Source organism: Ylistrum balloti, unplaced genomic scaffold (genome assembly GCF_031769215.1).
Source record: "Ylistrum balloti isolate Yb309-2 unplaced genomic scaffold, AGI_CSIRO_Ybal_v1 Utg370020, whole genome shotgun sequence".
NCBI lineage: Eukaryota > Metazoa > Mollusca > Bivalvia > Pectinida > Pectinidae > Ylistrum > Ylistrum balloti.
The window spans coordinates 676,289-746,981 of record NW_026782088.1 but is presented as its reverse complement, the minus strand read 5'-3'; the positions used below and the strand labels follow the sequence as shown (position 1 = coordinate 746,981).

Here is a 70,693-nt window from a genome sequence, read left to right as displayed (position 1 = left end):
GTGATGTCAATACCCCACATCATACTTCCGATAGTGTGATGTTAATTCCCCACATCATACTACAGTGTGATGTCAACACCTTACATCATATTACCGATAGTGTGATGTCAACACTCCACATCATACTACAGTGTGATGTCAACACATCATACAACCGATAGTGTGATGTCAATACCCCACATCATACTTCCGATAGTGTGATGTCAATACCCCACATCATACTACAGTGTGATGTCAATACCTCACATCATACTACATAGTGTGATGTCAACCCCACATCATACTACAGTGTGATGTCAACACCCCAAATCATACTACCGATAGTGATGTCAATTCCCCACATCATACTACCGATAGTGTGATGTCAACACATCACATCATACTACATAGTGTGATGTCAACACCCCACATCATACTACCGATAGTGTGATGTCAACACATCACATCATACTACCCACATCATACTACAGTGTGATGTCAATTCCCCACATCATACTACATGTGATGTCAATACATCATACTACATTGTGATGTCAATACCTCACATCATACAACCGATAGTGTGATGTTAACACTCCACATCATACTACCTCACATCATACTACCGATAGTGTGATGTCAACACATCACATCATACTACAGTGTGATGTCAATACCTCACATCATACTACAGTGTGATGTTAATACCTCACATCATACAACCGATAGTGTGATGCCAATACCTCACATCATACTACCGATATTGTGATGTCAATACCTCACATCATACTACCGATAGTGTGATGTCAATACCTCACATCATACTATCGATAGTTTGATGTCAACACATCACATCATACAACCGATAGTGTGATGTAAACACCCCACATCATACTACCGATAGTGTGATGTCCATGCCTTACATCATACAACAGATAGTGTGATGTCAATACCCCAAATCATACTACAGTGTGATGTCAACACCCCACATCATACTACCGATAGTGTGATGTCAATACATGCCTTACATCATACAACAGATAGTGTGATGTCAATACCCCAAATCATACTACAGTGTGATGTCAACACCCCACATCATACTACCGATAGTGTGATGTCAATACCACACATCATACTGCAGTGTGATGTCAACACACCACATCATACTACCAATAGTGTGATGTCAATTCCCCACATCATACTACAGTGTGATATCAACACCCCACATCATACTACCGATGGTGTGATGTCAATTCCCCACATCATACCACAGTGTGATGTCAATACCTCACATCATACTACATTGTGATGTCAATACCTCACATCATACTACCGATAGTGTGATGTCAACACATCACATCATACTACCGATAGTGTGATGTCAATACCTCACACCATACTACAGTGTGATGTCATTACCTCACATCATACTACCGATAGTGTGATGTCAACACATCACATCATACTACCGATAGTGTGATGTCAACACATCACATCATACTACAGTGTGATGTCAATACCTCACATCATACTACAGTGTGATGTCATTATCCCACATCATACTGCAGTGTGATGTCAACACATCACATCATACTATCGATAGTGTGATATCAATACCCCGCATCATACAACCGATAGGGTGATGTTAACACTCTACATCATACTACCTCACATCATACTATCGATAGTGTGATGTCAACACATCACATCATACTACAGTGTGATGTCAATACCTCACATCATACTACAGTGTGATGTCAATACCTCACATCATACTACAGTGTGATGTCAATACCTCACATCACAATACAGTGTGATGTCAACACACCACATCATACAACCGATAGTGTGACGTCAATACCTCACATCATACTACCGATAGTGTGATGTCAATACCTCACATCATACTACCGATAGTTTGATGTCAACACACCACATCATATTACAGTGTGATGTCAATACCTCACATCATACTACCGATAGTGTGATGTCAATACCTCACATCATACTACAGTGTGATGTCAATACCTCACATCATACTACCGATAGTTTGATGTCAACACACCACATCATACTACAGTGTGATGTCAATACCTCACATCATACTACCGATAGTGTGATGTCAATACCTCACATCATACTACAGTGTGATGTCAATACCTCACATCATACTACCGATAGTTTGATGTCAACACACCACATCATACTACAGTGTGATGTCAACACATCACATCATACTACAGTGTGATGTCAATACCTCACATCATACTACCGATAGTGTGATGTCAATACCTCACATCATACTACCGATAGTTTGATGTCAACACATCACATCATACTACCGATAGTTTGATGTCAACACACCACATCATACTACAGTGTGATGTCAATACCTCACATCATACTACAGTGTGTTGTCAATACCTCACATCATACTACCGATAGTTTGATGTCAACACATCACATCATACTACCGATAGTTTGATGTCAAGGTACATCACTTACAAGGTATTTCTGTAATAGTTCTGTAATATATTAATGTGTACTTACTGATGTATTGATAATTTTACGTATATCTCAGTGTTTTATGTAATCACATATGTATCGATCTGACATCCGAGTGAATTGAGACCCTTTATTACTGTTATGCTAATTCCTAAATATACATTTCACTGTAAACTACAAGGGTCCCTTTCAGGAACAATGAATTTGCCCATGCACCAAATCAAATAAAAGTGGGTGGTATTTGTAGCATTTTGAGTGACTATCGATGAAATAGGATTGGTAAATTCAAAATGTCCATAGGGCCTGTTCTACGAACCATTCAGTTTCGTAACCGTAGGATATGACAGGGTTCAGATTTTCATCTTAAAAAGTATTAAAACCACATCGTACATTACCGAATGATATACCGTTAGATCAACAAGGATCAGTGTGACAATATGGTGGTAAATATATATCAAAATATTGCGAAAATGAAAGGTAAAATCATATACATCGTCAAACTGATCCTTGTCAAACAGTATACCATTTGGTAATGTACACTGTGGTATACCTGTAATGAATGGACACTACACGGAGATACATGTCGTAACATGAAGAAATATTAGACACCTTTATACCTAGTCATTTTTACCTATACCCGATCACACACGGTGTGCTTTATACAGCTACGAGATAAACGAAAATAAAAAAAATGGAGTCGAATTATATATTATAGAGTGGTGGGTGTCAGTTAAAACAAACAATGTGCCGTGCAGGTATCACAAATGTTTGTGTTAAACAAAATAATGAAGGCTTTGTACTTTTGCATAGGTTTTTTCTAGAGCATAATTCTGGATATTTGGGATAGTTTTTGACAAAATTTTGGATGAATTATCATCACCATCAACACAAATTTACCACGTTGATTAAAAGATATGCTAATTGCAGTTCGTGCTGACACGCCGTTCATGTCTTACCTGGAAGCACACCTGGTCACGTTATTATTATCATGTATATAGAATAAGAGATAATAACTCAAAGCAGCCAGTTCATAGCTAACTGTACCATACAACTATCTAGTACCTCTCAATATTGTGTATTGTCTCTGTAACTTAAAGGATAATTTCCAGTCACCGATCCACTTAATGGTATGGTTTATAGATTAATAATCCGATAAATACACTACTATTACTCACTGTTACTGTTTAGCGTGTTCTCAACATTAAAATCATTATGATTTTGTCATTATCGCATAAATCAAGCTAGGATGTTGTACATATATGTTTCATTACAAAAACACATCTTTTGATGTCACTAACCTGATGTACTTTGAGGAGAATACTCTTGAAAGCGATTGCACTGTTACTGTAAGTTGTAACGCCACCAATTTTACAAAATTTTACAAATATCAACAAGAAAAACAAATTTGTCACTTATTCAATTCAGTATTGTTAGTGATACACAAGATTTTAGTGGTATTTGTATAAACGTACAAAGTGTGTCATGCTAACAATTTGGCTGTAATAAAATCGTAGAAACTGTCTTTTTTATCCACGTGGACAGAAAATTCTTATATTTATTCGATATCAAATGAAATCAATAACATTTCATTTAATGAGTATTTCAAGAATTTCAGTTTGAAGTCGTTGCTGTTTATACACTGCTAAACCTCCGTAAAGAGTACACAATGAAACAAAGGGCAGTAACTCTGAAACACTTATACCATCGGTGATCGAGGAAATTTCATTGTAGATGAACACGAAACTTAGTGTATTATGGAAACATAGACATCACATCTTTTGATGCTCCAAAGTTTTCTGAGTATTTAAAAGCCATTTTCTACAGGCGTTTTAGGCCGATTACTATCATTTGTTGACGCTTTACATAGACCTTTGGAGTTTTTTTATTGAGTCATGATAAGGTTCTGGTTGTATTGGGTCCAAGCCGAGGCCGGGAATGGCGTACAGAATTGTACAAAAAGTGTGCTTCTGACAAATCATAACATAAAAGAATAAGAAAGTTTTACTTTTAATCAAGATTTTCTCCAAGTAAAGTACGAAGTGTTGAATAAAATACCGGATGATTCGAATAGAATTCACTGAAGTTTTCATAACCTGAATTATTTCAGTTAGGGATTGCAACAGGAACACATAACGTGCTGATTGGACGAAGTTATAATATTTCCATGTGTGAATTTTCGGGATGAAAGTTGTGGTAGAGGTCACCACTAAATTAATTGCTCAGATTATATAACATTGATTATTGGAATGTTTGACTTTAGAACATGAAAGAAGTTGCTTTTCATAGAAATTAATTATTAGACATAGTGTGTTATCGTAATATCCTGTTATCTAAAAAGCATATATTCTTTAAAAAAAAGGGGGGGGGGGGAGTTATGTACCTTCATTAAAAAGGTAATAATACACGTTCCTTTGAGTTATTACCAGTTTATCAAAGTACATGGCATTACGATACATTCTTCCCTCAATATACTCACGCACGTGTGTTGTATATCTCTGTATACTATTTCTACAGATGTTGAAATATTCATAAAACTGTAAATTCTACAGATGCAATACAGATAACGACAAAGACACAAACGACATTCGTTTGTGTCAAATACCGACAAGAGATATACAAAGCGTACTGAATACAGTGAGTACAGTTCTAGTCCAACTACACGTAACAGGAATTGTGATCACCATCAATGATTACACCGACGTTTAAAATGAAATTTTAATGTCAGTATCCGTGTCTTTATTATGCTGGTATCAATCAACATTTTTACTGATTATGCTCATTTTATAGTCCTCTGTAAATATAGCATGGCTAATTTCGTCCCTTTGTAATAAAATGATCCTAATGTAGTAATAGTCTGATATCACAAACTAGGAATGATTGAGCGGACAAGTAGAAAGAATCAATCAATCAATCAATCAATCAATCAATCAATGCTAGGTGTCATCAGTGGAGAGAGCGAAAGTGAGCATAGCCTTTGGAGTGGAGCACCAGAGCGCAGAGAGCGAAAGTGATCGTAACCCCTGGAGTGGAGCACCAGAGTGCAGAGAGCGAAAGTGATCGTAACCCCTGGAGTGGAGCACCAGAGTGCAGAGAGCGAAAGTGATCATAGCCTCTGGAGTGGAGCACCAGAGTGCAGAGAGCGAAAGTGATCGTAACCCCTGGAGTGGAGCACCAGAGTGCAGAGAGCGAAAGTGATCATAGCCTCTGGAGTGGAGCACCAGAGTGCAGAGAGCGAAAGTGATCGTAACCCCTGGAGTGGAGCACCAGAGTGCAGAGAGCGAAAGTGATCGTAACCCCTGGAGTGGAGCACCAGAGTGCAGAGAGCGAAAGTGATCATAGCCTCTGGAGTGGAGCACCAGAGTGCAGAGAGCGAAAGTGATCATAGCCTCTGGAGTGGAGCACCGGAGTGCAGAGAGCGAAAGTGATCGTAACCCCTGGAGTGGAGCACCAGAGTGCAGAGAGCGAAAGTGATCGTAACCCCTGGAGTGGAGCACCAGAGTGCAGAGAGCGAAAGTGATCATAGCCTCTGGAGTGGAGCACCAGAGTGCAGAGAGCGAAAGTGATCGTAACCCCTGGAGTGGAGCACCAGAGTGCAGAGAGCGAAAGTGATCATAGCCTCTGGAGTGGAGCACCAGAGTGCAGAGAGCGAAAGTGATCGTAACCCCTGGAGTGGAGCACCAGAGTGCAGAGAGCGATAGTGATCGTAACCCCTGGAGTGGAGCACCAGAGTGCAGAGAGCGAAAGTGATCGTAACCCCTGGAGTGGAGCACCAGAGTGCAGAGAGCGAAAGTGATCATAGCCTCTGGAGTGGAGCACCAGAGTGCAGAGAGCGAAAGTGATCATAGCCTCTGGAGTGGAGCACCAGAGTGCAGAGAGCGAAAGTGATCGTAACCCCTGGAGTGGAGCACCAGAGTGCAGAGAGCGAAAGTGATCGTAAACCCTGGAGTGGAGCACCAGAGTGCAGAGAGCGAAAGTGATCGTAACCCCTGGAGTGGAGCACCAGAGTGCAGAGAGCGAAAGTGATCGTAAACCCTGGAGTGGAGCACCAGAGTGCAGAGAGCGAAAGTGATCATAGCCTCTGGAGTGGAGCACCAGAGTGCAGAGAGCGATAGTGATCGTAACCCCTGGAGTGGAGCACCAGAGTGCAGAGAGCGAAAGTGATCGTAACCCCTGGAGTGGAGCACCAGAGTGCAGAGAGCGAAAGTGATCGTAACCCCTGGAGTGGAGCACCAGAGTGCAGAGAGCGAAAGTGATCGTAACCCCTGGAGTGGAGCACCAGAGTGCAGAGAGCGAAAGTGATCATAGCCTCTGGAGTGGAGCACCAGAGTGCAGAGAGCGAAAGTGATCGTAACCCCTGGAGTGGAGCACCAGAGTGCAGAGAGCGAAAGTGATCATAGCCTCTGGAGTGGAGCACCAGAGTGCAGAGAGCGAAAGTGATCGTAACCCCTGGAGTGGAGCACCAGAGTGCAGAGAGCGATAGTGATCGTAACCCCTGGAGTGGAGCACCAGAGTGCAGAGAGCGAAAGTGATCGTAACCCCTGGAGTGGAGCACCAGAGTGCAGAGAGCGATAGTGATCGTAACCCCTGGAGTGGAGCACCAGAGTGCAGAGAGCGAAAGTGATCGTAAACCCTGGAGTGGAGCACCAGAGTGCAGAGAGCGAAAGTGATCGTAACCCCTGGAGTGGAGCACCAGAGTGCAGAGAGCGAAAGTGATCGTAAACCCTGGAGTGGAGCACCAGAGTGCAGAGAGCGAAAGTGATCATAGCCTCTGGAGTGGAGCACCAGAGTGCAGAGAGCGATAGTGATCGTAACCCCTGGAGTGGAGCACCAGAGTGCAGAGAGCGAAAGTGATCGTAACCCCTGGAGTGGAGCACCAGAGTGCAGAGAGCGAAAGTGATCGTAACCCCTGGAGTGGAGCACCAGAGTGCAGAGAGCGAAAGTGATCGTAACCCCTGGAGTGGAGCACCAGAGTGCAGAGAGCGAAAGTGATCGTAACCCCTGGAGTGGAGCACCAGAGTGCAGAGAGCGAAAGTGATCGTAACCCCTGGAGTGGAGCACCAGAGTGCAGAGAGCGAAAGTGATCGTAACCCCTGGAGTGGAGCACCAGAGTGCAGAGAGCGAAAGTGATCATAGCCTCTGGAGTGGAGCACCAGAGTGCAGAGAGCGAAAGTGATCGTAACCCCTGGAGTGGAGCACCAGAGTGCAGAGAGCGAAAGTGATCGTAACCCCTGGAGTGGAGCACCAGAGTGCAGAGAGCGAAAGTGATCGTAACCCCTTGAGTGGAGCATCAGAGTGCAGAGAGCGAAAGTGATCGTAACCCCTGGAGTGGAGCACCGGAGTGAAGAGAACGAAAGTGATCGTAACCTCTGGAATATCGAGGATACGGAGAGAATCATGTTAACGGAAAAATAATATAGAAACATTATATCTAAATTCATGTTATATCGAAACGAAATTTGAAACAAGATGTGTGCGAATGTGGTTGTGCGTGTCTATTTATAAGGATTTATTAGGAAAATTAATGGTCGCAGGCTGAAAGCCTTTATATCCATACCAACAATATATATACAGTGTTACAGATATATATCGTAAACGAATGCTTTTTGACAAAAAATAGAACTGGGGAAATTATAGAAAATAAAGGAATGTATATACCAAAATTAAAAAACAATCAGTGAGATGAGAAAGGTGTGATGGTGGTTAACACATGTGTGATGGTGGTCAACACATGTGTGATGGTGGTCAACATCATGTGTGATGGTGGTCAACACATGTGTGATGGTGGTCAACATCATGTGTGATGGTGGGTCAACATCATGTGTGATGGTGGTCAACATCATGTGTGATGGTGTGATGGTGGTCAACATCATGTGTGAAGGTGGTCAACATGTGTGATGGTGGTCAACATCATGTAATTTCTGGCTCACTATCAAACATTTCCTTTCAGAAAAATGTAATACATTGTACTTCAGACTCAAACATCAAACTGAAGGAATATAAAACCATTATTTGAGACCTATTAGAGGTATGCCATGTTTTTAATAATTTTTTATGTAAATGTGACTGGCGATATAGGGAATGATGAAGATACAGTAAATGACGACATCATCTCTAAAATCAAAAGCCAATTGCGTATACAAAAAATGTTTTAAGCCTGTTTTCCGTAATGATGTATGTAAAAACATTAATTAAATTAGTTATAAGAAGGCAACAGGTTTTGATAGCATATCGTTCAAACATTTGAAGGCCTGTAGGGGTAGTATCAGTTATCCTCTAAGTAATGTGATACATTTGAGTCTTAATGCAAATACCTTCCCTAGTCAAATTGTCCCATTTGTACTTGCTCTCTCTGTGCAAAGATGGATTGATTAACCTCTTTTGGCTGTTATAAGTTATAATTGTCTTTTTCATGCCAATTAGTCTGGTCATGGAATGTGGTAGGTATCGACTGACCCAACCACCTGTTTTTTGAGCTTCAGTGATATTGTTGTTTTACCAGGATGTGTTTTTGCTATTGAACCTCTCTTGCTTTATACATCTTAACACTAGTTTTTTAAAAAGATTTTTTTTACTCAACATTAATTTGACTACCAAAATAAGTTCTTGACCATTTCTAAATTATTTAGTTTTGTGATTATAATTTAATTTTGTAATTTCATTAAGTTATAGTATTTTCTTTCGTTGTGCTGTGTACCACTAACTCACTGTGACAACGTTTATGTTGATATCATGACTATTACATTATGCATGCAGTGTTGAATTTTACTTCAATATTCCTTGTGTTATTTTGTTCTTAGTGTTTATTTTTATATGTTTGTCGTAATAATAGCTCTTCTGAACGAATGTTAAATGTTTTATTGCATACGACAGAAATTAAAATTTCTTGTAACACTTGTCATTTGTCTGATGATGACCGAGAAGTAATCTAAACGTCACACTCTAATCTTCTACTGATTGTGTTATAAGAACTTCTATTCTATTGACATTACCAACCCGAAGAAACTGTTCCAAAACAGGTAAACGTTTAATGCATCAATATGTTGCGGTAAATTGTTCCATGTACTGTGCTGTGATTAAAGAAATTCTTATATCCAGGTTACGGTTTTTAAAAATATTTTCTGAATGACCCCTCGCGATTGTTCGACTTGAGGTGTCCATTTGGTAGAAAGTTTGAACTTGCCTTTCTGTCCAATGTAAACGTGTTAGTGACTTAGTGATGAATATTGTAATATCATACGCTTTTGTAATGTAAAGCCTACCAATATCGGAAAAAAGTGAAGGAAAAAAATGAGATGTTTAGTGAAAGTTTCCACGGAAATAACCACCATTCATAGCTTCACCGTGCTAACATAAAATCACGCAATACGAAAACGGAACAGGAAGTTCGCATTTTAGCGCGAAATTCGTCTAGCTCTCACGAAAACCACGTGCAAAGATCAGTGTGATAGGAGAGCTTGCCACGCACCCGTCACTCCTCCATTTCCACCGAGCTCCAGCGGACGATTGCTGAGATCCTCAGTCGGCTGCACCGCGTCAACATCTTTCTGCTTTATTCTTCAACATGAACGACGTTTCAAGAGAATATTTCTGGGGTTTGTAAGATTGAAGAAGTGTTTAAGATGATGGCGTCAGCTGCACAGAATATATTTCTGGCATACAGTTTCAGTTGGTCGGAAGGATTGTGACTAGTCTTATTAGTGATTGTCAAGACCGGACTAGACTGTATATTGTTGTTCTCGTCAAGTTTAAAAACACCTCAAATATTGTAACGCTACCCAAGATGCAGAATTTTCACTTGAATTAGATATTTCATCAAGGCTTGAGATATAGCATAGATAATTTAAGAAAAGTATTGACTAATAGGAACATAGACCATAAACCTTTACTAGAGTTTGAACTTTAAACAACAATATTAGCAAATATGATATGCAAATTTTTTTAGTACATGAACTGGAAATGTGTGTGTAACCCTGGTAAAATACTAGCTGCAATATGCTGCTTTGCTAGGGAGGACTTATCTTTAGCTCAATCGGTCTCTGGTTCGAATTCAAGTGCAGGCATCGAAATAATGACCACTGTTACATTGGTGCCTATGTAAGGATGCAAGAATAACACTTGCCCATGCCCCATCAGCATCATCATAACCCCACAGAAATACAAGGAAAAGTTATTTCTTGGAGGGGAGTATGTAACCTGGTAAAATACTGGACGCAATGTGTATAGATCGGTTGAGAGTCGGAATAGTAAGCCACAGGTCCTGGGTTTGAACCATTGCGGAGGCATTGAAATAAAAATGACATCTGTTGCATGTGCATCACTTCTGTGAAAATTTGTCACATCTAAAAAGGTGACAGAAATTGTATGAAAAACTTCAATTTTCCAAAAATTTTAAGCATGTTTTAGATAATAATGTTCAGCAATTCCTACTTGTTCAAAAGTATCATTTGTTGGGTTGACCATAATTTTGATACGCTTTTTGATGAATTAGTAAACCGGTAGAGAAAAACTACAAATGTACATATACTACGTAGACCAATCAAGTCACAAGATATCGTACAATTGCAAACATTGATAATTTGTTTGTGGGAAATTACAGTGCTTCTGGACCTTATGGTCTTGGTTGCATAAAGTTTCTGAGCCAGAACTTTCAGTAGACATCTGTTGGTAAACAATATTTGCCTTGTCATAATTAATGCGACTTTTAATTATATACTGATTTTGTCTATCTTTAGTAACAAATCCATACCTAATTGGCATGTGGTATACCCATTTGCCTAATATATGCAAATTTGTGATGGGGGCAGGTTGGGCAATGTCCATTAGGGAAAGGGGACATTTAGATTCTTTTAAATGCTTCTTCTGTATCAATTGCAGGACTTTTCCCGTATTTTGTTTAAAGCATCCTTAAACGAAGTAGACTTTTAGAAAGAGCATGGGAAAAGAGGGCAGGCCCAATGGGAAAATCAATGTTTATCATCAGAATCTGTTTCAGTTTTCAAAAAGCGAAGCCTAGTGAGTGATACAATTGGATTGTATATGCCATTAAAAAGAAATAAAATGTATGATTTAGGAATGTTGAAATATTCTATTAAAAATATGGTGATCTTCGCATCTTTTTGTATGCAAGAACATGAAACTAGAAATTTGGTTGCACGAATAAACTTGAAAGTTCACTTTTTGATGTTGAATTGGAAGAAAATTAAGATTTAAATAAAATGTACAATTGTATATATTTCATCACTATACATTCTGTAATATGACTTCCCATTAACGTTGATAATCTGGATTGTATTCATAGGCGCATAGGACCTCGTGTTGGCAGCATGTTAGCAAGTTGTACCTTTGCATGCTGTTTTGGATAACATTGCATTACATAGTCTCATTTTCATTTCCCACCGATGTTTAATAACATGCACGTTGTCAACATATATCCCTTATTCCAGGTTGTGTGCTCAACAAAGAAAATCCTAAAGTAACGTGGACGTTTGAAGAGGAAGAGGAGGATACAGATTTTCTTATTCACACACTATTTTTGAAACAGGTAATGTTTGTGTGGGTTTAAAGAGTACCTTTATATCTAGAAGAAAATCAAAGGTTGGAAAATGTCTGAAACCACTAAGTGTTGAGGCACATTTGAAGGTTAATCATCAAATTAGAACAAGCTGTGGTGGAAAGCATTCAGCTTTATATGGTAAAATCTGTGGACTGGGACAATTAAACCCCAGGTAAACCCCAAATACCATATATCATTACTACAATGTAATTCTCAAATGATGTCGAGACTTTCTTGGCTGTTTTAGGAATTGCCACTTGGACCTGAAGCGGCAAAATTTTTACATCCTTTTCCATAAAATTTGGTTTCTTTTTCATTTAAGTTTGATATAATTCTTTAATTCATGTAATGCATATACTAGAAAGATCAAACCAAATAAAATGAGTACTTGCAGCAAACTGTTAAAAAAAAACACATGATTGTAACTAAGACTTTGTTAATACTTGTTACAACACCCTATGCAGACTGTCCAGCATCCCTAAAATTCCTAAAAAATCCTAATTTTTTTCAATTTTGCTAAAATTCCTTAAAAAAATGAAAAATTCAAAGGGAATTCCTAAAAAAAAAAACCTAATTTTTCACTTCAGTACCTACTTTTTTTTATATTTATTACAATTTACTGAAAAAGTTTTCATTAAATTCATACTTAAAATGTATTTTAATGTAGTCTGTAGTTCTAATTCAGGGTAGACAATGAAAGGCAATTGACCAGTGGATCTATGTACCCAGATTGTTATTGGTTGTGACTGAGTGACAGAGGTGTGATTATTAAGGTCACAGCCAACAGCAGCTGGGACACAAACCCTGGAAGACACCTTTCCTGCAATTAAGGCAATGTATGTTAGTTTCTCTTTTGTCAAATTTGCAAAGGCAAGTCAATTTAATGCTTTTATACTTCCTATTCTACTTACAAAATTCCTAATTTTAGCCCTAAATTTGCCCTAAAATTTTGTAATTTTAGCCCTAAATTTAGACCTAATTTTTTGTCAGGAAGTGCTGGACAGCCTGCCTATGTGAACCTTCATCACATTATTTCATATTGTCATATGAGAACTTGACTAATGATAATTAGGCAAATCAATGTTGGTCATTGAAAGTCAGAATACTTAATGTTTTGTGGGACGCCATTTTGGACAAACCTCACTTTTTGACAGTCTTGAGGACGCTTTAATTACAGCAGTTTTATGCATGAAAATGAAGCTTATAGGTGATAGTGAAGTGATCAGTAATAAAGGAATTGGAAGCAGATAAAGCACAGGAAAATAATTGTGCTGGTCACTTTGGGAGGAAAACCTCTTTCATTTGGGAAAAAAATGAGCCTTTTTTTATTGGGAATGCCACCGATATTTATATTCACAGGAATGTCCATGGATATACTGATGTCTTTCAATGCTTGGAACAGAATCTTTTCATCATTCATTCAACACAAACATCAAAATTCCAAAATTTTTTCTCTTAAAAGAAATCTTTTGATTTAACCTCTGGGAAGGATAATTAACCACCACAGCAAACTTGATACCAAATATCAGTACTCTAGTACAATAAAAAAATGTACTGATATTCTCACATTTCATCGAAATCTGAACTTTTGAATACTTATGCCAATGCCGAATTGTCCCCCTTTGAAGAGGTGAACTAGAACTTTTTTTCCAGTTTCATAAAAATGAAGTTGCATTTAAAATCAAATTTTTTAAATTGAATTGAATTGTTGGATATTTGATATATCATTTTAGAAAGTGTATGGTTATACAAGAGAAACTTGAACTGGTTAAATAGCGCCGATTTGATAGTGCCATTGCTACAATTTACTGTGGCTTTGAAATAGTATAAGGGAGATAACTACAATGAAAAAATTGTCAATGAAGTAGATCATTGGTAGTACCATCTCTACAATTTACTGTAGATGTTGCTTTGAGAAAGTGAAGGAGCGATAACTATAATAAAAAGGTTGTTGATGAAGTAGATCATTGGTAGTACCATCACTACAATTTACTGTAGATGTTGCTTTGAGAAAGTAAAGGAGCGATAACTATAATAAAAAGGTTGTTAATGAAGTAGATCATTGGTAGTACCATCACTACAATTTACTGTAGATGTTGCTTAATGATAGTGTAGGGGAGATAACTATACAATAACAATGTTTTGTACTACAAATGACCAGTACGTGATGAAGGCAGAGACTTATACACTTGAATCAATGCAATGCTATTGGGGAATTTGTAGTACAGTATTAAATTTTTAAATATTGTTTATACTTGGAAAAGACAAAACAAAAAATACCGATTAATGTTACTACTTTCAGCGATTGGTCAAGTCTATACCATTGCATCATAGACCCCTTGATTGGTCAAATGGTTCAAGTTTAAAGCTAAGCTGACAAGGTGCAATAAGGTTGTCGATTTTAATGTGGTTATACCAACTGCTAACTGCTTCAATTTATAGGATGTCTGAATGTGGCAGTCACATCAGTGGATTAATCCAGCAAAAAAGTGTTTTTTCCTACTAAATGTAGATAACCAGCATTCCCATTAATGTATTGCTCTACAGGTTTTGAGAAGAGAAATTGTCAAACCCATAGAAAAACATTTTGAGAGACTTAAAATCTTTTCCAATACAAATGTTTGTTTACAGTTCTTTTCTCATTTTCTACTGCAATATGAAACAGAAATGGACTTTGCTGAAAAGCATAGAGGCATATTTCTCAGTCACTGGGTAAGACTTCACCGAGGGAGTCGGTGATAAGGCTGAGTCTATTCAAATAAAAGAGAGAAATTGAAGGAAACAAAACAAGACTACAGCAAGATCCAAAACCAGGAAGTGCTGCTGAAATTATTCAAGGACAAGGACAATAGAAATGTATTGTATGTGAAAAAGGGTGTGGCTATCTAAAGGTGTTTACTAATGAAGTGTTGGTAAAAGGATGTGTGAATTATTATTAAAGTACCGTATAAGTTAGGTGAAAATGCTAATGTTGGATTCCCACAATCCTTGATCTAACTACCGGTATTAGTACTGATTGAGTCTTCCTAAAAGATGACGCTAAGTTGATCAACATCAATTGACAAGCAACTGTTTAAAGTCGAGGTCAGATTTTTAAATTCTTTTTCATGAGTGTAAAGAAAGAAAGAAAAAATCGTCACAATAAAATTAATGCTAGGTCCAAGGTCATAGGTCAAAGGTCCAGAACAACTTTTCTATTTCCTACTTGGTCAATATTTCTGACTACAGATACACAATTTGTCTCGATGTACTGAACAGACATTGAAGATCTGAATAAAATTGGCTGTAAAATAGCTACGTTGCTTTTGTAAATTTGTCAAGCTTTGGAATGCCTTAATACAGTTTGTAGTTTGATTAAATTTTTTCAAATTTTTCAGGCAGTACTTGGACAAGCAGCGGTGCAGGATGAAAGAAATATAGTATCTGTACAGACAAAAAACTTTGACAACGAACAAATCAAACATCCTGTAGTTTCTTTAACACTGGGCAGAAATGATATGGTAAGTTCAGGCTTTGAATCAGATAAAGATGAAGAATTCTTTAGAAAAAATTTAATTTAGCTAGGAAGAACTAGAACTTTTGGAATAAGCAAGAAACCTGTTTAGTTACAAAATCTTTCACATTCAGTTTCTTGAATTTCTTCATGTGCTAATTTATGCTCAGCATTGTAATTGCCTAATTTGATAAGCAGTACAATTCAGCATTCCAGATTGTATTTCATTATAATAAATTCTTACTGCAGCACATCATGCTGTTGAAATACATATATATCACAAAGCATTTTATCTGCATTCTGCGATACTGAAAAACATGTATTTTGTGTAAAAATTGTCATACTAACAAAGCAGGACAGGAAAGACAATTACAGTTCATGTTTTTGTTGAAAATGTTGACATGTCGCTGCCAGGTACTGATGAAATCTATTTCTGAAATCAATTTTGTATTTTCTGCAAGTCTATATTTTTCTTAATAAAAAAATGTAGCGAAAAATGTTCACACTCTTTTCATCCTGGGTGAATTTTTCAAAAGTTGGCAAGAATGTATGCAACTGGAGCTATAATTGCTGTAATTGGCCCCTAGGACACCTACACTATTGGTGACATGGGGATACTGCACTAATTAGTTTAGACAAAACATTCAATTGTGGATGAAAAAAGGATTGTATGGCCAAGGGTCTCCACTATCCCTCACTAGATAGCTAGTAATATGGCTGAATTATACAATATTTCGAAATTCACAACATATTTTCTTTTTCCAAATTTTGACTCAACAGCTTGATCTTGGTTAATTGTTTCATTTGAGATTAGTCTTAGACACGTTTTAAAGTTTCAATTGTACACATAGTAAAAGGAGTAAAAACATTACATGTTAACGACATCTGCTTAAATGAATCTTTTAAAAGATTTGTGAAATTTGACTAAAAGCCTATTTTTTCCAACTGGGTGCCATCTTTTTTTATACTTGAAATGAGGCAGGTAAATGTGGGTTGTGATGTGTTTGTATTATATATCGGTGTGGTGGAAATCCCCGATAGTGATGTTCCGATCAGTCAAAACTCATTATTAACTCAAAAGTAGTCAATAGTCGTGGTTTTGTTTTTATTATGATATACATAGCCATTGGAAACAAAATTAGGCTATTTAGGTCACGGATTTACTGACACGCATTCCAATTTCTAGTTTCCTCAAGACAAGAATAACGGTACACAATTTTACCAATTTATTCAAGTTATACGAAGCTTTATGATGATAATGTATGACAACACAAAATAACATCACAACACTTCCGTTCAAGTAACTGTAAACAGATGGAAGTTTCAAAACTCGAAATATAAGTGCACAAATAACACATCAGTAAAGAAAATCATTGCATTTGAAATAATCAAAGGTTAGTCATTCACTTCATGTAACCAAGCAGTTTTTCCTTAATCAGATATAAGCGATTTAAAAAATCAGTTCCCATTGAATTTGTTAAAAGACAAAATTAGCTAATTATGCACCTAAGAAGAAACTCGTTCAAAGTGTAGTGTTATGTGTAATATGACATAACCTATGAGTGGTTGGTCCTCTGTTTTCATACAAACTTTGGGTGGTTCATTTTGTGAATTTGACAAAGAAAAAAAAAAAAAAAACAGATTTAACAAATTATGATGTCTGCAATACCCATGATTTACGAAATGCACAAATGATTTCCAGTAGTACCTAGCCGTGGTGTCTAGCTGAACTGAACAGCTGTGGTGTCTAGCTGAACTGAACAGCTGTGGTGTCTTGCTGAACTGAACAGCTGTGGTGTCTAGCTGAACTGAACAGCTGTGGTGTCTAGCTGAACTGAACAGCTGTGGTGTCTTGCTGAACTGAACAGCTGTGGTGTCTAGCTGAACTGAACAGCTGTGGTGTCTAGCTGAACTGAATAGCCATGGTTTCCACTAGGTTAAAAAAGTACAAGATCTGTTATTCCCACTAATCCTGCTTAAGATGATTATAAAACTTCCACAGGAAGGAGATGAGTGCTTATTAAAACAAATATTGTAAATCTCGGCCCTATAACATAATTGGTATTGCTGAAATTTGACTCGTATTTTGGACTACAAACATGCAATTTTTACTATAACTATAACATCCAGTTTTGCTAAGAAGCAGGAACATGTGGGACAGAGATACATGGAAATTTTCAGAATACACGATTTCCCAACCATGAACAAAACATGACTCTGCTGCTGTCCCCATTAGCTCTGAGAAATATAAAAGATGGACACAATCTTGCAACCCGTTTTCCAGGTCCAGGAATGCAAGGTGATAAACCTTGTTTAAAATGTTTTCCTATTTTATTTCAGTGGAATTTAGATTTAAGTTTTGGACATGAAAATCCAGTTGTATTTGAACTAGTTGAAGGCACTGGTCCAGTTCATCTGACAGCTCAACAATTAGTAGGTGGGTAATCTGATATAGGAACAATATAAACATGAATGTACAATGTGACTGCTGTAAGCTAGAAAAGACAAGTAAAAAAAGTGAAAGCTGAAGATTTAGGCAATTACAAGGTTACGGCTGGATATACTACAAGTAGTTACTGGCGATGCCAGTCCTTGAGAGATATTGGATACATCTTTCTCAAATTTTAAAGATAGATTTCTCTTGGCCCCTAGTTGTCTCTTTTGAGTTTAGACCAATAAGAAAGGTGACTTAGATTTTGAAGTTAAAGATTATTATTATTATTTTTGAAGAATTTTCACATTTCATAGTTTTAAGAAAAACAGATCAGAAGAGAAGGGAAAAGATCAGCATTAAAAAAAAATTAAAAAAACAATGGTGGGCACCAAGATCTCTCTCGAATCACTCGTTAGTTGATGCATGTGTATGTTAGCTAGTTCCATTTTACATTTATTGAAATCAGAAGTATTTTGTTTTGGGGCTTGAAATTATTAAAGTTCTTGATGATCTTGTCACATGTCAAAATTTGATAGGACATACATCACTGTTAAAATATAGCTGAAAAAATATTCAAAATGAAGTGTTAGGACCTTTGTACATAACTATGGATGATTTGCAATAGAAATGCCAGATGAAGGGAACTTGAGTCAGGATGAATCATGTACGGAGACTGAGGAAGACGAAGAACTGGTGGAGGAGGAGGAGGAACCAATGAAGACAAAAAAGAGAAAAGCTTCGTCGACCAAAGCACCAGTAAAATCCAAGGTAAGAATTTCTATAGTTTCACTACTATTCCTAGTGTTGAAATCGGGCTTAATTCTAATTCACTAACAATAAGACTGAAACCTGCCATTTACTTTCACCTTTGTGATAAAAGTTTACTGGGAACTGTGGTGAGGGAGAACCTTCAAGATAATTATATTCAATGTTGAAATGGCAGGTTTGCATCAAATTATTTCCTGTTTTTGGCAGTTGGCAGGTTTTGTACGCTATTTTGCAAGAGGCTTCCTATGTGGAAATTGGGAAATGCTACCAGTTATTTGACAACACGGTAACAATTTCAAATATTTAAACAATTGCAGCTCATGAAAACTAATGATATATAGGTCTATCAAAAATTTTGTCAGATTTTTTTAATGACTAGAATATAAAATAACTTTCCATAAATTTTTAAAATGAGGGAGGGAAGGGGAAGACATGAAAAGGACAAAATATTGAAAACTTCAGGTTTAACTTCCATTTTGAAACAAAATGATTGGTCTTCTTATAGCTAGACTATAGGAATACTTTGCATGAGTTGAACCAGCAGCCATTGGAAAGAGAAAATCATTGGATCTCTTCAAATATATTTAGTTTTAGGTGTAAAGTCCTTTGTTTGTCATCCAGGATGTTAATCTATGATCTCAATTTTATAAGGTGAATTTCTAATAGTTCAGTCATACAATGCATTGTCAACAAGGACAAATAACTGGCTAAAGCCTGACCAACATTTCACCATGTATAGAACCTTTATACTGAATATTACAGTTAGAAATCGCCCTATTAACCATGCACTAGTGAACAAGTTTTGCACCTGCACTAAACCAAAGAAGAGAGGTTTGCACATCATTGGCACATGACTAACATGACATCCTTTTTTTACAGAGAGGAAAGGTTTGTACACATTTTGTTTTGGGATATACCACACTCATTCCTGCAATAAATTTGCCCTGTGGATAAATGTCTTGTGCAAAAATTGGGTCTGTAATTTTTCATATGCCCTTTAAAAATTTACAGGGTGCATTATGGTATGTCGTCTGTCATTTTGTCTTTATTTTCTTTCATCTGTGATCTGTCCCTTGATCCTTGAAGAATCCTTGTTATTGCCATTTCTTGAAACACCATATGAATCTAAAATTCCATGGGCTCCAGTTGGTCTTGCATGGTCTTTTTCAATTTTGATATTAATCACAAAAGCAATGGTTGACAGGTGGCCATCTTTAACTTAATTAAAATGAAATCTGTTTATTTTCAATGGGGTTACATCTAGCGATAGGTATTCTATCTAGGCCAATTCAACAAGTCACATTGGTTAAAGTTATATGGCAGAAGTCAGACATATTTTTATGGTTGTAGATATTAGAAAATTAAAATCGGGCCCCTTCATTAGTTGATAAATTGGGCTGCACCCATGGTGCAATTAAAACTTGTTCAACTTATCTGCAAATAAAAATGTAAAATAATTGAAATCACAATCCTAAATTTTATTATATGTATACATATTGTTTTACTAATAATTAGCAGTTGGTTTCACCTCTGTACCGGTAGACATGGTTCCTAGATCCTGAAATGAAAATGATTGATTCCTGCCCAATAACTACATACCTAACTAGTACTTACTAGCCTATAGGGCACAAAGAATTCTGGCATACAGAGCACAAAGGATACTGGCCTACAGGGCAGAAAGAATGCTGGCCTACGGGGCACAAAGAATACTAACCTACAGGGCACAAAGAATACTGGCCCACAGGGCACAGAATACTAGCCTACAGGGCACAAAGAATACTAGTCTACAGGGCACAAAGAATACTGGCCTACAGGGCACAAAGAATGCTGGCCTACGGGGCACAAAGAATACTAGCCTACAGGGTACAAAGAATACTGGCCTACGGGGCACAAAGAATACTAACCTACAGGGCACAAAGAATACTGGCCCACAGGGCACAGAATACTAGCCTACAGGGCACAAAGAATACTAGTCTACAGGGCACAAAGAATACTGGCCTACAGGGCACAAAGAATGCTGGCCTATGGGGCACAAAGAATACTAGCCTACAGGGTACAAAGAATACTGGCCTACAGGGCAGAAAGAATGCTAGCCTACAGGGCACAAAGAATACTAGTCTACGGGGCACAAAGAATACTAGCCTACAGGGCACAAAGAATACTAGCCTACAGGGCACAAAGAATACTAGTCTACAGGGCACAGAATACTAGCCTACAGGGCACAAAGAATACTAGTCTACAGGACACAAAGGATACTAGCCTACAGGGTACAAAGAATACTAGCCTACAGGGCACAAAGAATACTAGCCTACAGGGCACAAAGGATACTGGCCTATAGGGCACATAGAACAATAGCCTACAGGGCACAAAGAATACTAGCCTACAGGGCACAAAGAATACTAGCCTACAGGGCACAAAGGATACTGGCCTATAGGGCACATAGAACAATAGCCTGCAGGGCACATAGATCACTAGCCTACAGGGCACAAAGAATACTAGCCTACAAGGCACAAAGAATACTAGTCTACAGGGCACAAAGAATACTAGCCTACAGGGCACAAAGAATACTAGCCTACAGGGCACAAAGAATACTAGCCTACAGGGCACAAAGGATACTGGCCTATAGGGCACAAAGGATACTAGTCTACAGGGCACAAAGAATACTGGCCTATAGGGCACAAAGAAACAACCACTGTTCTGCTACCAAGATTACTTCCAGGGTCCAACTTAACTCCTGGAGACCTTAGCAGTTGGTGAAAAAAAATTCAAAAGGTTGAAACTCCTACCCCAGGGATTATCCCTAGATTCCTGCCCAACCCTGGAGATATGGTCCATGCACTAATAATGCACTTAATTACTTTGTACTTTGATGGTAGGGTGAGTGTATTGTGTGAATTTAAAGGGATGGACAATTAAGTACAAGGATTAGTCTTCAAGTGAAATTGATATTAAACAAAAAAGAGACTAGAATTTTTTTTGACAGAAAATATAAAGTATCCGAAATAAGTTGGGTCTTTGCTTCACGGTTTTAAATTTTCATAATTCGAAAACTATTTTTGAACGTATCTTCAAGTGAAGATATTTTATTTAGTTCAAACTTTTTGATTGATTTGTTTTTTTTTTTGTCTCTTCAGAAAGGAAAAATGGAGGTGAGTAAGGAGTTTGAATGCATCGTATTAATCAAGAAACTAAAGGTGAGCTAACATTTATAAAGGGATTGAGGTATTGATCAAAATGGTAAGAAATGAGATCACAACGGTTTTATGAAATTCATTCTGCTAGATTGTGATTTTACTTCGTATAGCCAATTCTTTCACATATTGTAAGCAGAAAGAAAATATCTTGCATTTGATGTATCAGAAGGTAGACTAAACCAGTGAAGCAAAGATTCAACTTTTCTAGATATTTGGTTGATACTGTTTGTTGTAGCTGTGGATGTTCAGTATATAGTGTTAATACTTACCTCCCTTTGACCACTACTAAAACTGGTTTAAGATGTATTCCCATTGACATAACTGTAACTGTTAAAGATTTTACACTTGTTATTGCTAATTATCTTGTACACAGTGGAACCCACTTTTTATTGCTGGCTTAAACAATTTACAAGTACAAAATATTTTGTAGATAATTTTTGGTTCATCTGACCCAAAGCGTCAAGATGACCTATAGCCATTGTGCTTCTTTGCCATCGTGCATTGTGCATAACCTTTTTCTTTAAAACTCTACTCTTTCATACCATGGTGGATTTTATCCAAATTTAGTCTGATGCATCAATGGGTGGTATTCATTTCTTCAATTCAGAATTTTGATTCAATCCCTAAACATCGCGGGGCAGGGCCCCAAATGTGTTGATATTAGCTTTAAAACCCTACTTTTCCTTTCTACCTGGATGTATTTCAACAAGCTTTGGTCTGATTCATAAGTTAGGGTAGGCAATTATTTTTTTAAATTCTGAAATTTGATTCAACCCCCATGGACAATATTTTGCTTAAAAATGTAACTCTCTCTGAATGATTGAATAGATTTCAACCAAATTTGGTATGAAACATTAAAAGTGGTGAATCATTTCTTAGATTCCGAAAGTTGATAAGACTCCTTTAAATGATTGACCTTGATCCAATGGAAAGGTCACAGGCGTCAAATATATCAAAATCTTTGGCCCAAGATGATATTAGGCCTGTAGCATGCTAGAATGTAGGACTGCCAAGCTAGTATATGACATTGACCCACTTTCAAGGTCAGAGGTATCGCAGGTGTTAAAATGTCAAAATGACTTCTTCTGAATGACCAACAGGCCGAGGTTCTTGATATTAGGACTTTAGCTTGCTTTTTCAACAAGTAATACATGCAGATTATTGACATTTATGTAGTGCATGTATAAAGAATATGATTTCAAGTTTGCAGAAAATATCTTGATAAACCAACAATGTCTTTATGAGCTGCAGAGGTGAGAAATTTGTTTTGGGCCAGTTTGGCCTCTTTCATATGTAGGTCTTTATAGTCAGGTGATCGGTAAGGTCTATTGGCATCTTTGAGTTTTAAGAAAGTTTCATTTAGATATAGCCACAACTGTGATGGTCGTAATGAAGTCTACAAACACACACAAAATAATTTTAAATTCTCTGTATTAGAATGCAGAGCATCTTTTTTTATATATATTCTAAGACTTCAATGGAAGCCCTGGTTGAAAGATCAGAACACTCACCAAACTCACCCAAATTAATATAACTAAATGGTTAATATTGTACATAAATCTAATTTATCATTGCACAACAATAAACTGTTCTGCCTGCAGTTTAAATTGGTTCTTACATATAACTAACAGGGAAAATCACGTTTGTGTTCAGATTCTACTGATTACTAAAAGTAAATGTGAATTTGATAAGACATGGCTATTCAGTAACGTTTGATTATGATGGTGGTCTGAAGTTCTTGGGATCAAAATATCTTGTTCAGTTTTTACATTATACAAGTTTTTATATTTTTGTGTGAAAAATAAAATGTAATAAGTGGGTTCCACAGTAATAAAATCTACATATTTCAAAATATGGTTTCAAAGTTATGTCTATAGAAAATTACAGCAAACACACATTGTAAAATCTAATATGTTAGTTGTAACATTGAAAGATTCTGTTGGGAGAAAGTTTTGACCATTTGTGTACCAGGAAGAAGACATGGAAGATGACGATGATGAAGATGAAGAGGATGATGACGATGATGAAGAGGAAGAGGAAGAAAGTGAGGAAGAAAGTAGTCCAGAAAAAGTCAGGTGAGGTGGTCCATCTCTGAATATCACTTTATTTACCATAAGATACAGTAGGTATTTTCTGGTAATCAAGTCTGATATATCATTGCCAGTGTGGTGCAACTGTTTTGATGTTCAATTCTTTTTAATGCATAACTGAATCTCGCTCTTTATCACAATTATTTTTACAAGATATATAGCATGACCATCCTTTAATGACCATAGCTGTAGATGGGATGTTTAAAACCATGAAAACCATATATGAAGCAGTTGAATCTTCATCAACTGTAGCAAATTCACAGCAACATGATAGACAGGAATAAAATAGAATACTTTATATTTCAACATAAGCTAGGGTCTTTTTTTTTTAATAAATGTATGCTTTATTTTTTTTCAGCAAGAAGAAAAAGAAGGCTAAGGTAGGTCGTGATATTTGTTTGACATTTCAAGATTACGACAGTTTTGTATGGAGGTTGCCTCCCTTTATATGTGATACTGATCTGTTTGCTGTGAGCTGCATTGGTTTTAATGTAACTTGCTGAAGCTTGATTTAGAACCCAATAAATAATTATAACCCCCATCTCCCCAACCCCCCAACAAAGTTTGTGGGGAGTTATATTTGAATCACCCTGTCTGACTGTCCGTCTATCTGGAATAATTTGTCATGTGTATCTAAAATAGTGCTGAAGCATTATTTCTTAAACTTTGCATACTACATCCCTATGATATATGGTTGTGCCCATTCACTTTTCATTTAAACTTTATCTTGATCAAATGCTACAGCTTATTATAACCTATAACTTGACATGTCAGGTGTTCCACCACCTTTACCATGGAAACAATTTTGAATCTTCTGATAGATTGAAATTAAGATATTTTCCGATTATTATTATTACTATTAAAATCTTAACGGCCCATCAACACATGAAAAAGGTCATTAGGGCCATCAACTGGTGAATTTTCTGAACAAGTTGAAAATTGGTATATAAAGGTTAAGGGGGATGACCAAAACTGGTAACATATGTAAACCACCTTGTTTGAGGGAAAAGGATTATTGAGGTTTCAAGAATGTTTGAATTGTACAATAACTGTACACTACCAAGTTACTTTGATTGATGGTGACCTTGATCTTGTCATGATACAACTTATAAGAAAGTTCATATGACAGTAAGATGAGTTGAATTTGAAACAATGTCTAATGGACTTCAATTTCTGAAGTTTCTTTTCAGTAGATATATTAAATATGAGCACATCTGTTGTAGGAATATGGCCTATTACAACAGCTTCTGATGTTTTGACAACTTTAAATGACAATGATACCAAATTTGTGGAACTCTTTCATAGATTTTTCTTTTTTGGCTTGACTTTGTGGAATTGGATGGATACAATGCTGAAATGTATAATCTGGTTTTGGTGATCCTTATGGAACAGAACGGTTATTAAAAATGACAAAACTGAATGAATTCTTGGGACATGTAATAAAGGGAATTGCTATTGTATTGCTCTTATTATAAGTAAGTGTATTATCTTCGTCATGTTAAATGAATCTAAAAAATTGAAAAAGTGCCAATATTGAAAATATTCCTGAACCTTTAGAGGGGTGCAGGTCAAAAAATGGAAATTCTAAATTCCATGTTAATAAGTTGCTCCTTCTTAATGCATGAATGGATTTCAACTGAAAAGGAAAATTAGCTAAAAATTTACATTAAAAACTGGGCAAGGTGATTATTTTTGGGAAGGCAATCATTTTAAAAAAAATGTTTTATTTAACCCCCTTGGGATGTGGGGGTGGTGTGAAATTAGCAGGAGTTGAATGTAATTATATCTGAAACATCACAAGGGGAGGGCAGTCTTAAATATAAAAGGTTAACACATAGATAACATCCAAGTGGAATTCAACTAATAGAATTCAACCAAACATGTGATTGGTCTTAAACATCACTGTGTTTGGGCAATTTTTTTCCCCAATCGAATGTTAATTTGACCCTTTAAATCAAGAAGGGGGCCCCAAATAGGAATTTTGGATGGTTCTTTAAATTCTACTTCTCCTCATTCATGCTTTTAACAATGCATGAATTAAGATATTGAGAATGTATTCTGGGTTACGGATAAAAGATAAAGATATTAGCATTATAACCAGATAGCCTTTCATTGGAAGAACAATCCTAAGTGATACAGGCTTATTAGGCCTCTTTTGAGTTTTCATGAACAGCTAACAAACTTCAACAAATTGCCAACAAATTCTTGAACAAAATGATGAAAATACAGTCAAATCTCGTTAACTCCAAGTCAGCATCACCGTGAGAAACTTATGTTTATCAGAGTAATGGGAGAGTTCAAATTAAGCAATTTCAAATGTTTGGCCATAACTGCCGAAATATAGTGAAACCTCACCTAACGATCACCTCAAAATTACGACCACTCCGCTATTACGGGCACTTTTTTCCGTCCCGTTTTTTTTCCACTATATATCTTTGTATTGGTCGCTTCAGTATTACGACCACCCCGCTATTCCATATAACGAACACTTCTTACAGTCCCAAGGACCACTAATTAACGATAATTGACCTTACAATTACGACCAAGTTCTGACCAGTGATTAAAGATTACCTGGTGGGCAGTTAACCACGAACATGTGTGTCGTTCACGACCATTGTTTTCGTCACAGATTACCGACCCTGTCACCAGGTGGCATTACACGAAGTAAACATCATTATCGGATTAACTTGTGTGAAACTGCATGCCAGACACGATTTAATAGCGATCTATTGTTTGCTAATTATATATTGATAGATCGGTAGGTATGCTGTTCAGCACCTTAGAAGCCCTGCATACCCAAAGGTGAATTATGTAGTCTTTTCAGCCGATATTCCCTTGCTCACACGCGCACACGATGTCGAGGGTTTTTAACTGTTTTCGTAGCAATATTACACTCTCGACATCGTTTGAACAATTAAAAAAACATGTATATGTTCCAAATTTTTTACGGCATTTTCACTGTCAAAAACTTTATCAAGCAATGACAAAACCACGTAAACAAAACGAGCTATCGCGATCACTAAAAAGGACTAGTGGAAGAGGACGCTGTACAGATCCGTAGCTCTTTGCAACATTGTGCACTGGACTTTTTTTTTCTTTTTTTTAAGTAAGACAATTTTTTGTACTGAGTGATACACTGACAGTTAATTTTTTTGCGAATTTATGTGAAAAATGAAGTGTTGAAAGACTTTATAGGGACTTCATTAATGTTTTTACAAATACTGAGTAAATGTGTTAATTTATGTGGGAAAATTAACGTTAAATTCCTATTGAACTTAAAATTGATTAATTGTTTTCTTTTATTCAATAGAAATATACATGTATATTATGATATAAACTAAGGAATATATACATGTAAAATTCTTTTGTCAATTCATCAATTTTATCTTTTTTACATGCATTTAATAATTTCAACATTTTATATACAGTTTAGTTATTATGTTGAATAATATACATGTACATTACTTAATGATATATATTGTCTTTATTTCAAGCAGAGTTATGGTTCTTTGCGGTCAGTCTGATTCACCTCACTATTCAGACCACCTCGCTATTAAGACCACTTTTGTCCAGTCCCCAAAGTGGTCTTAATAGTGAGTTTTCACTGTATTTCTAATTAAATGGTGTATTCCAGTTATGCAAGTTTGAGATAACAAGGTTCAACTTGAGGTGAAATTATCAGAGTATAATTCGCTTACAACAATCTGTAGTTTATGGAATTAATATACTATTGGGTTAGTCTGTGGTTTGTGGTTGAGTATGTCCATGGCAGGGTGAGGGTATCGTGTGTTTTTGTGATAATCTGGAGATCCTTATTTGTATAAGAGCTCATCAACACCATGTGCCTAGTATAAAACAATGTTATGGCTTGGGTAAAGCTCAGGTGTCGGTGAGTGCCTAGTAGAACCTGGAGTAGGCTGGAAATGTTTAGTTTTCACCTCTTGAGGGTTTGTTCACATGTTTATGTAAAGATCAAACATTAATTCACTGAACATTCAAGTTGGTACCGACATCGGGGAGGTCTCTGCAGTCTCTGCATTCTGAGGTTTTCAAGAGTGTTCAATGTTTAGTACTTCATAGGAATGTTCATGTGTTGCTCTGTTCTATTGTAAAGGATGTAGGATTGATCTGAATATGGAAATTAGCTGTTCAATAGATCCCCCACTGGTACCATTGCAAAGGACAAGCCACAAGCCTATGGTCCACTGCAAGATTTGCTTTGGTTTACCACAAATGGAGTATATGCAGGCTGTTTGAATTGAGAAGGCTTATTCGTGTGCATGACATTTGGGGTACATGATTTTGTGGATAGCCAAGAACTAATAGGTTGATGTGATAGTATGTGTCGTATACCTACAAATCTTTATGAACTGTATTATATTTTGTAGTGATTGACTAGATTCCAACTTGGAATTCCACACAAAGTATCTCACTGGGATTCCAAAACAAATTTTCAGGGACGCTTAATACTTGAGATTTATTTTATACTTTCCAAAGATAAAAACTTTTAGTAACTTTTAATTGATAATTGATATTGTACATCTGGTCCTTATATATGCCCCTCCCCAAGAATAATTTATTTGGTTGCCATGGTAACCAATTAAGTCAACCTATGATTTGTAGGACTTTATTAAATGTTGGAGCAATTTCAATGAAACCATTCTCAAAATTATTTTTTCATCCATGTTTAGATGTTTATGTGGGTTTCTTTTATTTAGGAATGGGAGAGTGTTTGGATGCATTGGCAACAGGCCATTATATATATATTTGCGTGATGATACGTGTCTCGGGGAAAATTCAAGGTCATACATAAAATGTTGAGGTCACTAGGACTGAAACAATGTATAAACTCTTTGAATCTGCAGGGGGTTTTGGATTGGGGTATTAGCAGAATAACAATTCTAGTTCACATGATAATTCTAACTGTACACAGCTCTTCAGAATTGTAATATCTCACCTGTAAATGTCAAGTATTCAGGGATAAGTTGGAAGTTTCTGAATTAACCAAGCTAGTGGTGTTTTGTTTGGTAGGACTTCTGGTTGACCACCCCGACGTGGCCTTGTTTCCGCCATGCCCAATATTGCTGTCAGATTGGCTCTTCTAAACAAGTTTTAAATCTGGAGATATTGTATGACAAATTTATTGGGCATCATGAATGAATGAAAGTATCTTCTCATTGATATCGACTCACAAATCCTTCCTTCTATATAATCTGCTGTTGACGCAGGTGACCCCCTCTATATATTCAAGGAATTATCTTTTTCCCATACCAGGAAGAGTGGACAAGTCTATGATATAAAGATGTATTGGATAGACCAGGTGTTTAACTAAACCATCTGACAACAGCCAATAAATTAATGCATGGTGAAGTTTGAATTTCATCTGTCCGTTATTTGTGATATATCGGGGCTTTTGACATCTGCTCTTGTAGACAAGTTTGCACTTAATCCTTCGTTTATTTGTTAGTGGTATATCCAGGTAAGTTGACCACAATTTTCATAGTGAGGTTTGCAATTGGTCCATTATTACTTTAGTGATATCTATTGGTACTTTGAGAACTTCACACGTATAGAGGTTGAGATCTATTTTGTTGTTTACTTGTTCGTGTTATATCTGGGTATTTAGCAAGACTTTCATGTAGAGGTTTGCATATATCCAAGTATCCAGTCAGGCTTTAGACTTTTTTTATTTGTTGGTGGTTTTCTAGGTTAATCTGATTAGAAAGTAAACATCTACAGATATTTATATTCAATGTGTTGTTTATTTGACCTTTTTCTTAGGTGTAAAGTGAGACTGTTGTTTTTGAAAGGTCACCCATCGTGTCTGCATGGCTTGTTGACAGAATGAGAGTGTTTCACTTGAAGAGATTTAGAGATCCTCTTTGTGCCTGATGCAGACACTTAATTGTCAACGGACAATAAATGGAGAAAGTTTTAGTCCCCATCATCATGTAGTGATTTTTTTATTGCTATTTTTTTGGAAGATCTTGAATCTTTTTTCTGATTTCAAAAGTTCATCTTGGTTCATAGTCCTGTGGGTTTTTTATTTTTGGACTTTGGTGAGAAAACACAAGCTAACAGGGGTCTTCTTGAATTTTGACTATGAAAGTTTGTTTTTGTAAAGTTCTCCATGACTGTTGCTTAGATCCTATGTAGATTTCCCTCATTTATTAGTGATGCCTTTTTGGTTTTGTGTTTGATCAGTCAATTAAACTGGCTAACCGGGGACCATCTTGAATTTGACAGTTAAAGATTACCGTATTTTCTGAAGTTTAAAATAACCTGTTGCATCCTGAGATCGATAGGTCATTGAGTCAAATTCTAGAAAGACCGCCATGCTTGTTTACGATATGAATGGCTTTGTGTACTATTGGGACTATATGAATTTTGCCAGCATGCAAGGGCCTTCGCTAATATTTAACAGTACAGACATTGAAGGAGATAATGTTAAGTAAAATGTATGCAATGTCGGGGCCCTAAGCTCACAAGCCAAACGAGTTTGATAAATGCTATTTTGCGTTTGAAACAAATCAATAACACAAAAGGATTATCTATGTATTTCATTTGCAAATTAAGTAATTAAATGTTCCACTGATAAGCTTGATAAATTGCCTTCTGTTGTCTGATATCAACATTGTAAGGAAGGGTGTGGCTTATATTCCAGTGCAGCTAATACGGTATGTAGATCAAATTGACAAAAAATTGTTAGAAATTGGCTCTGCAGCTTATATACCAGAGCCAAGATCCCTCAGAGATCTCCTCTCTAATTTATATCTCTGCCACCCTTACAATGGGCTTTATAGTCAACACAACTGGCCCAAAGTGAGATGAATATTTAAGGTTAAGATAATATGATATAACCAAATGTCATGTTTACAACTGAATGAATTTGGTTAAAATGGTTTTATAAATGATTATACAAGTTCCTTATATTATAAAGCTTAATTTCAATAAACAAAGAATCTACTCGTAACCGCAAAGCTACACTGAGTGACCTCCCTTCAAACACTGTTCAGGTGAGGTATACAGATGTGTAAGAGGATAAATCTTTGCACACTTCCCTAATCCCCTATTGTGGGAGAACCGCACACCCCCTCAGTGGGTAGAACTTGTACCTCTTTATGTAGTTCAAGTAGTAATGAAGGAAAATACTGTGATCACTGTTATCTGCAACTTAAAATTAACCGGAGCCTGCAGAAATTCAATGTCTTATAAATATTGAGCATTTAATATACATACATATACAAAGATGATCCAGTGGTTCAGGTGCAGTGTGCATTACATCAGGTGTTACATTAGTACAACCTTTTGGCAGGACTAGTTCAAAGTTATTCTAAAATGCTGGTACATCAGGTACACGTTTACCTGTATCAAATGAAGTATTGAAGTATATCTTACAACTTAAGTTTTTAGCAGTACACAAGACATTTTAAAATATGAAAACACTGATGTTAACATTTCATTGATAAAAATCTAACTTGTTCAGACAAGTTTATTCGAGTGATAAATATGCATATGATTGCCATGTGTAGTGTGAAAGCATGGCCGAGGCCCAGGTTTCATTGATGAATGAGATATCTGGGTCACTGTGGGTACCTTTTATGAATTAAATAGTTTTAACTCCAAGGTGTTTGTCAACGTACCCTGCAAGTCTTGACAACAGACAATTTATTTTTCCCGTTAACACCATGTATTTATCTTCAGGAGCCTTGCCGGTACAATTGTAGGTAGTGTTGCCTGCACCACTGCATGGGCTTTATAACTATTTCACTTGTTAGTTGGCATAACTTTCTATTATATTTCGTAGCAACTCAATTGGTTACCAAGATATTGGTTAGTTTTGCTGTCGAATTATGTACATGTATATCATTTTAAGCTTGTCAATTCAAAGAATATATAAGGGGGCAAATGTCGCTGTGGCGTCAGTGGTGTCCCACCTTATGTTTTTTCTAGCTGAATATTGGATCATCCCTCCTGCAGAGGTGGTGATTGTTATATAATTCCAAGTATTGATAGGAATTATCAATATGCTGAACCATGTTTTACATAATCAAGGGGCCAAAAAGGGGTTTCTGTGTGTGAATTGTTTTTGCGAATCTTTCATGAAAAGATTCAAATCACCTTATATCCATGGTCTGTTGTCAGTTATTTTTTACCTGATGGCTATTTTGTGGTAATACCTGAAGGCTATTTTGTGGTAATACCTGAAGGCTATTTTGTGGTAATACCTGATGGCTATTTTGTGGTAATACCTGAAGGCTATTTTGTGGTAATACCTGATGGCTATTTTGTGGTAATACCTGATGGCTATTTTGTGGTAATACCTGAAGGCTATTTTGTGGTAATACCTGATGGCTATTTTGTGGTAATACCTGAAGGCTATTTTGTGGTAATACCTGATGGCTATTTTGTGGTAATACCTGAAGGCTATTTTGTGGTAATACATGATGGCTATTTTGTGGTATGTATGTTTCCCAAGTGTGTCGCTAGTTATGCCAATTTGATTTTTGGACTGATCAGAGAAACAATGGCTGACGGAGAGCAATCTATGATTTGACAGTCAACAGGGTAGACAAGAAAAGGGAAAAGACCCAACTTTTAAAGAACAAATTTATATCAAACAATGTTGGGCACCAAGATCCGTCTGGGATCTCGTTTCAAGCTGTACTCGGTTGCATATGGATCAGATTTTGAAGTTGCAGTAATTTTCATTACAAGTGTGTACTTTTGATTATCAGTTGGTATTCACATGAAATATGGCTTCAACAGCATCTGTCAACGCCATATTAAAGTTAAACTGAAAATATTTGTGTGCATGAAAGATATAGCCTTCAGTGATCTGGATATGTATTAGACTGAAGTTTACAGCTTACTTTCATAGTGTAGAAATCAGTTTCTTAAAAAACTAAAAAAGAATGACTTTAGGGTTAAGAATTAAAGTGAATAGCTAGGACTCCAGGATACAGTGTATGGGTTTGTGAGACGACCTCTCATTTATCAGCCATCTGGACACCTGCAGATTTGAAGTTAGATTTGTGATCAGTCTTGTTGTGGACACATCCAATCGGATGTAGGTAAATCATGTCGGATCCCCATTACATTATTGCAAGTCATACTAGTTCTCTTGGGTGCATTCAGAAATGACCTCATTGTAAGTTGTTGGATTTGTACACAAACATGAAATTCACATCAAAGATATTTTATTTGATATGTATTAAACTAGCATTATTTACAAATCATAAAATATGTCTGTTCAAATTGCAGGTGGACTACTTATGATATGAATCTCAAAATGGTCTGAAATATTTAGCAGTAGTAATTTTTTCACAAACAGGTAAAAGCTTGAACGGTATTACAGCTTGAGAAGCATCTTACTACCAAAGTTTTCTGGGGTATTATTAAATACCAGTTTTGACAAGGAACTTGTGAAAGAATACTGTGGTCATAATAGAGTATAATAGATACTTGAAGTTGATTTTCTGTTGTCAATTTTGGTGTCACCATCAAAATTAAGTTGCATTTAGCCAACTCGCGAGGAAAATTTGAAATCCTACTCCTGTAGGATTGTGCCAAAATTTGGTCAGCATCATTTTTTGGTGAAGGAGAATCAATTTTGTATAAACGATGTGTCTTGGCCCCCACTGGACTGGAATGACAGGGCTAAATTGGTAAATTCTTTCAAATCTTCGGTTTGTAGAAATATCTTGTTAGTTGAAAGAGGAAAATCTCTAAAATCCTTTTGTGGAAATGCCTTAGTTTTGTCTCGATTTGGTCTGAAGCATACCTAGTTGAAAGGAGTCTGACATGAGAGATTTGGGGCCCAATAGAGGAAAACTAAATTCTTTAAAATCTTCCTTCCATACAAGGATGTTGTTAAAGTTTGGTCCAAACAATTTTTATGAATGGTGAATCAGATTTCTGTTTGACTACTTGATCGGAGCCCAGTAGGGAAATTATTTCAGAAATTCTTTGTCATATATGAAATTCTTTGTCAAATGCAGCAAGGTGAGCTGTGCAAGCCCTTTGTGCCTCTTGTTGGTATTGAATGACCTCAACCAACAGGTTATCAACAGAGTTTTGACCATAAAAGTAAGGGCAGCAAAATTAAAACCTTTTATTATTCCAAATTCTTTCATTAAAAATGGAATTTCTAATGCTATTCCTATAAATATGCTTATAAAGTATGGTAGTCATTCCTTTAGTGTTGAATCATGTTGTGTAACAATGGTAATGCAACTGGTTTCGGGATAAATTTTTTCTGCGGACACCATTTATGTAAATTCTTCACTTTAATTACATTTTTTTTCTTTTGCAGGAGACAACTAAGGCTAGTTCACGCAAAGGAAAGGTGACCAAGGTATGCTAAACAATGTCATGGTGATAGACACTTTTACTACTGGCTGTGTAACTCTTGTCACACAATGTCATGGTGATAGACACTTTTACTACTGGCTGTGTAACTCTGTCACACAATGTCATGGTGATAGACACTTTTACTACTGGCTGTGCAACACTGTCACACAATATCATGGTGATAGACACTTTTACTACTGGCTGTGCAACACTGTCACACAATGTCATGGTGATAGACACTTTTACTACTGGCTGTGTAACTCTGTCACACAATGTCATGGTGATAGACACTTTTACTACTGGCTGTGTAACTCTGTCACACAATGTCATGGTGATAGACACTTTTACTACTGGCTGTGTAACTCTGTCACACAATGTCATGGTGATAGACACTTTTACTACTGGCTGTGCAACACTGTCACACAATGTCATGGTGATAGACACTTTTACTACTGGCTGTGTAACTCTGTCACACAATGTCATGGTGATAGACACTTACTACTGGCTGTGCAACACTGTCACACAATGTCATGGTGATAGACACTTTTACTACTGGCTGTGTAACTCTGTCACACAATGTCATGGTGATAGACACTTACTACTGACTGTGCAACACTGTCACACAATGTCATTGTGATAGACAATTACTACTGGCTGTGCAAAATGTCATGGTGGTACACTTTACTACTGGCTGTGTAACTCTGTCACACAATGTCATGGTGATAGACACTTTTACTACTGGCTGTGCAACACTGTCACACAATGTCATGGTGATAGACAATTACTACTGGCTGTGTAACTCTGCCACACAATGTCATGGTGATAGACACTTTTACTACTGGCTGTGCAACACTGTCACACAATGTCATCGTGATACACTTTTACTACTGGCTGTGTAACTCTGTCACACAATGTCATGGTGGTACACTTTTACTACTGGCTGTGTAACTCTGTCACTCAATGTCATCGTGATACACTTTTACTACTGGCTGTGTAACTCTGTCACACAATGTCATGGTGGTACACTTTTACTACTGGCTGTGTAACTCTGTCACACAATGTCATGGTGATAGACACTTACTACTGGCTGTGTGACTCTGTCACACAATATCATGGTGATAGAGACTTACTACTGGCTGTGCAACACTGTCACACAATGTCATGGTGATAGACACTTACTACTGGCTGTGTGACTCTGTCACACAATGTCATGGTGGTAGACACTTACTACTGACTGTGCAACACTGTCACACAATGTCAGGGTGATAGACACTTACTACTGGCTGTGTAACTGTCACACAAGGAATCCCTCTTGCTAGAGTCAGGGTAACACTGGTATGCCTAATGAACATGCCTAAAGAAAAGTGAATGCTATCAAATTAAAAGCAGAAGGGATTTTAATGCCTTTGAATTTGCTACTATAGTAGAGTATAGATATTTTGTGAAATGCTTGTCTGTCCATGTAGTTTCTCTTGCAACTTCCATTGTCCTTTAATTGCCAGAGATTTAGGTCATAATCAGGGGGTTAAGCACTGCATATGTTTGTTCAACTTGTCAACATATCTGTTTTAAAAACACATCTTATCTGATGATATTTGTTCAGAATACTGAACATGGCTAACACCTGTTGTGGAATTGTTGTTTATCAATAATATTGCACGATTATCGAACGGCCATTGTGAATTACCTCCATTAGTATAGTACGATACAGTCCTTGTTAACACGATTTCCACTTCAAGATAGTTTTACGATTTGGCCTCCACTAGCAGAGCTATGGATGTGTGTGAAGTTATCTTAGTTTATCGACTACTCTGTGTCAAACTTATTGACTTTAAGTACATTGTGCTTTTCAGAATTGTTGACATTTTATATACACTACACATGTAGGATTAATTTATGATGAACAGCTGGGTGTCTGTGAAGGGAGGGGGGATTTAATGTCGTGTTAATTTTACACCTTTATATTTGTATCATATATTTCATTTTGACAAGCATGTTCTCTGATGAAAAAGTCTTAAGTTCTTGCTACTGATTTCGGTATAGCTTTTAGTCTTTTGGTCAATATGGAACCTGGGTTTTCCCCAAAATCTGCCATTAATTAAATTTTATCTGATCCTTCAGAGCAGACAATATCTATAAACCATTTTTTATGCTCTGTAAAAATTTTGCCTTTTTTTGCCAAAGAATTCTTGCCCTTTGTTAAAGTTGTCAGGAGCATCACGGTAAATTGTTTGCAATAGGATAAAGAAAGTTGTATGCTATACTATAAAGTTATACTATGAGGATTTGCAGAGTACAAATGTTAGGTAACGCAACCTCTTAATTAGAGTTATTAATCAGGTCTGGACTGTCCTAGGCTGTGAAGTGGACATGTACATCTTCAGGTCCAGACTGTCCTAGGCTGTGAAGTGGACATGTACATCTTCAGGTCCAGACTGTCCTAGGCTGTGAAGTGGACATGTACATCTTCAGGTCCGGACTGTCCTAGGCTGTGAAGTGGACATGTACATCTTCAGGTCCAGACTGTCCTAGGCTGTGAAGTGGACATGTACATCTTCAGGTCCAGACTGTCCTAGGCTGTGAAGTGGACATGTACATCTTCAGGTCCGGACTGTCCTAGGCTGTGAAGTGGACATGTACATCTTCAGGTCCGGACTGTCCTAGGCTGTGAAGTGGACATGTACATCTTCAGGTCCGGACTGTCCTAGGCTGTAAAAGTGGACATGTACATCTTCAGGTCCTGACTGTCCTAGGCTGTAAAGTGGACATGTACATCTTCAGGTCCTGACTGTCCTAGACTGTAAAAGTGTAGACATGCTTCTTCAGGTCCTGACTGTCCTAGGCTATAAAAGTGTAGATGTACATCTTCAGGTCCTGACTGTCCTAGGCTGTACAAGTGTAGACGTACATCTTCAGGTCCTGACTGTCCTAAGCTGTACAAGTGTAGACGTACATCTTCAGGTCCTGACTGTCCTAGGCTGTACAAGTGTAGACGTACATCTTCAGGTCCTGACTGTCTTAGGCTGTACAAGTGTTGAGTATATCTTCAGGTCCTGACTGTCCTAGGCTGTACAAGTGTAGACGTACATCTTCAGGTCCTGACTGTCCTAGGCTGTACAAGTGTAGACGTACATCTTCAGGTCCTGACTGTCCTAGGTTGTCGAGTGTAGACGTACATCTTCAGGTCCTGACTGTCCTAGGCTGTACAAGTGTAGACGTACATCTTCAGGTCCTGACTGTCTTAGGCTGTACAAGTGTTGAGTATATCTTCAGGTCCTGACTGTCCTAGGCTGTACAAGTGTAGACGTACATCTTCAGGTCCTGACTGTCCTAGGCTGTACAAGTGTAGACGTACATCTTCAGGTCCTGACTGTCCTAGGTTGTCGAGTGTAGACGTACATCTTCAGGTCCTGACTGTCCTACCCTGTACAAGTGTAGACGTACATCTTCAGGTCCTGACTGTCCTAGGCTGTACGAGTGTAGACGTACATCTTTAGGTCCTGACTGTCCTAGGCTGTACAAGTGTAGACGTACATCTTCAGGTCCTGACTGTCCTAGGTTGTCGAGTGGAGATGTACATCATCATTCAGCAGTTATAACAACAAACACTTCATGATGTGATTAGTCATGCAGGTGTAAAATTATTCAAGCAATGTATGTAAATGCAATGATTTAGTGATGTATATCATGGAGTTTAGTGTCCTATTTATCTCTGAACAAGGTTTACTTAAAAATCAACATCCACTCTCAGTCTGTTTATCATGAATATGGGTATGTGGAATTGAAGGAGGCAGAGGGTGTTCATTCATTATCATGCTCATTTTGATCGATTAGAAATTCAAAATATTTGATGATTCAAAATTTCACTTAAGGGTGAAGTATTTTTAATGGTATTGGATTACTTTTATCATTAAATAATCAGTCTGGATAATGGGCTTTAAAAACACTTTTATACTGTATACAGGCATTGAATTTTTTTTCACCTCGATTCAGTGATGTCAAAACCACAATCCTTTGCCCTTTGAAATTTAAGTTTGCAGGGTTTTTTTGTTCCCCATATGGGGAAAAAGGTTGAAATTTACCATAAAAATATTGGCACTTGACTGATGAAGTTGGTAAGTTCTCTGTGTATCAGGGAATGGGGAATTAAATCCTAGGAGGATTTGTGGAAAAAAGAAATGGTCAACTTTTGGTCTGAAAGTCTGCAACCAAACTAAAAAATGAAATTGAATATATAGATGGTAAGAATTCTTTGGTCTGTACCACAACATTGACACTCCTACCTTTAACATCTGTCGCCTCACTATTTCATGGTTAGGAGTGTTCTAGTCTTTATACTTACATTTGTCCGTCATTCCTTCAAAATTTAGTTTCCACTCATTTCTGTAAAGAATAGGATACAGAACTGTTGGTATGTAGTGTGTAATAATCTGCAGATCAGGTTCAAATTTTCGGTCAGTTTATCTTTTCCAGAGAATTTCCATAAAAAGGGTAAGACCACCGTTGGGAGCCTTGTACAGTTTGGTGGGTTTATAAAAAGGAGGAGCACGAATTAACAGGCTGATTTTCAATTTCGTTTTAGTCTTTATCATTGATCCTGCAGATTGAATTTCAATGTTGTTTTCGTGAATCATCATACAAATCCTGAGAGTCCATTACGGCACAAAAAATTACGAAGGACTTGTTTACTAGCAGAGTATTCACATTGCTCATCTACATGTAAGTCTTCGTTATGAAGTCCTGAATTCCATTGCTTATTATTTTTGTACCGAATGAACTTACTATATAATGGTTTATTTCATTATCCCAACTTGATAAGGAAATAATGCTAGATTGCGTCTTATTGTATTGGAATATTTTTAAATTGATGAAATTCATTCTTGTATTTTTTAAAGATAATTGTAAAAATGAATAGGTGTAAATTATTACTGAAAAGGCAATGTGTAAGTGCTGATATTTTTATGCACTTTTGAAATGCCATTAAAAAGTCCATTTCAGTGACAAGTTTTTTGGTATAAATAGATATTAAAATCTAAAATTAATAAAAGGAGGGAAATATTCCACGGTGGAGATTTTATGTTGTGCTTAATACCATTAATGCATATTTTATACCAAAATGTCAAATATTTCACATAAAATAAACATTAAAAATTTCATGAAGTTATGTACAAAAATATTCAATGTGTTGTTTACGACCTAAGTTCATAATCCAGTGTTAAAATGCAGTATATAGAAGGTACCCGATATCAGAACATTGGCAGGTGTTGCTAATGATAGCATATTAATGTCCCGTCTACCAATAATCACTTAAGAATTACATGATAACGGTAATATACACTTCGTCATAAAACATTTTTCAAGATCAACAGGTCGATAACGCACAATAGATGGAAAGTTGTAAACATGATCATGTACCCGTAATGTGTAGTATTTGAGAGCCAAATGATTGAGTCATACCCTAGGTATATAGTGTAGGAGGTGAACCATGCACTCATAGGCAGAACATTTTTTCGGTGATTGATGTGAAGAAAATAGTTATAGTCTAGTACACTACTTAATGTTGTGTACACTGATAATTGAAATAATGATTTATTGTGGAGAAGGAAAAAACAAAGTGAATTAAATGTGTTTAGTACAGAATTTATGGGAAAATATTACTGTGAAAGGTTGTAACTAAAATAAAATACCTCAGACTATTGTTAAAACAAACTGTTTTGAAATGGAACCCAGTTGATTGTCATTCTGTAACACTCCAATTTGACCTGAAACCATAATTCACAGAATCGCTTTCTAGTCAAGTGTTTTTGGTACACAGTCAACTCTTGATGTACTTGTGCACTTTTTACTTGTAAAGGTTATGTTTGAACTTGAATATACATGGTGTTGCACTTTTACTAATTCTTTTACTAATTTGCAAAGTGTTTTGAATGATATCAATAAATCTTCAATTTGCATACACCCTGGGAAGTGAAAAATCCTTTAATGGTGTGATTGAAAAAAGATTGAAAATCAATCACCACGATTATTAATAAAACTTGATAACTATTTACCCTCCAAGTGATACTTTGATTTGTACAATACAAACAAGTAGAGCACATTTCATAAATCTGTTGCTAATTTTAGGGTCAAGGACAATATATTCCCTTCGGTGCTTGATTCCAAATAAATCATGTTTTGTAACTCTTGTGAAGAAGACTAGCTAGTGTTTAGTTTACTTTAATGGCTGGGTCATTTTTATGCAAAGTCACACAGATAATAAATGACTGTCCTTCACATTGTTATGTAAAGAAAACTGATAAAGATATCAAAAATGAGAGTGCCATATAGTTATAGGTTGTCTGTTCTGTTGTGTCCAACCAAATTTGTGATGATTGTTTCCCAGGTTCAAAGGTTAAGGTCACTAACTATAAATAACCAGTTTTTGCATAGTACCTTCAGTTCTGTTTGGCTGATTACTAGCGATGGATATTGGCAACTGAAACCATCATCCAGTATATTGGAATATTTTGATATTGTGGTTTTTTATGGGTCAGTTTTGTTTAAGTCCGACAAAATTTGAGAAAGTGACCTTGACCTTTATTAAAGGTCACAGAGGTCAGATTTGTTCATACCTATGAATGTCTTCTGATCAACCAAAATAAACCTACAAAGCCCGACAAAATTCGCAAAAAGATCTGGGGATGAATGTCTATAATTTGATATTGTGAAACACATTGAATACAGGTAAGTGATTCATGGCCATTAGGATCTTATGTACTGTATGGTTGATAATTTACTTTTTCAGGCTTCCCCTGTCAGAGGAAAGACCAAGAAATCCAGGAAGGCTTAAATTGTTTCCGACATCGAGGACGTGCTGGATTTCACCGATAATGTTGACAAGTGTCCGTAAACATCTAGTGTGGTATAAGAATTTGTCTGTGCGATACCCTGACAGGAGTGCTTAAATTGTGCTTACTGATTACACGTGTAGAAAACGCGAGGAAACTTAAACGCATTTCATTAAAGATTTAAACCAATTTTATTTTGTTTATTATTTTTGATATGAATGGTCTTGAAAGTTGGGAAGTGTATATAATCAATCCCTAACCCCCATCCAGACCCACGATATCACACATGCCACCACCACACTCAGAAACGCACTCACTCACACACACTCGTACACTCTCACTTCCAAATATGAGTTGTTGAAATTTAAGTTGATTTAATTTTTCAGAAACTTGAGCACCCAGTCTAGCGTTTCATATGAAGTCGAGAGTTAATGTTGACTGTACAGGAAGGGTGTCGGAATTTACAGGCGAGCTAAGATGGATGATATTGGGTGGAATTGTGGGCAAGTAAAAAAGGACGAATGCTAGAATGGGCAAGTGTACAGGGACGGAATGAAAAGCAATATGGGAGAGTGTATATGGAGTCGGAAGTAACTTTAATATTAAGGTGAACTAGAGTAATGAGCAATTTTCCTGGGGATTACTGGGGGAAAATGGTGTAAGAGTTGTTTCCCCTTCATAGTTAAAACTCCCGATTGCTAGCAGGCGTGCAGTGTATATGTCCGATTTGAAATGTGATTAAAAGAATTGTACGTCACTGAATATTAAATTATGATGGTGAACGGAAGCACAAGGAACAATTCTTGTTGAGTTTCATGAAATCGCTACATAGAGAGCATTTACGTAGGACTTAAACGTTCTCGTATTGTCAACGCACTATACATTTGTACAAATGATTTAGATAACGAGTGCCCCGATACTCGCCAAATATCAAAGCATGAAGCCATGTCCTGTAAACGCAAGATTTATTTTTACGTGATAAAATTTAAAAAAAAAACATTCAAAACTGAATATGCATTGATTTTACTAGTGTTGACGTAAACGCTGCCAGACAACGGATCCAACAGATCCAATGCTTTCATAATTCTGTTGGTCAACAAGTGATATAAAAAAAAAGTGTAAGAAATTAAGAAAATAAAAGCTCTTGCAGCGTAGCGATCATATCGCACTCCAGTCACTGACAGTCTGATTGGCCCTCCTCCGTTTTCAGGTTGTATCAAACCCGAATTCCAAAAATTGAGAAAATTTGTTTCTGATGATTTTGTTTGAAATGTAAGATGGCGGAAAGAAAGATAAAACGGTAATTTTCACTGCTATAGGTCTCAAAATTTGTAATATGGACTATCGGCATTTCCGTATTTTTAAAGGCGACCCTGCATCCAGCTAAATTCATTGATTCAATCGAATGATGCAAAATGTGTTGACAGTATTCTCACAAAATTTGATTTCAAAGTCGCAAAACTCCATAGCAACAGAGGATTGTAAAGGTGCTAGAATCTTTATGACAGTTGATCTAATATTTCACTTTTACAAGACTCAGTGCTTTGATTGAAACTTGTTTGGGAAGATTTTTCATTGTAAAATAATTTTAAAAAAGAGTTTCTGAGCTTACTTTGGTAATTTTCACACCTTGTTGTTTTCAGCGGACAAGTTAGCAATGGAAAAACGTTGAAATTGTTGACGTTTAAAAACCGATTCACGTCCTCAACTGCACTGTCATAAGATGTAGTCCACGGCGTAGAGAATCTACAGAACGTAATACGTAGTCGACGCTCCAATACTGGTAACAAAATAGAAATTCAGTCTGACGTCACCATGAAACTTTTATTGAACTATGCTCTACTTCCGATCAGACATGCTCGATTTCGCAAGAATTAACATAATAACGTTGTTACCCATTTGAATTTTTAATCGGCTCAATAAAACTGATCGAAGAGGGAATCGGGTGTCCACTATTGTCCGATCTGTATTTCATCTTTGTTTGCTCTTAATTTTGTTAAGGTGAATAAATCATTTGAAAATATTTATATATGAGAATAGTTAATAAAAGAAATAGCAACAAATTTCAGTTGTTAAAAGCCAAAACGGCTACCTGTCGGTCATAACTTTGCGATCAACTCCGAAATGAAGAATAAAAATTAAGGGAAACATCCAAATAGCGGTAACTTAACATAATCCAACATGGTCACCTGTCAGCCATTTTGATTGTCTGATCAGCTCCTAAGTGGACAAAGCACAACATCGGAATTGCCCATCAGATATTTCTGTCGATTTAGTTACAACAGTAAATGACGGACGAAGATCGATCAGAATTGTAATTTGTCCTGATCACCAGAAATGTTTGTTTAGAGTAAGTTCCTATCAAGTTTTATGAAAATAGCTGCATGCGTTAAGGTGTTATTCGGGTATATCTTCTTAAAATTGTTTTGAGATATGAAATTAAAAAAGAAAAAACTATTCACTACAGATAACAAAAAGCATACGGCTCTGCATGAATCTGCGAAGATGCACAAGAGAATATTGCAAACATGTTTTATTTCTAAAAACTTAGGCAATCCTGGGTTGTGTAATGAAACTGATAGGCACTATTCATACGTATACAATAAAATGCATGCTTTATAATCTAAGCGCGCCTTTGTCTCCGTTATCCGTGTCATCAACATATCTCAATCATCCAGCTTTTATCAGCAGCTAATTCTGACAGGTTCGATAATATAACTTTAAGTGTTATCTGTACAATGTCTAATATCGCCATACTACCCCACAGGGTTCTTGTCTGTGTCAACACCACTATCGATATCTCTGGTCAAATTAGCGCCGATAATAACCAATATTCTTATCAACTTATGTACCGTTTCACTTCGTTTTTGCTCTAGGAATGTTAGTAATGTCAAGAATGCGTTACGGCACCTACAAGGTACATCTAGGTCAATGTTTACATGACCTATACTAGGTACCTATCTATAATTAACAGGTTAACAACTCTCTGATCATGTCGTAACGTTATCAGTTATAATGCATAATGTTGGATTATTCAGAGACCATATCGTTTCAGTTGATTGTATTCGTTAACCATAGCTTGTTTAATTCTGGACAAATTAGGATGTAGTGACAGATATTTGTTCATCATGAAACTTTATTGAAGGGACAATTTGATAAATAATTTGGTATATGCGTTGCTTCAGTGATCGGTTACAACGATTAAGTACAAATATGGAGTCTAGCAGATCTCATCTCGCTTTGATAAACAAAACCGATATATCTCGAATTCTCCCTCCAGAAATACAAAGTGACACCCATCCAACATGTCATCTTTGTTTCCTGAAGTCAATCTTTCCACGGGTATCCTGTAAATTAGGTCTGAAACCACAAATGTCACATGTCTGCGTGTGCATGTACCCTCTAATGTCGCAGTTAAGTAATGATATATCCCCGTGTCTGTATCTGTATGTCGAGTATCTGTATCCTGTAATATCACGTGTCTGTATCTTGTGATGTCTAGTATCTGTATCCTGTAATATCACGTGTCTGTATCTTGTGATGTCGAATATCTTTATCCTGTAATATCACGTGTCTTTATCTTGTGATGTCTTGTGATCTTGTGATGTCTAGTATCTGTATCCTGTAATATCACGTGTCTGTGATGTCGAATATCTTTATCCTGTAATATCACGTGTCTGTATCTTGTGATGTCGAGTATCTGTGTCCTGTAATATCACGTGTCTGTATCTTGTGATGTCGAGTATCTGTGTCCTGTAATATCACGTGTCTGTATCTGGTGGTGTCGAGTATCTGTATCCTGTAATATCACGTGTCTGTATCTTGTGATGTCGAGTATCTGTATCCTGTAATATCACGTGTCTGTATCTGGTGATGTCGAGTATCTGTATCCTGTAATATCACGTGTCTGTATCTTGTGATGTCGAGTATCTGTATCCTGTAATATCACGTGTCTGTATCTTGTGATGTCGAATATCTTTATCCTGTAATATCACGTGTCTTTATCTTGTGATGTCGAGTATCTGTATCCTGTAATATCACGTGTCTGTATCTTGTGATGTCGAGTATCTGTGTCCTGTAATATCACGTGTCTGTATCTTGTGATGTCGAGTATCTGTGTCCTGTAATATCACGTGTCTGTATCTGGTGGTGTCGAGTATCTGTAATATCACGTGTCTGTATCTTGTGATGTCGAGTATCTGTTTCCTGTAATAGTATCTGTATCCTGTAATATCACGTGTCTGTATCTTGTGATGTCTAGTATCTGTATCCTGTAATATCACGTGTCTGTATCTTGTGATGTCGAATATCTTTATCCTGTAATATCACGTGTCTTTATCTTGTGATGTCGAGTATCTGTATCCTGTAATATCACGTGTCTGTATCTTGTCATGTCTAGTATCTGTATCCTGTAATATCACGTGTCTGTATCTTGTGATGTCGAATATCTTTATCCTGTAATATCACGTGTCTTTATCTTGTGATGTCTATCTGTATCCTGTAATATCACGTGTGTATCTTGTGTGTCGAGTATCTGTGTCCTGTAATATCACGTGTCTGTATCTTGTGATGTCGAGTATCTGTGTCCTGTAATATCACGTGTCTGTATCTGGTGGTGTCGAGTATCTGTATCCTGTAATATCACGTGTCTGTATCTTGTGATGTCGAGTATCTGTATCCTGTAATATCACGTGTCTTTATCTTGTGATGTCGAGTATCTGTATCCTGTAATATCACGTGTCTGTATCTTGTGATGTCTAGTATCTGTATCCTGTAATATCACGTGTCTGTATCTTGTGATGTCTAGTATCTTTATCCTGTAATATCACGTGTCTGTATCTTGTGATGTCGAGTATCTGTATCCTGTAATATCACGTGTCTGTATCTTGTGATGTCGAGTATCTGTGTCCTGTAATATCACGTGTCTGTATCTTGTGATGTCGAGTATCTGTGTCCTGTAATATCACGTGTCTGTATCTTGTGATGTCGAGTATCTGTATCCTGTAATATCACGTGTCTTTATCTTGTGATGTCGAGTATCTGTATCCTGTAATATCACGTGTCTGTATCTTGTGATGTCTAGTATCTGTATCCTGTAATATCACGTGTCTGTATCTTGTGATGTCGAATATCTTTATCCTGTAATATCACGTGTCTTTATCTTGTGATGTCGAGTATCTGTATCCTGTAATATCACGTGTCTGTATCTTGTCATGTCGAGTATCTGTGTCCTGTAATATCACGTGTCTGTATCTTGTGATGTCGAGTATCTTTATCCTGTAATATCACGTGTCTGTATCTTGTGATGTCTAGTATCTGTATCCTGTAATATCACGTGTCTGTATCTTGTGATGTCGAGTATCTTTATCCTGTAATATCACGTGTCTGTATCTGGTGGTGTCGAGTATCTGTATCTTGTAATATCACATGTCTGTATCTTGTGATGTCGAATATCTGTATCCTGTAATATCACGTCTGTATCTTGTGATGTCGAGTATCTGTATCCTGTAATATCACGTGTCTGTATCTTGTGATGTCGGGTATCTGTATCCTGTAATATCACGTGTCTGTATCTTGTGATGTCTAGTATCTTTATCCTGTAATATCACGTGTCTGTATCTTGTGATGTCGAGTATCTGTATCCTGTAATATCACGTGTCTGTATCTTGTGATGTCGAGTATCCTGTATCCGTGTCTGTATCTTGTGATGTCGAGTATCTGTATCCTGTAATATCACGTGTCTGTATCTTGTGATGTGATATCTGTATCGAGTATCTGTATCCTGTAATATCACGTGTCTGTATCTTGTGATGTCGGGTATCTGTATCCTGTAATATCACGTGTCTGTATCTTGTGATGTCTAGTATCTTTATCCTGTTATATCACGTGTCTGTATCTTGTGATGTCTAGTATCTTTATCCTGTAATATCACGTGTCTGTATCTGGTGGTGTCGAGTATCTGTGTCCTGTAATATCACGTGTCTGTATCTGGTGGTGTCGAGTATCTGTATCCTGTAATATCACGTGTCTGTATCTTTTGATGTCTAGTATCTTTATCCTGTTATATATCACATGTCTGTATCCTTTAATGTCACGTGTCTCTGTTCTATTATATCACGTGATTCTGTCCTGGAATATCACGTATCTGAGTCCTATAATATAACATTTTTGTCTCATTAAATGTCATGCGTGTCTGTCTTGTAATGTCATGTGTCTCTGTTCTGTAATGTTATATAAGTAACTAACGATATCATGTAGCTAGTGTTGTCCGATATACTATTTTTTTCTACGTGTGTTGTATTCCTGTAGTATAGGTTATGTGTTCATGTGTCATTATCACCAATCGATTGTGATACTGGTTTTAGTAGTTTTGACGTTTTTACTTCCGCCGAAAATTACTACTTCTAATCTTCGTTTTTGACTGATTATTCCAGAAACCCGCATTTGTGTGTTGAAACCGAGATGTTTATATTGACATTACCAAATTGAGTAAACGACATTTTACCTAAAGTACAGGTGTATATATCTGTCAAGTAATCCCTACATGCAGTGAAATAAACCAATTTTACAGTCGTATGTGACTTTATCCCGAATCATGGTCTAATCCAGCGCAAATGTTCATCCATAACATCTTCGGTTTAATTCTTTGCTAGCTTTTCATAAACAACTCCATCCCTTCTAATTCCATGAATGTGTGAATCGATTCCCCTACGTTCCTATTCTGTGCGGATGTGTGTCCCCGCCACCCGTGAACCAGAGGGAATGATCGCCTACACTATTTTATCGTTTAATACTACTCCTCCTGTTTCTACACGACAAAGGTAACCATCCATGCATGTGTTTAAGACGTTAACTGAAAGGACGAATTGGAGGATGAAAATCTTACATATTGATATAGAAGGATGATTGTTGTAGATCTTCCAGGTCGTAACACGCGTGATGAAACTGGACTTACCTTGGCCACTCGAATGTTTTGACTTGGTAATATTGGTTCTCCAAATTCCCATGGCCAGGTGAACGCCGAACTTACAATAAAAAAGGCAGTTTCAAAAATTTAAATACTCTCAACAACCAAGGTTCTACAATATACCATTAACAGCCACGGTTCTGTAATATACCCTTAACAACCACGATTATATAATATACCCTTAACAACCAAGGTTCTGTAATATACCCTTAACAACCAAGGTTCTATAATATACCCTTAACAACCAAGGTTCTATAATATACCCTTAACAACCAAGATTCTATAATATACCCTTAACAACCAAGGTTCTATATAATTTACCCTTAACAACCAAGATTCTTTAATATACCCCTAACAACAACGCTTCTATAATATACCCTTAACAACCAAGGTTCTATAATATACCCTTAACAATCAAGATTCTTTAATATACCCTTAACAACCACGATTCTATAATATACCCTTAACAACCACGGTTCTATAATATACCCTTAACAACAACGATTCTATAATATACCCTTAACAACCACGATTCTATAATATACCCTTTACAACCACGGTTCTATCAAATACTATTGACAACCACGGTTCTATAATGTACCCTTAACAACCAAGGTTCTATAATATACCCTTAACAATCAAATTTCAATAATATACCCTTAACAACCAAGGTTCTATAATATACCCTTAACAACCAAATTTCTATAACATACCCTTAACAACCAAATTTCTATAATATACCCTTAATAATAGTTCTGTCTTGTTACTCTAATTAAAGACGGTTCTAGAATATTGCTTCATTTTGTTCGGATAAATTTCTTAACATTTCCGGAACATAATATGTCGATCTGACAAAAGATTTACAATGTTCTGCACCACACAGCCTATTAACACGACCTGGTCCTAAACGTGGATGTAGTTTTTACAAGAAACCTCAATACAAAATGAAGTCCATTCAAAGATAACAAAAGAACGGGGTTTTTCCATTGTATTTCAATCTTTTGATACATTTTTACTATATTCATGGAATTAGATTACCTGTCAGACTTCGTTAGATCTCGCGACCGAACAGAAATGATAATTTCCGAATATAGTTGATACCATCCTTGACTCCTATTTCACAGGGGAGCTATTTACGTAAAACTATCCCATCCTTATACACAACATTTCAAACTTCTGCATGTCATTAAGATGATTGAGGTACTGGTTCAGCTGAGTACAGTTTGATATGTAAATCAGTGTTCAAGCCACAGTTAACAGCGACTCAAACGAAGTTATTTTTTTATTTTTTTTAACGTCAGTCGATACATTATCGGTTAATGTTACTTAAACTTAATAATCTAAAACACCATGAATTGTGGTTTAATTTGTTTGGAAGAGTTATCGCCCATTATTTCATAATTTCCGTATGAGGATCTGTAGGTTTTTAACCGATTTTTTAAGCTCACACCATGGCATGATTTCTTTAGGGTATTCTGATTCAGCGTCTTTTAAAATCATGATTGTCCTTTGTTTTTGTTTAGTATTAAAACTTGTCCAGTGATATTTTTCAATCTTTTTTTAAACCAATTCTCTTAATCAGGATCCATCACGTGGAAATGTATTTCCATAACGGCGTTTAGATTGAACATTTCTTCCGAGAGTTATTCCAGCATTTTGATAATGTCCAGAGATTTTCTCTGTTATTTTTCGACCGATCTCTTTTGAACGAAGCGTGCTTTATCACAATGACGTATTTGTTTGCTTCCTTTGTTGGATTTTGATCAGAAAAATATTGTTCCCTTTCAATATTTGTATCATTTACTGTACACCAATGTATATATTACTCTTTGGTATGGTATAGGTGTATAACGCCCACCCTAAGATACTCTTGTTTCATTGAATTTGTTTTCTTTGCCATGCGGTATTACACACACAAGAGACGAAGCAACATATACACATATTCTCAACAGGGATTGAACATTGAAATTTCTATCTTTTCCACGATTTTTTCTGAGGATTTCACGTTCTTAGTTCCAAGAAAACGTGCCTACTTTGGTCAATTGATCATTTATGTTAGAACGGAAGTACAAACCCAATGCCAACAGTTCAGGACCAGGATTTCTTTCTAAAATGCGTCCCATATTGACACCTTATTTGTGTATTGAGTCAAACATTGCAGTTGTCCCCAATATTGTGTTAGTGAGAAATGTCATTTCCGGTGTCATCCATGCATCAAGCTGTGAACAATACTTCGGAAACTGAATGAATTCCCGATGATGTCATTTAAATACCTCTCCACAAACTGCTTCTTATTTGACGGAAAAATAATGATTTTATAACACTTCCGAGACGTGTTAAATGGTCGAACAGAACAATGTGTCATGTAATCACAATTAAGTAACGGTAATACTTACACATTCCTCGTAAACGGATAGGTATTGGGTGTCGCAAAGAATTTTTATGATACAGTTTTTTTGTATTCATGTACAGTCACTAAAGTACATGTGTCAGGAGTATCTTATATGCATGCTTATATATACTTCTTATTTGTGGACCACCCTACATACGTCACCTCAATCCAGGAAGTACCACCCTACATACGTCACCTCAATCCATGAAGTACCACCCTACATACGTCACCTCAATCCAGGAAGTACCACCCTACATACGTCACCTCAATCCATGAAGTACCACCCTACATACGTCACCTCAATCCATGAAGTACCACCCTACATACGTCACCTCAATCCAGGAAGTACCACCCTACATACGTCACCTCAATCCAGGAAGTACCACCCTACATACGTCACCTCAATCCAGGAAGTACCACCCTACATACGTCACCTCAATCCAGGAAGTACCACCCTACATACGTCACCTCAATCCAGGAAGTACCACCCTACATACGTCACCTCAATCCATGAAGTACCACCCTATATACGTCACCTCAATCCATGAAGTACCACCCTATATACGAAGTACCACCCTACATACGTCACCTCAATCCAGGAAGTACCACCCTATATACGTCACCTCAATCCAGGAAGTACCACCCTATATACGTCACCTCAATCCAGGAAGTACCACCCTATATACGTCACCTCAATCCAGGAAGTACCACCCTACATACGTCACCTCAATCAAAGAAGTACCACCATACATACGTCACCTCAATCCATGAAGTACCACCCTACATATGTCACCTCAATCAAGGAAGTACCACCCTACATACGTCACCTCAATCCATGAAGTACCACTCTACATACGTCACCTCAATCCAGGAAGTACCACCCTACATACGTCACCTCAATCAAGGAAGTACCACCCTATATACGTCACCTCAATCCATGAAGTACCACCCTATATACGTCACCTCAATCCAGGAAGTACGTCACCTCAATCCAGGAAGTACCCCCTACATACGTCACCTCAATCCATGAAGTACCACCCTACATACGTCACCTCAATCCATGAAGTACCACCCTACATACGTCACCTCAATCCAGGAAGTACCACCCTACATACGTCACCTCAATCCAGGAAGTACCCCCTACATACGTCACCTCAATCAAGGAAGTAACACCCTACATACGTCACCTCAATCAAGGAAGTACCCCCTACATACGTCACCTCAATCCAGGAAGTACCACTCTACGTACGTCACCTCATTCCAGGAAGTATCACCCTATACACGTCACCTCAATCCATGAAGTACCACCCTACATACGTCACCTCAATCCAGGGGGTACCACTCTACATACGTCACCTCAATCCAGGGGGTACCACCCTATATACGTCACCTCAATCCACGAAGTACCACCCTACATACGTCACCTCAATCCAGGGGGTACCACCCTATATACGTCACCTCAATCCACGAAGTAGCACCCTATATACGTCACCTCATTCCAAGAAGTACCACCCTATATACGTCACCTCAATCCACGAAGTACCCCCCTACATACGTCACCTAAATCCAGGGGGTACCACCCTATATACGTCACCTCAATCCAGGGGGGTACCACCCTATATACGTCACCTCAATCCATGAAGTATCACCCTACATACGTTACCTCATTCCAAGAGGTACCACCCTATATACGTCACCTCAATCTAGGGGGTACCACCCTATATACGTCACCTCAATCCACGAAGTACCACCCTACATATGTCACCTCAATCCATGAAGTACCACCCTACATACGTCACCTCAATCCAGGAAGTACCACCCTACATACGTCACCTCAATCCAGGAAGTACCACCCTACATACGTCACCTCAATCCAGGAAGTACCACCCTACATACGTCACCTCAATCCATGAAGTATCACCGTACATATGTCACCTCAATCCATGAAGTACCACCCTACATACGTCACCTCAATCCAGGAAGTACCACCCTACATACGTCACCTCATTTTCAAAATATCAACTCCACATTCTAAGACAAATATCACCCCTTCGCGCTGGGAGAAGCTCTTCAAGCTGTACAGGAACATACACTAGGATATCTCTGAATGTCTCCGCCAAACTTTAATGTACCAGTAGAAATATTAATACGCCATCTAAGAAATAACCTACTGACCAGCAGATAGTTATAGAGTCCTCACATATCAGAAGTAACTTTTCAGAATAACCATAACCATGTTCAAGACATAGGAGAGACCATTTTGAATAACGTTTACTTGCAACGTCTCATAATACCACAATCTTCAAATGATACAATACACACGGATACCAAGCGATATATAAATCAAATCTCCATACGATACAAAGCAACTCTTCACTAAGTTACAACGAAAACCATCACTAACGATAAACATCCGAATCACACCTCTTATTACCGCCACTGTACCACTACGTCAGCTCTCTAAATACCACCAACATACTGTAGGGCACGTAACCAAAGTACTTAAGTACTATACAGTAGAATACAGAGTCACATCTCTAAATACCACACATACAGTAGCACACTTAGTCACACCTCTAAATACCACACGTACAGTAGAATACTGAGTTACATCTCTAAATACCACACGTACAGTAGAATACTGAGTCACATTTCTAAACACCACAGACGTACAGTAGAATACTGAGTCACATCTCTAAATACCACAGCCGAACAGTAGAATAGTAACATCTCTACATACCACACGTACAGTAGAATACTGAGTCACATTTCTAAACACCACAGACGTACAGTAGAATACTGAGTCACATCTCTAAATACCACAGCCGAACAGTAGAATAGTAACATCTCTACATACCACAGCCGAACAGTAGAATACTGAGTCACATATCTAAATACCACACGTACAGTAGAATACTGAGTCACATCTCTAAATACCACAGACTTACAGTAGAATACTGAGTCACATCTCTAAATACCACACGTACAGTTGAATACTGAGTCACATCTCTAAATACCACACGTACAGTTGAATACTGAGTCACATCTGTAAGTCACATTTAAAACTAGAACACCAATCTCCATACACCATTTACGTAGCAGAAGGGAGACATCTATGGTGATATACGTTTAGGAGATTTGTCTCTGAAGTCTAAATACTCTTTAACTCAACTCTCGATCATATAGCTTGAAACCTGACTTCGCTATACAATGTATTATGACTGATTATCGTTTGACCTATTCGAATATGCCATGTTAACTGTTCAATTGTTGTAAACCAGTCCGATTTGACATACGTGCGCGCTGTTCCTGAGTCGCGCAGATTACCGGTAATGCATCATTTTGTCAAACGTTCTGGCGACGTTCTTGCGCTATTTTCCGTTCTCTTAATTCCCTATATATCGTTAGTCAGTATATCCGACCTGTATATTCCCGTCGTCTTCAAGGCCCTTGGGACTCATCCTAACCTTAAAATAGGCCTTTTACAGTCTCTCTTTCGTTTTGTGCTTTTACGCAATCCACGAAAATCGGATTAAGGTGTGGTAATTGGCGTTAAGTCGAGCTGATGTTTCTAAATAGGTGGTAAACACAGTAATTCCATAGTTTGTCTAAGTGCTGGGGATAAAGTGGCTTTTCCTGCAATAACTTGGCGGTGAAAGTGTACCTACCTTTGTCTCCTGGTGTCTGGGCATGTCAGGTCCACGTGGACACGAGATATTGTTACAAGTGTATTAAGACCTATCCCAATGTTTTGTATATATATATATATATATCAGATATTGTGTAATTCAGGTTATCAACATTCGGAATGAATATTTTTAGTCTACCAACTTTCACCTCACGATTCGTAATGCTCTTGGACTCTTGTAAAAAACGTTGGAATGAGGAGAAGGTTCTTGGAGTCAATGTCAATGTGGTTTTAAAGACACCAATATTAATTAATCGTGACACTCAACATACCCACTAACGTCCAGTCCGTAAGATGGGACTTATAATGGTGTCAACGTTTGAGATTTCCAACTGTCACGGCAAAGATACCTGTGTTATGTCTAAAACAGTAGGCGCACGAACACAGACAGAGAGGTCAAGAGGTCAGGGGGTGATATGATAGGATTAAATAAACGGTTCAAATAACAAATATTATGAGGAGGTTTGGCTGACTTTTTGAAAATGCGTGCTTTACCAAATTATCATTGGTTAGTTATCTCCCTTTCTCAACTGTCTGCCTGTGTTCAGATCAGAGTTAGGCCTGCCATCCCTACCCCATACCCTTTCTCCCATTTTCTACTTTCACCTTGTGTTTTCTCCATTCAAATCATTTTCCTATATTTTCTCGTCTGCTGAAACGTCGAAAGGCCGCTATAACGGAATAGATAAATTAGTTGGTCAATCGATTTACGTCTGTTCGTTCATCAACGACATCCGCCATGGAAATCTTGTTCAACCAGGTAAATGATGTCACGTTCCCAAACGAGAACAGAGGTAACAAGAATTTGGACGGAGTCATAGGGCATAAAACAGCATTGTACACGCCCAACACGAAACATTACTCTAGACCTTCTTTAACGTGAAAATATCAATACACGAGTAAATTATAGATATATTTGAATAAACAAACGCATAAAAATAAATTTAAACAAAACAGAAGAGAAAAGAAACACGTTTGTACTTGTGTGATGTCATGTTTTTGTTATCTGTGTGGATAGTTCTTACAAATCGTTTTTGTTGATCTGTTTGGGATTGTGTTGTGTGCTGACATTTGAAGTACGCCCAACATCTATTATACACTGAGTATCATCCATTACTACATGACGTTTCGGTTGATTTCTTCTCCATAATAAATTTTAAAATGTCAGCATTTGCAATTGTACTTAAAGAAGGAAAATATTTTAAGAGCAACATAGATAAAATAAAGTTGATTTTAAATTCTTTGAAAAAAAAGCCTTTGCCCTGTACCTTGCGGGGCGTTGCAGGTGACGACAGACCTCGGCACATTATCAAACTAAAATTAGGAAAATATTTTCAAGCATTAAGCAAAAAGATTGGGTGTTCGATGATTTGTAAAACTTTAAGTGATTTCGCACCTGTCGGTCTCGTGCAAGATAATCACCCGAGCAAATCGTACTTCTTAACTCATGTAGACGTAATCAGAGAGTGGGAGGTGTGGTCATTGTACATGTGTACGCTATCTAGATCCGTTAGAATACTCTTTATTCGTCGATTACCTGTCGATGATGACATGGCAGTAAATGACGTCTTCCTGATGGTTCCACCACATACGACCACTCTGATAAAGTTCCGAAGTCAGATTCCTCAATATGTCGTAAATACAAAGGTGTACATTTTACATTTTTTGAAGAGTTATCTATTACGGGGTTAGGACAAATACCGAAGCCGAGATCTGACTGTGTGTGTACTTCGCTTTAGATAGACGAACCCTATAAAAAAACCTAATCTTATCGTCAAAGAATATCCATTATGTGCGTGTTTAGGACCCGTGTATATCATATCAATAGTGTCTTGTAAAATTATCTTCTAGAGCAATTATTGATTGTGAAGAATTATGAACCATCTGAAACCGCCTATCGGTGTTAAGGCGTGGGTGGACAAGACTCTATCTATTTTGCGTGGGTGGATTTTAGGCACTGTCGAAGACAGTGGAGGGTAAAACTGTGCGTGAGCCTTTCCTTCTCCATGGCAACAACACTGGCTACGAGTGTCGGGGGACGGTAACATGTGAGAAATGGAGAGTTTTGTCATGAAATATCCGAAGTTCTAAATTAAACATGATTTTTATTTCAAACTAAACTAGACAGAGCATTGAAAAGACTGGGTAGGGCCAGATACAGTAAGGGAAGGTTTGGAGAGAGGACTAAGCGAATTTTGAAAGTGATTGAGTTTAACAGACCATGTTAAAGTATCAAAGCAATAGTGCTCAGTTTGATGGGTCTAAGTCTGATGGTCAGACAGACAATACCGAGCATTTTACAGAATGGCTGAAAACAAAGTCAGATACGACAGGGTTGGTCTTGAATCAGAGACAGAAAGGGAAGGTTAAGGGTCAGAGACAGGAAGATAAAGGTTGGTGACAGACAACGGTAGGAAATGGTTCCTGTCAGAAACAGGGAGTGAAGGGTTGTGGTAAAATACATGGAGTGAAGGGTTGGGGTCAGAAACAAGATAGGTTTTAGTCAGACACAGGAATTGAAGGTTTGGGTTCAGATACAAGGAGTGAAGGTTTGGGGTCAGACAGAGGGATTGAAGGTGTGGGGTCAGACACAGGAACTCAAGGTTTGGGTTCAGATACAGGGATTGAAGGTTTGGAGTCAGACACAGGAATTGAAGGTTTGGTAGTGAAGGTTTGGGGTAAGACACAGGAAGGGAAGGGTTGGGGTCCGACACACGAAGGGAAGGGTTGTCGTCAGACACAGGAATGGAATGGTTGGGCTTAGACACAGGAAGGGAAGGTTTGGGGTAAGACACAGGGAGGGGAGGGTTGGGGTAAGATATAGGAAGGGACAGGTTGGGGTCAGACACAGGAAGGGAAGGGTTGGGGTCAGACACACGAAGGGAAATGTTGTCGTCAGACACAGGAATGGAATGGTTGGGCTCAGACACAGGAAGGGAAGGTTTGGGGTAAGACACAGGGAGGGGAGGGTTGGGGTAAGATATAGGTAGGGACAGGTTCGGGTCAGACACAGGAAGGGAAGGGTTTGGGTCAGAGACATGAAGGGAAGGGTCCTGGCCAGACACAGGAAGGGAAGGTTTGGGGCAAGACACAGAAAGGTAAGGGTTGGGGGTCAAAGACGGGAAGGGAAGGGTTGGGGTCAGACACAGGGAGTGAAGGTTTGGGGCCAGACACAGAAAGGTAAGGGTTGGGGTCAAACACAGGAAGGGGAGGGTTGGGGTCAAACACGGGAAGGGAAGGGTTGGGGTCAAACACGGGAAGGGAAGTGTTGGGGTCAAACACGGGAAGGGAAAGGTTGGGGTCAAACACGGGAAGGGAAGGGTTGGAGTAAGACACAGGGAGTGAAGGTTTGGGGTAAGACAGAGGGAGTGACGGTTTGGGGTAAGACACAGGAAGGGGAGGTTTGGGGTCAGACACAGGGAGTGAAGGTTTGGGGCCAGACACAGAAAGGTAAGGGTAGGGGTCAACCACAAGAAGGGGAGGGTTGGGGTCAAACACGGGAAGGGAAGGGTTGGGGTCAAACACGGGTAGGGAAGGGTTCTGGTAAGACATAGGGAGGGGACGATTAGGGTTAGAAACGGGAAGGGGAGGGTCGGGGGTCAGACACAGGAAGGGAAGGGTTGGGGTCAGACACAAGAAGGGAAGGGTTGGGGTCAGACACAGGAACGGAAGGGTTGGGGTCAGACACAGGAACGGAAGGGTTGGGGTCAGATACAGTGATTCAAGGTATGGGGTCAGACATAGGAATTGAAGGTTTGGGGTCAGACACAGGAATTAAAGGTTTGGGGTCAGACACAGGGATTGAAGGTTAGGGGTCAGATACAGGAATTGAAGGTTTGGGGTTACACACAGGGATTGAAGGTTTGGGGTCAGATACAGGAATGGAAGGGTTTGGGTCAGACACAGAAACGGAAGGGTTCAGGTCAGACACAGGAATGGAAGGGTTGGAGTCAGATACAGGAAAGGAAGGGTTTTATTCAGACACAGGAATTGAAGGTTTGGTTTCAGATACATGGAGTGAAGGTTTGGGGTCAGACACAGGGATTGAAGGTGTGGGGTCAAACACAGGAATTGAAGGTTTGGGGTCAAATACAGTGATTCAAGGTTTGGGGTCAGACACAGGAATTGAAGGTTTGGGGTCAGATACAGGGATTGAAGGTTTGGGGTCAGACACAGTGATTCAAGGTTTGGGGTCAGACACAGGAACGGAAGAGTTGGGGTCAGATACAGGGATTGAAGGTTTGGGGTCAGATACAGGGATTGAAGGTTTGGGGTCAGATACAGGGATTGAAGGTTTGGGGTCACACACAAGAATTGAAGGTTTGGGGTCACACACAGGAATTGAAGGTTTGGGGTCACACACAGGAAGTGAAGGGTTTGGGTCAGACACAGGAAGAGAAGGGTTGGGGTCAGATACAGGAAGGGAAGGGTTGGGGTCAGACACGGGAAGGGTAGGGTTGGGGTCAGACACGGGAAGGGAAGGGTTGGGGTCAGACACGGGAAGGGGAGGTTTGGGGTCAGACACAAGAAGGGAAGGGTTGTTTTCAGACACAGGAAGCTTAGTGTAGAATATCAGCATACTTTACAAATAAACATGGTTTTCTTGTACGAATTCACCCGGCTCCCCTTGGCTTTGTTTGAAGATGGTCCGGGATGTGATTCAGTTAACCCTCCGTCACGCCCTGATTTACACGAGTATATCCGGTCAGTCATCCTATATCTACTACTGGTTGTTTGTATGATTTAATCAAAATGACGGGACTTCGCTGCCTCTAGGGAATCTGAGGTATCAAATATATTTACAAATGACAAACATATCGGATAACGTTTGTAGTTCTTAATTTGTACACGTAGAATATACACCTGACAACGGGGACATTAGAAAATTGTATATAAGCTCCAAGGCCATCATTTTTTTTAAATGAAATATCTTTTATGAAAATTTTATTTCATCTTGGATTACGTTGAAACGTGTGCAGCTTCTCTTAAACGACGACGGTTTTAATGACAGAGGTCAGCTAGGGGATCATATAAAGGCGTTCTGACACCTCTGCCCATGAATTATACAATTCCTTATATGGTAGCTGATAGTTAATGAAATGTTAGGACAATATCGAGAGAAGTAAGACAAATGCTACCTCAGGCACACGTGATGAAGACAACTCCAGGCAATTTATTGCTGATATAACTTTCAAAGTGTAGTTGGATCGAGTTTTTCAGAGGCTTGAAAGAGTTATGCGTCTACAGACCATTAAACTTTAAACGTAAGCCTCAGTGTGTATTCATTGTAGATATTCATACATAAAGGCAAAGCGCATAATTACAAAGTTAACATCTGTAGTTGTAGTGACGATATGTGTAAATTTGAAGTTGTGTGTGATGATATTGTAAATATGGAGTCGTTTGTGGTGATTTGTGTAAATATGGAGTTGTGTGTGATAATATTGTAAATATGGAATCGTTTGTGGTGATTTGTGTAAATATGGAGTTGTGTGCGATAATATTGTAAATATGGAGTCGTTTGTGGTGATTTGTGTAAATGTAGAGTTGTGTTTGATATGTATATATATGGAGTCGGTTGTGATGATTTGTGTAAATATGGAGTTGTGTGTGATGATATGTATATATATGGAGTCGGTTGTGATGATTTGTGTAAATATGGAGTTGTGTGTGATGATATATATATATATATATATATATGGAGTCGGTTGTGATGATTTGTGTAAATATGGAGTTGTGTGTGATGATATGTATATATATGGAGTCGGTTGTGATGATTTGTGTAAATATGGAGTTGTGTGTGATGATATATATATATATATATGGAGTCGGTTGTGATGATTTGTGTAAATATGGAGTTGTGTGTGATGATATGTATATATATGGAGTCGGTTGTGATGATTTGTGTAAATATGGAGTTGTGTGTGATGATATGTATATATATGGAGTCGGTTGTGATGATTTGTATAAATATGGAGTTGTGTGTGACGATATTGTAAATATGGAGTTTTGTGTAATAATATGTATAGATATGGAGTTGTGTGTGGCGATGTGGATAAACAGAGTTTTGGTGGCGATATATGTAAATATGGAGTTGTTGTGGCGATATGCGAGTGGCGAGTATTGTGTTAAAATATCTATAAATATGAAGTTATATATAGGGTACTTCATTGATATTGAGTTGTGTGTTACGATATCTATAAATATGGAGTTGTTTATTACGATATATATAAATATACAGTTGAGTGCTACAATATATATAACTATGTATTTATGTGTTACAATATCTAAATATGGAGGTATGTGTTCGGATATCTATAAATATGGAGGTATGTGTTACAATATCTTTAAATATTGAGGTATGTGTTCGGATATCTATAAATATGGAGGTATGTGTTACAATATCTATGAATATGGAGGTATGTGTTCGGATATCTATAAATATGGAGGTATGTGTTCGGATTTCTTTAAATATGGAGGTATGTGTTCCAATATCTATAAATATACAGTTGGGCGTTAAGAAATCTATAAAGATGGATAGTGTGTTACCAATTCTATGTATACAAAGTTGAGTGTAGGAATATGTATATATGTATACATTTGTTGTGTATAGAGTTCAGTATATCACGATATCTATAAATATGGAGTTGTGCTCTGTGATAACTAATATAGAGTTTTTGTGTATGTGATAATTAATATAGAGTTTTTGTGTATGTGACAATATAGAGTTTTTGTGTATGTGATAATATAGAGTTTTTGTGTATGTGATAATATAGAGTTTTTGTGTATGTGATAATATAGAGTTTTTGTGTATGTGATAATATAGAGTTTTTGTGTATATGACAATATAGAGTTTTTGTGTATATGATAACTAATATAGAGTTTTTGTGTATGCGATAACTAATATAGAGTTTTTGTGTATGTGATAATATAGAATTTGTGTGTATGCGATAACTAATATAGAGTTTTTGTGTATGTGATAATATAGAGTTTTTGTGTATGTGATAACTAATATAGAGTTTTTGTGTATGTGATAATATAGAGTTTTTGTGTATGCGATAACTAATATAGAGTTTTTGTGTATGCGATAACTAATATAGAGTTTTTGTGTATATGACAATATAGAGTTTTTGTGTATGCGATAACTAATATAGAGTTTTTGTGTATGTGATAATATAGAGTTTTTGTGTATGTGATAACTAATATAGAGTTTTTGTGCATGTGATGATATAGAGTTTTTGTGTATGTGATAACTAACATAGAGTTTTTGTGTAGCGATAACTAATATAGAGTTTTTGTGTATGTGATAATATAGAGTTTTTGTGTATGTGACAATATAGAGTTTTTGTGTATATGATACCTAATATAGAGTTTTTGTGTATGTGATAACTAATATAGAGTTTTTGTGTATGTGATAACTAATATAGAGTTTTTGTGTATGTGATAACTAATATAGAGTTTTTGTGTATGCGATAACTAATATAGAGTTTTTGTGTATGTGATAACTAATATAGAGTTTTTGTGTATGCGATAACTAATATAGAGTTTTTGTGTATGTGATAACTAATATAGAGTTTTTGTGTATGTGATAATAATATAGAGTTTTTGTGTATGCGATAACTAATATAGAGTTTTTGTGTATGTGATAACTAATATAGAGTTCTGTGTATGCGATAACTAATATAGAGTTTTTGTGTATGTGATAACTAATATAGAGTTTTGTGTATGCGATAACTAATATAGAGTTTTTGTGTATGTGATAATATAGAGTTTTTGTGTATGTGATAACTAATATAGAGTTTTTGTGTATGTGATAACTAATATAGAGTTTTTGTGTATGCGATAACTAATATAGAGTTTTTGTGTATGTGATAATATATAGAGTTTTTGTGTATGTGATAATATATAGAGTTTTTGTGTATGTGATAATAATATAGAGTTTTTGTGTATGATAACTAATATAGAGTTTTTGTGTATGTGATAATTTTTGTGTATAATATAGAGTTTTTGTGTATGTGATAATATATAGAGTTTTTGTGTATGTGATAACTAATATAGAGTTTTTGTGTATGTGATAATATAGAGTTTTTGTGTATGTGATAATAATATAGAGTTTTTGTGTATGTGATAATATATAGAGTTTTTGTGTATGTGATAATATAGTTTTTGTGTATGTGATAACTAATATAGAGTTTTTGTGTATGTGATAATATAGAGTTTTTGTGTATGTGATAATAATATAGAGTTTTTGTGTATGTGATAATAATATAGAGTTTTTGTGTATGTGATAATATATAGAGTTTTTGTGTATGTGATAACTAATATAGAGTTTTTGTGTATGTGATAATATAATATAGAGTTTTTGTGTATGTGATAATAATATAGAGTTTTTGTGTATGTGATAATATAGAGTTTTTGTGTATGTGATAATAATATAGAGTTTTTGTGTATGTGATAACTAATATAGAGTTTTTGTGTATGTGATAATATAGAGTTTTTGTGTATGTGATAATAATATAGAGTTTTTGTGTATGTGATAATAATATAGAGTTTTTGTGTATGTGATAACTAATATAGAGTTTTTGTGTATGATAACTAATATAGAGTTTTTGTGTATGTGATAATATATAGAGTTTTTGTGTATGTGATAACTAATATAGAGTTTTTGTGTATATTTTTGTGTATGTGATAATATAGAGTTTTTGTGTATGCGATAACTAATATAGAGTTTTTGTGTATGTGATAACTAATATAGAGTTTTTGTGTATGTGATAATATAGAGTTTTTGTGTATGAGATAATATAGAGTTTTTGTGTATGCGATAACTAATATAGAGTTTTTGTGTATGTGATAACTAATATAGAGTTTTTGTGTATGTGACAATATAGAGTTTTTGTGTATGTGATAATATAGAGTTTTTGTGTATATAGAGTTTTTGTGTATGTGATAATATATAGAGTTTTTGTGTATGTGATAATATAGAGTTTTTGTGTATGTGATAACTAATATAGAGTTTTTGTGTATGCGATAATATAGAGTTTTTGTGTATGTGATAATATAGAGTTTTTGTGTGTGTGATAACCAATATAGAGTTTTTGTGTATGTGATAACTAATATAGAGTTTTTGTGTATGTGATAATATAGTGTTTTTGTGTATGTGATAATATAGAGTTTTTGTGTATGTGATAACTAATATAGAGTTTTTGTGTATATGATAATATAGAGTTTTTGTGTATGTGATAATAATATAGAGTTTTTGTGTATGTGATAACTAATATAGAGTTTTTGTGTATGTGATAATATAGAGTTTTTGTATGTATAATATAGAGTTTTTGTGTAATAATATAGAGTTTTTGTGTATGTGATAACTAATATAGAGTTTTTGTGTATGTGACTAATATAGAGTTTTTGTGTATGTGATAACTAATATAGAGTTTTTGTGTATGTGATAATATAGAGTTTTTGTGTATGTGATAATAATATAGAGTTTTTGTGTATGTGATAATAATATAGAGTTTTTGTGTATGTGATAACTAATATAGAGTTTTTGTGTATGTGATAATATAGAGTTTTTGTGTATGTGATAATATAGAGTTTTTGTGTATGTGATAATATAGAGTTTTTGTGTATGTGATAATATAGAGTTTTTGTGTATGTGATAATATAGAGTTTTTGTGTATGTGATAACTAATATAGAGTTTTTGTGTATGTGATAATAATATAGAGTTTTTGTGTATGTGATAATATATAGAGTTTTTGTGTATGTGATAACTAATATAGAGTTTTTGTGTATGTATATAGAGTTTTTGTGTATGTGATAATATATAGAGTTTTTGTGTATGTGATAATAATATAGAGTTTTTGTGTATGTGATAATATATAGAGTTTTTGTGTATGTGATAATATAGAGTTTTTGTGTATGATAATGATAACTAATATAGAGTTTTTGTGTATGCGATAACTAATATAGAGTTTTTGTGTATGTGATAACTAATATAGAGTTTTTGTGTATGCGATAACTAATATAGAGTTTTTGTGTATGTGATAATATAGAGTTTATGTGTATGTGACAATATAGAGTTTTTGTGTATGTGATAACTAATATAGAGATTTTGTGTATGCGATAATATAGAGTTTTTGTGTATGTGATAATATAGAGTTTTTGTGTATGTGACAATATAGAGTTTTTGTGTATGTGATAATATAGAGTTTTTGTGTATATGATAATATAGAGTTTTTGTGTATGTGATAATATAGAGTTTTTGTGTATGTGATAATAATATAGAGTTTTTGTGTATGTGATAATATAGAGTTTTTGTGTATGTGATAATATATAGAGTTTTTGTGTATGTGAAATATAGAGTTTTTGTGTATGTGATAACTAATATAGAGTTTTTGTGTATGTGATAATATAGAGTATGTGATAATATATAGAGTTTTTGTGTATGTGATAATAATATAGAGTTTTTGTGTATGCGATAATAATATAGAGTTTTTGTGTATGTGATAACTAATATAGAGTTTTTGTGTATGTGATAATATAGAGTTTTTGTGTATGTGATAATATAGAGTTTTTGTGTATGTGATAACTAATATAGAGTTTTTGTGTATGTGATAATATAGAGTTTTTGTGTATGTGATAACTAATATAGAGTTTTTGTGTATGTGATAATATATAGAGTTTTTGTGTATGTGATAACTAATATATAGTTTTTGTGTATGTGATAACTAATATAGAGTTTTTGTGTATGTGATAATATAGAGTTTTTGTGTATGCGATAACTAATATAGAGTTTTTGTGTATGTGATAATAATATAGTTTTTGTGTATGTGATAACTAATATAGAGTTTTTGTGTATGTGATAATATAGAGTTTTTGTGTATGCGATAACTAATATAGAGTTTTTGTGTATGCGATAACTAATATAGAGTTTTTGTGTATATGACAATATAGAGTTTTTGTGTATGTAATAATATAGAGTTTTTGTGTATGTGATAACTAATATAGAGTTTTTGTGTATGCGATAACTAATATAGAGTTTTTGTGTATGTGATAACTAATATAGAGTTTTTGTGTATGTGATAACTAATATAGAGTTTTGTGTATGCGATAACTAATATAGAGTTTTTGTGTATGTGATAACTAATATAGAGTTCTGTGTATGCGATAACTAATATAGAGTTTTTGTGTATGTGATAACTAATATAGAGTTTTGTGTATGTGATAATAATATAGAGTTTTTGTGTATGTGATAACTAATATAGAGTTTTTGTGTATGTGATAACTAATATAGAGTTTTTGTGTATGTGATAACTAATATAGAGTTTTTGTGTATGTGATAATATAGAGTTTTTGTGTATGTGATAACTAATATAGAGTTTTTGTGTATGTGATAATATAGAGTTTTTGTGTATGTGATAATATAGAGTTTTTGTGTATGTGATAACTAATATAGAGTTTTTGTGTATGTGATAACTAATATAGAGTTTTTGTGTATATGATAATATAGAGTTTTTGTGTATGTGATAACTAATATAGAGTTTTGTGTATGCGATAACTAATATAGAGTTTTTGTGTATGTGATAACTAATATAGAGTTTTTGTGTATGTGATAACTAATATAGAGTTTTTGTGTATGTGATAACTAATATAGAGTTTTTGTGTATGTGATAATATAGAGTTTTTGTGTATGTGATAACTAATATAGAGTTTTTGTGTATGTGATAATAATATAGAGTTTTTGTGTATGTGATAATAATATAGAGTTTTTGTGTATGTGATAACTAATATAGAGTTTTTGTGTATGTGATAATATAGAGTTTTTGTGTATGAGATAACTAATATAGAGTTTTTGTGTATGCGATAACTAATATAGAGTTTTTGTGTATGTGATAACTAATATAGAGTTTTTGTGTATGTGATAACTAATATAGAGTTTTTGTGTATGTGATAATATAGAGTTTTTGTGTATGCGATAACTAATATAGAGTTTTTGTGTATGTGATAATATAATATAGAGTTTTTGTGTATGTGATAATATAATATATAATAATATAGAGTTTTTGTGTATGTGATAATAATATTTTTGTGTATGTGATAATAATATAGAGTTTTTGTGTATGTGATAATAATATAGAGTTTTTGTGTATGTGATAATAATATAGAGTTTTTGTGTATGTGATAATATAGAGTTTTTGTGTATGTGATAACTAATATAGAGTTTTTTTTGTGTATGCGATAACTAATATAGAGTTTTTGTGTATGTGATAATATAGAGTTTTTGTGTATGTGATAACTAATATAGAGTTTTTGTGTATGTGATAACTAATATAGAGTTTTTGTGTATGTGATAATATAGAGTTTTTGTGTATGCGATAACTAATATAGAGTTTTTGTGTATGTGATAACATATAGAGTTTTTGTGTATGTGATAATAATATAGAGTTTTTGTGTATGTGATAATATAGAGTTTTTGTGTATGTGATAATAATATAGAGTTTTTGTGTATGTGATAATAATATAGAGTTTTTGTGTATGTGATAACTAATATAGAGTTTTTGTGTATGCGATAACTAATATAGAGTTTTTGTGTATGTGATAACTAATATAGAGTTTTTGTGTATATGATAATATAGAGTTTTTGTGTATGTGATAATATATAGAGTTTTTGTGTATGTTTTTTGTGTATGTGATAACTAATATAGAGTTTTTGTGTATGTGATAACTAATATAGAGTTTTTGTGTATGTGATAATATAGAGTTTTTGTGTATGTGATAACTAATAGAGTTTTTGTGTAGAGTTTTTGTGTATGTGATAACTAATATAGAGTTTTTGTGTATGTGATAACTAATATAGAGTTTTTGTGTATGTGATAACTAGTTTTTGTGTATATAATAGTTTTTGTGTATGTGATAATATAGAGTTTTTGTGTATGTGATAACTAGATGTGATAGAGTTTTTGTGTATATAATAATATAGAGTTTTTGTGTATGTGATAACTAATATAGAGTTTTTGTGTATGTGATAATATAGAGTTTTTGTGTATGCGATAACTAATATAGAGTTTTTGTGTATGTGATAACTAATATAGAGTTTTTGTGTATGTGATAATATATAGTTTTTGTGTATGTGATAACTAATATAGAGTTTTTGTGTATGTGATAACTAATATAGAGTTTTTGTGTATGTGATAACTAATATAGAGTTTTTGTGTATGTGATAATATAGAGTTTTTGTGTATGTGATAATATAGAGTTTTTGTGTATGTGATAACTAATATAGAGTTTTTGTGTATGTGATAACTAATATAGAGTTTTTGTGTATGTGATAATATAGAGTTTTTGTGTATATGATAATATAGAGTTTTTGTGTATGTGATAATATAGAGTTTTTGTGTATGCGATAACTAATATAGAGTTTTTGTGTATGTGATAACTAATATAGAGTTTTTGTGTATGTGATAACTAATATAGAGTTTTTGTGTATGTGATAATTATAGAGTTTTTGTGTATGTGATAATAATATAGAGTTTTTGTGTATGTGATAATATATAGAGTTTTTGTGTATGTGATAATAATATAGAGTTTTTGTGTATGTGATAATATATAGAGTTTTTGTGTATGTGATAACTAATATAGAGTTTTTGTGTATGTGATAATATATAGAGTTTTTGTGTATGTGATAACTAATATAGAGTTTTTGTGTATGTGATAATAATATAGAGTTTTTGTGTATGTGATAATATAGAGTTTTTGTGTATGTGATAATAATAGAGTTTTTGTGTATGTGATAACTAATATAGAGTTTTTGTGTATGTGATAATATATAGAGTTTTTGTGTATGTGATAACTAATATAGAGTTTTTGTGTATGTGATAATATATAGAGTTTTTGTGTATGTGATAACTAATATAGAGTTTTTGTGTATGTGATAATATAGAGTTTTTGTGTATGTGATAATAATATAGAGTTTTTGTGTATGTGATAACTAATATAGAGTTTTTGTGTATGTGATAATAATATAGAGTTTTTGTGTATGTGATAATATAGAGTTTTTGTGTATGTGATAACTAATATAGAGTTTTTGTGTATGTGATAACTAATATAGAGTTTTGTGTATGTGATAATATAGAGTTTTTGTGTATGTGATAATATAGAGTTTTTGTGTATGTGATAACTAATATAGAGTTTTTGTGTATGCGATAATATATAGAGTTTTTGTGTATGTGATAATAATATAGAGTTTTTGTGTATGTGATAATAATATAGAGTTTTTGTGTATGTGATAACTAATATAGAGTTTTTGTGTATGTGATAATATAGAGTTTTTGTGTATGTGATAATATATAGAGTTTTTGTGTATGTGATAATATATAGAGTTTTTGTGTATGTGATAATAATATAGAGTTTTTGTGTATGTGATAATATAGTGTTTTTGTGTATGTGATAATATAGAGTTTTTGTGTATGTGATAACTAATATAGAGTTTTTGTGTATGTGATAACTAATATAGAGTTTTTGTGTATGCGATAATAATATAGAGTTTTTGTGTATGTGATAATATAGAGTTTTTGTGTATGTGATAACTAATATAGAGTTTTTGTGTATGTGATAACTAATATAGAGTTTTTGTGTATGTGATAATATAGAGTTTTTGTGTATGCGATAACTAATATAGAGTTTTTGTGTATGTGATAATATAATTTTTGTGTATGTGATAACTAATATAGAGTTTTTGTGTATGTGATAATATAGAGTTTTTGTGTATGCGATAATAATAGAGTTTTTGTGTATGTGATAATATAGAGTTTTTGTGTATGTGATAATATAGAGTTTTTGTGTATGTGATAACTAATATAGAGTTTTTGTGTATGCGATAATATAGAGTTTTTGTGTATGCGATAACTAATATAGAGTTTTTGTGTATGTGATAATATAGAGTTTTTGTGTATGTGAGTTTTTGTGTATGTGATAACTAATATAGAGTTTTTGTGTATGTGATAATATATAGAGTTTTTGTGTATGTGATAAATATAGAGTTTTTGTGTATGTGATAATATATAGAGTTTTTGTGTATGTGATAATATATAGAGTTTTTGTGTATGTGATAACTAATATAGAGTTTTTGTGTATGTGATAATAATATAGAGTTTTTGTGTATGTGATAACTAATATAGAGTTTTTGTGTATGTGATAATAATATAGAGTTTTTGTGTATGTGATAATAATATAGAGTTTTTGTGTATGAGATGATAATATAGAGTTTTTGTGTATGTGATAACTAATATAGAGTTTTTGTGTATGTGATAACTAATATAGAGTTTTTGTGTATGCGATAACTAATATAGAGTTTTTGTGTATGTGATAATATAGAGTTTTTGTGTATGTGATAACTAATATAGAGTTTTTGTGTATATGATAATATAGAGTTTTTGTGTATGTGATAACTAATATAGAGTTTTTGTGTATGTGATAACTAATATAGAGTTTTTGTGTATGTGATAATATAGAGTTTTTGTGTATGAGATAAATAATATAGAGTTTTTGTGTATGTGATAATAATATAGAGTTTTTGTGTATGCGATAACTAATATAGAGTTTTTGTGTATGTGATAACTAATATAGAGTTTTTGTGTATGTGATAATATAGAGTTTTTGTGTATGCGATAACTAATATAGAGTTTTTGTGTATGTGATAATATAGAGTTTTTGTGTATGTGATAACTAATATAGAGTTTTTGTGTATGTGATAATATAGAGAGTTTTTGTGTATGTGATAATATATAGAGTTTTTGTGTATGTGATAATATATAGAGTTTTTGTGTATGTGATAACTAATATAGAGTTTTTGTGTATGTGATAATATATAGAGTTTTTGTGTATGTGATAACTAATATAGAGTTTTTGTGTATGTGATAATATAGAGTTTTTGTGTATGTGATAACTATAGAGTTTTTGTGTATGTGATAACTAATATAGAGTTTTTGTGTATGTGATAATAATAGAGTTTTTGTGTATGTGATAATATAGAGTTTTTGTGTATGTGATAATAATATAGAGTTTTTGTGTATGTGATAATAATATAGAGTTTTTGTGTATGTGATAACTAATATAGAGTTTTTGTGTATGTGATAATAATATAGAGTTTTTGTGTATGTGATAATAATATTTTTGTGTATGTGATAATATAGAGTTTTTGTGTATGTGATAATAATATAGAGTTTTTGTGTATGTGATAATATAGAGTTTTTGTGTATATGATAACTAATATAGAGTTTTTGTGTATGTGACAATATAGAGTTTTTGTGTATGTGATAATACAGAGTTTTTGTGTATGTGATAATATAGAGTTTTTGTGTATGTGATAATATAGATGTGATAACTTTAGAGTTGTGTATGTGATAACTAATATAGAGTTTTTGTGTATGTGATAACTAATATAGAGTTTTT

General features: G+C 35.7%; 2 protein-coding genes across 2 annotated transcripts; one reads left to right on the top strand and one right to left on the bottom strand.

Moving 5' to 3' along the window:
- Positions 1-10,016: 10,016 nt before the first annotated feature.
- Positions 10,017-41,262, top strand: LOC132548634 (nucleoplasmin-like protein ANO39). Its single transcript, XM_060212508.1, has 10 exons — positions 10,017-10,076; positions 11,928-12,025; positions 15,415-15,537; positions 17,871-17,967; positions 18,590-18,732; positions 21,867-21,926; positions 23,898-24,001; positions 24,375-24,396; positions 34,332-34,373; positions 41,154-41,262. The coding sequence occupies exons 1-10, from the start codon at positions 10,046-10,048 to the stop codon at positions 41,196-41,198; spliced, it is 765 nt and encodes a 254-aa protein (XP_060068491.1). The 5' UTR covers positions 10,017-10,045; the 3' UTR covers positions 41,199-41,262.
- A 16,011-nt stretch (positions 41,263-57,273) lies between these two features.
- On the bottom strand, positions 57,274-57,795 carry LOC132548627 (uncharacterized). Its single transcript, XM_060212499.1, has one exon. The coding sequence runs from the start codon at positions 57,793-57,795 to the stop codon at positions 57,274-57,276; it is 522 nt and encodes a 173-aa protein (XP_060068482.1).
- Positions 57,796-70,693: the final 12,898 nt, after the last annotated feature.

Bases quoted from the DNA above. Each gene is read 5' to 3' on its own strand.
- LOC132548634 (XM_060212508.1), top strand. From the start codon at position 10,046: ATGAACGACGTTTCAAGAGAATATTTCTGGG. The intron at 24,397-34,331 runs GTAGGTCGTGAT...TTTCTTTTGCAG, and splicing joins AGAAGAAAAAGAAGGCTAAG to GAGACAACTAAGGCTAGTTC. The intron at 34,374-41,153 runs GTATGCTAAACA...TTACTTTTTCAG, and splicing joins GCAAAGGAAAGGTGACCAAG to GCTTCCCCTGTCAGAGGAAA.
- LOC132548627 (XM_060212499.1), bottom strand. From the start codon at position 57,795: ATGTCTTACCAGAACCCTTCCCTACCCGTGTTTGACCCCAACCCTTCC.